Here is a 58,048-nt window from a genome sequence, read left to right as displayed (position 1 = left end):
TGACTATAGACTATTCTATAGTCTTGACTATAGACTAGTCTTGACTATAGACTAGTCTTCACTATAGACTATTCAATAGTCTTGACTATAGACTATTCTATAGTCTTGACTATAGACTATTCTATAGTCTTGACTATAAACTATTCTATAGTCTTGACTATAAACTATTCTATAGTCTTAACTATAGACTATTCTATAGTCATGTCAATAGACTATTCTATAGTCTTGTCTATAGAATAGTCTACTCTCTAGTCTTGACTATAGACTATTCTATAGTCTTGACTATAGACTATTCTATAGTCTTGACTATAGACTATTCTATAGTCTTGTCTATAGACTTTTCTATAGTCTTGTCTATAGATTATTCTATAGTCTTGTCTATAGATTATTCTATAGTCTTGACAATAGAGTATTCTATAGTGTTGACTATAGACAATTCTATAGTCTTGACTATAGACTATTCAATAGTCTTAACTATAGACTATTGTATAGTCTTGACTATAGACTATTCTATAGTCTTGACTATAGACTATTCTATAGACTTAACTATAGACTATTCTATTGTCTTAACTATATTATAGACTATTCTATAGTCTTGACTATAGACTATTCTATAGTCTTAACTATAGACTATTCTATAGTCTTAACTATATTATAGACTATTCTATAGTCTTGTCTATAGACTATTCCATAGTCTTGAATAGAGACTATTCTATAGTCTTGACTATAGACTATTCCATAGTCTTGAATATAGACTATTCTATAGTCTTGACTATAGACTTTTCTATTGTCTTGACTATAGACTATTCTAAAGTCTTGACTATAGACTATTCTATAGTATTGACTAAAGACAATATAACCTTGATTATAGACTAATGTTGCCTGAATAAGAAGTGCTTTTTGTCCTTCAATCAGACAAATTCTCTTTCGTCCTTTAAAATGTCCTTATGATTTACCTGATAATACAGAAACGTAAGAGATTTTAAGGTGACATAAAGGTACGTTATTCTTAAAGTACTTTTAAACTTTTGTAGTGAATTTTTTTAAATTTAATACTGAAACTCTCCGATTATGCTATTATTTAATAAACTCCTTTATAACTCTGTAATAAACCACAGGCAATGGAAAATTTGAGAAACAGTAGGCGTGTGGGTAGGATTTGAATTAAAACAAATGTTACACAAGGACATTTATACGATTGTTATTATTATCCTAAGAAAAGTAGGCGGTCTACCATAAATAACTTTTATATTAAATAAATACAATTACATATTTTTTTCGTGATGCAAACAACTTAAAAATTTAAATATATTTATATATATATTTTTGTACTTATTTCCAGAGGTTACAACAAATATGCCGAAGATACAACATCACGTGATAGTGATTCTTTAATACAAGAATATGGTAATATATCAACAGATGAAGTGAGCACATATTGTTGGCGACATCCCAAAGTACGAGAAAATTGGCGTACTGTCTTAGCAGCCGTTACATTGTTAATCGTTGGCACCGGTCTATTTGTTATGGGTACATTTGCGGTAGCCGATCCAGCGAACACCTCACAGGGTGTAGTATTTTTTGTAGCCGGTCTTATATGTTTTATACCAGGCGCCTATCATGTTGTCTATATATGGCTGGCTGCCAAAGGCTATCGAGGGTTTGATTTCTATCATTTGCCACTGTTTACATAAAAAATCCTTTTTTTGATTTAAATAATTTTATGGTTTAATTCAAGTATAAAAGGAACAAAAACTACAACAAGATAATCTCGTAGAATTTTTATTTTAAATATTAATACAGAAAAATACACACACAAACACGATTTAAAACGAATTTTATGGTGGTATTAATTTTTACAAAACAACTTACAATTTAAAAAGTAGAAAAAAGAAATAAAATCGTTATGAAATTAATTTTTAAATTTATTATTTTTTTAATTTAATTTAAAAATTTAATGCTCTACACCCCCACCTTTTTTTAAGAAAAAAAAAAAAACAATTATTAAAATTTTTTTAAAATAAATTACACCAGATAAGAACAAAAAAAAAATTAAATTTATTAATTAAATGTACTATAAATATTAATTTAATTTGTAAAGTGTTTAATTAAAGAACAAACATAATAATTAAATAAATATACTAATTTTTATTTTTGTAATTGATACGAAAGACTATATATAAATAATTTCTTTTCTTTGTAATATAAGGCATAGTTTTTTATAAATATATATTAAACAAATTAATAATAAAAAAATATAAAAATACTTATTTAAATATAGTTTACTAAAATATAAAAACAAACAAAAATTAAATTTTGATTTTTTTTAAACACTGTTTCTCTGTTTGAATATAATTTTCCTTAAAAATTTAGATTTTATATTTATTTATAATGTAAATATTGTAATTTTGATTCGGCCGGGCCGAATATTTTATAACCTCCTCTTTTCATAATAAAATTTTACACATACATATTTGTCCAATTCCCAATCGATGTCGTATCGTTGTAGCGTTGTATGTCATAAAAATTTTTCAAATAAAATTTTTGAAACAGAAACAAATTAATTATAAAAAACGACATACTACCATACAACCGTACAACACCGATTGTGAATTGTACAAATGAATTGATTTAAATGGAATATTAGATCTCATAACAGAATTTTCAAAACTTTTTTATAAAAGTAGTATTTGTAAAAGTTATAAATCTCATTCCATCAGGGCATCTGATTCAAGGCGAAAGTACCAAAAAAGTTTCATCTTATTATTCAGTAAGCACACTGTACTACTTATTACTAAATGCTGTGATACACGGTTGTCAGATCTTACAATGTTCAGAAATTGTAAACATACAATTTTTGCTTTGAAACGTCAGAAAAAGCTTGTCTGACAATGTTGCAAAACGTTGTGAACTTACAATTTCCGTTTTAAAATTCTATTTCTGCCTATGTTGAAAGTGAACAAATTGTAAGTTGACACTGTTGTTAGACATTTTCTGACAATTTTGTAAAATCTTACAACCTTACACACTATAATACAGTTAATTCAAAAAGTACTATTTCTAATACAAAAAGCTTCAACTTATGCTATGTATACACGGTTGTTTGATCTTACAACGTTAGCAGTAAAATGTCTAATAACACTGTCAACTTACAAATTTTGTTTAGCAATATTGTTATTAATGTTTTTTTTTTGACAATGTTACAAAAGAAAAATTGTAAGTTCAGACGATTAAAAGATATTTTCTGAACATCTTACTGACAACGTTGTAAGATCGAACAACCTTATATCTACGTCTAATTTTGTAAACTAATTAAAAAGTACATTTGAAGAAAGAAAATGTACTAAAAGAGATTCTTATTCTTTGTAATATTTGATTTCTAGATTAAATATAATAGAAAATTTATTTGAAATACAAAACTAACAAACAGTTCCGTCATAGAGATCCTCATTCAAGAAGTACCATTTAATAAATGAAAAAAGTTCTAAAAAGTTTCCTTTTATAGATTCTATTTCAATCTAGATGACTCATGTTTCCAAATTGAATGTTTTGAACGTTTAAAAGGAAAAGTGAAATAAATTCTTTTGTGAAAAGTAAAAAGTACCATTTTCCTATTTGCGGACAAAAAACACTAATAAATTTGTAATTTATGGACAAACCAAGATATCGACTCACTATCTTACACATCAATTACTGTAAACAATAATATAAATAGTTTTAACTGAACCTTAATTTCAATGACAATAATGCAAAACTTTCTTGGCAAATATCTGTTCTGTCAGAAGCTTTAACTGTCACTTTTCAATGACAATATCGGACCAAGTTTAAGCAAAACTTTCTTGGCAAATATATGTTCTGTCAAAAATCCATAAGTAAAGATCTTATGTTAAATTTCAAGTTCAAAATTTTGTAAAAATATGGGTTCATTTCTGACCCGATAAAAGTTTCTTCAAATCCAAAAGAACAAAAAAATGTGTTTATCTAGTACAAATATAACAGAAATATAACAGAAATTAACTAAATTTTCGTTTAGTATTAAATAAGGGAAATATATAACTCACACGACTTCCTCAACATATGCAACCCTATCGCCAATAGAAGTGAACATTTTCTCTTCAAATTTTCATTTCCCTTGAAAGCAAAATTGTTATCGTGAACTTGTTGCAAACAATTCATTCACAATAGTTGATTTTGTATAAAACAGCTGTTCATTGTTTACAAAATTCCATCAACAAATTTCACAACAGGGGAATTTGTATTGTGACATAAAACTGTCCATATTTGAACTTAAATATCAAAATCCCACAAGTGAAAGCTGTGAAGTGTTGAATTTAAAGTTCCAAGTATTCTAAAAAGAAGGATGAATTTCTGACCCAAAAAAGAACAATAAAGTGTATTTTTCTAATATGAATATTATAGAGATTAAACTAAAAGCTAGATTTTAACTCAACTTTCACTCGATCGATTAGTATTGTAAGTAGGTATATACATATGGCATCACGATTTCGTCTATAACATATGATCCCTTTTAATGTGTAAAGTAATGAAATCAAACATAAACTGGATTTAGACGAAGCAAAACTTTCTATCAACTTCCATAAGAATCGGTTTATATCTGAATCTATTTCAGAACTTCAGTTTATTACTTATTAAAAAAGGACTTGAAAACTATTTTTTTTTTTTTGTTTAAAGACCTCGTATTCTAAAATCATTCATGAATATCGTTAAAACATTCTTACACCAGACACGATTAGTCAAAACCACGGTTTAAGTAACCTTACAAAAATGATTAAAATTTTTAAACTGGAACTAAAACTTTTAAATATAATTTAATTGAAAATATTGGAGGTTATAAAAAATACATTATTTACTAAGTTATGAATAAAAAAATAAGTTCTTTATTTATTTTTGAATACTCTAACAGACTGTAACAAGAGGTCGAAAACGAAAGGAGAAACATGAAAACTTTATATTCCAAATACTTTTCGACTTTCAGAAAAAACAGGCAATAAGTTAAGTTAAAGAAAATTAAGTTTTAATTTAAAAACTTGGAAAAAAATTAATATAAAAAACATGGTTGTAAAAATAAATTTAATATTATTTTATACAAATTATAAAATAATAATTTAAAAAATTTGCCGTTAGAATTTGTAATAAAGTTTTATAATAATAAGTTATTACAAAAAAAAACTGGTCAGATTTTAAACATCAAAGTAGTCAATATGAGCAAAACAAAAACAAGTACAAAAACGGTTTCCTGATAAATACGATTAAACTTTGCAAATCTGACTCGACTTATAGTTATTTCTAAGTTTTTGATGTTTTATAAGATTGATTTAAAATACCATTACAAATTCTTACTGCAAATTGTCATTTCAAATTATTTTCTATTTTTTTTTTTTTAATACATTTATAAGTGTTCATTATAAGTTTTTAATATTTTAAATATTATTTAAAATAAAACAAAAATACTTCATACACCCACACACTTTCATTCATTCTTAGTTGTATATTCTTAAGTTTAAATTAAAATATAAAGCTTAAAAATTAATTAAAAACAATATAAAAGAATTACATAATGTTTATATGAAATCGCTAATAAATTCCCTGACATATTTACATAACGAATCAAAAATAATAACACCAATTTAGAAACCAAAAAAACAAAAAAAAAGAAATAATAATTTTTGTTTTAAAATTTTATAGATTTTTTGTTTTATTTTTTCATTTTGAATTTAAACATTCATTCATGAATGATTAGTGAGTATTACTTTTTATTTAATTTATATTTTATAATCCAGGAAAAATTTAAGAACTAGTTCAAAAATGATTTGAACTTCTAAAACCTTTTCTAAGAAGGAACTTATAAAATATCTTTTTTGGAACTTATAAAGTTTTTCCTGGATGCGTATTTTTAAAACATACATTTGTCAAGTTGAAACATTTACTATCACAAATAAAATTTCTTAACATTCGTGAGCGAGTGAAATTCATATTGGAGATCATAGTCCACATTATCAAATAACAAATTTATAAAATTTTTTTCTGATTTCGCTGTCCAAATATAGTAAACCGATTCCCGTCATTGTTAAAATATTTTCAGCTAAAAATATTAAAAAACATAACTTGAAATATTGCTCTATAATAGCGATCAAATAAAGGCATTCGATATCATTCTATTGAGATTTCGATCGCTACCTAATGGTCTCAAATTCATAACTCGAACTTTACAAGCTTTGACAAATGTTTTTAATTTTCTTTTTAATTAAACGATTATTTTTATTTGAGTTTCTTGAAAACTTTTATTAGTTGATATCAAAAAACCGTCCCTAAGATTAAAAATCCTCTTTTTCGAAAATTTTATAAATTAAATTTGCTTAAAATTAGCTATATTTTGCAAAAAAAGAAAATTAAAAAGAAGTAATAAATAAATACAACTAAATTATATTTTTATTAAAACGCTACAAACAAAAATTAGGGGGGTATTCACGTTTTAAAGCAATTTTTAAATAGAACGGTTCTAGTTTGATTCTAGTTCAGTTTTAGTTAAATTTTAATTCAGTTCAAGTTCAGTTTTACTTCAGTTCCATTTTAGTTCTTTTTCAGTTCGAATTAAATTCTAGATCAGTTCTACTTTAGTTCTAGTTCAATTCTAGTTTAGTTCTAGTTTAGTTCTAGTTCGGGTCTAGTTCAGTTCTAGTTTCGTTCACTTCTAGTTCAATTCTAGTTCAGTTCTAGTTCAGTTCTAGTTCAGTTCTAGTTCAGTTCTAGTTCAGTTCTAGTTCAGTTCTAGTTCAGTTCTAGTTCCGTTCTAGTTCAGTTCTAGTTCAGTTCTAGTTCAGTTCTAGTTCAGTTCTAGTTCAGATCTAGTTCAGTTCTAGTTTAGTTCTAGTTCAGTTCTAGTTCAGTTCTAGTACAGTTCTAGTTCAGTTCTAGTTCAGTTCTAGTTCAGTTCTAGTTCAGTTCTAGCTCAGTTCTAGCTCAGTTCTAGTTCAGTTCTAGTTCAGTTCTAGCTCAGTTCAGTTCTAGTTCAGTTTTTAAGTCAGTTCTAGTTCAGTTTCAGTTCATTCTAATTCACTTCTAGTTGAGTTCCAGTTCAGTTCTAGTTCAATTCCAGTTCAGTTCCACCTCATTTCTAGTTGAGTTCTAGTTCAGTTCTAGTTCAGTTTTAGTTCAATTCTAGTTCAGTTCTAGTTCAGTTCTAGTTGAGTTCTAGTTCAGTTCTAGTTCAGTTCTAGTTCAGTTCTAGTTCTAGTTCTAGTTCAGTTCTAGTTCTAGTTCAGTTCTAGTTCAGTTCTAGTTCAGTTCTAGTTCAGTTCTAGTTCAGTTCTAGTTCAGTTCTAGTTCAGTTCTAGTTCAGTTCTAGTTCAGTTCTAGTTCAGTTCTAGTTCAGTTCTAGTTCAGTTCTAGTTCAGTTCTAGTTCAGTTCTAGTTCAGTTTTAGTTCAGTTCTAGTTCAAATCAAGTTTTCATTTTACTCTAATTAGAAATTGCAGTTAAAGGTAAATACCCCCAATAATTGCATATTAACCTTAAACTTTAAAGAATTTCGTATACATTACTCAGAAATCTAAAAACAAAAGATGTAAAAAGGCTATGCACAATGCTTAAAAGCTAAATGTTAATTGAATTTTAATGTACAAATTAAAAAAATATAAATTAATATTTGCTGACACAATAAAGGGCACACTAGATACTCTACATAAAATATTATGACCACAAAATTAACAGATTTAATATTAATGAATATAAAACTGCCTTTCCCAAACGATATTCTCCAAAGACAGCTTAGTCTTAATAGGAATTCCATAATTCGGTATTTGACGTGGTAGATACATAAATATTTTCATTAAAATCGGTGATGTACTTAATAAAACAAAACACTCTTACATTTAGCATAGAGAAACGCTTTAAAAAGCTCATTGCATATGTGCCAAAGAAACTTTAAAGCACTAGGCTCACAAATTACACAAACAAAATTAATTAATCGAGCATTAAAACTAATTTCAAAACCAGAGAAAAATACGTTAAACTAAAAAACCAAAATTACACAAAAATATCATTATATACATGTATTATTAATCATTTGATTTAAACAATACTTAAGAGCTTTTGAACGATAAAGTAAAACACAAGATATTAATTTTAAGATACGTAAGTTTAAAACTGTGTAATAAGTATGAGTAAAGAATAGTTTTAAAACATGAATCTAAAGAGCTAATAAAGAAATATGGAAAATAAAAAAATATACATAATTATCAATAGTTTTAATTGATTGAGGGAGAGACAACTGATAGGAAAACTCGAAAATGGGGTTAAACTGTCTTTCAATGAACACAATTTGAACAAATACGATGACGTAATTATATCACAAATTATGTATGATGTACTTTTACCTCCACCTTCCATCATCTACGAAATGCAGAACCATAACACTGAACTATATACCAGACTACAGACTAGATTATATAATAGCCTATAATGTAGAATAAACAATATTATAGACTAAACTATGGTCTAGACTATAGACTAGACTATAGACTTAACTGTAGACTAGACTATAGACTAAACTATAGACAAGACTATAGACTAGACTATAGACTAGACTATAGACTAGACTATAGACTAGACTATAGACTAGACTATAGACTAGACTATAGACTAGACTATAGACTAGACTATAGACTAGGCTATAGACTAGACTATAGACAAGACTTTAGACTAGAATTTAGATTAGACTATAGACTAGAGTATATACTAGACTACAGACTACACTATAGACTAGACTATAGGTTACACTATAGACTAGGCTATAGGTCACACTATAGACTAGGCTATAGGCTAGACTATCATGATCTTGTTGAAAGAAAGTTACATCGCTACTAGGGTTATACAATCGACTTTTTGTCGAAAAAAGTCGACTGTTTTGTTCCAAAAAAGTCGATAACTCGACTATCGTCTGTGAGAACAGTCGAAAAGTCGACTTTGTAAATAAAAGTCGGAAAGTCAAAAAGTTGAAAAAAGTCGAAAAATTGGAAAAGTTGAAAAAGTCAAAAAAAGTCGAATAGTCGAAAAAAAAAACTCGAAAATAGTAGAAAAAAGTCAAAAATAGTCGAAAATTTAAAAAAAGTTTAAAAAAATCAAAAACTCTTAAATAGTCGGAAAAACTCGAAAAAATAAAAAATAGTCGAAAAGTCGACTGTTTATAAAATACGAAAAATCGACTTTTAACTAAATGCAAAAAGTCGAAAAGTCGGCTTTTCGTTTCAACTATAGAACCCTAATCGATACTACTTGAGTGCAACATTAAGTATATTGAGTTGTATTTATATCTTTATTTAAATAGACTTTGATTAAACTCGAGTCTGAGCTGGATCTAATTATTTCCTACAAACGTCACATATGAAGTTTAAGTGCATTTTTAGCCCAAAACTGTAATTCTTCGATGATAGACAAACATCTAAATTAGAATGACCTTAATATATTCTAGGTTTCTTAAAATAATAACATTTTGTCATACACTTAGTAACTAATTCCTAAAATATAAAAGTCACTCCATAAAATACCTAAAAAAACTAAACTTAAAATCCAAATCGCTCATTTCCCATCAAACAGTCATAACTCAAAATCCATGTTTCAAAATCTTAATTTATTACCACAAAGTGTTAAAATTTAATTTGTAATATCTCCAATTTTTTAAATCTCAAGTTCTTTCCGTAAGATTGCTAAAATAAAATTTCTGAAAATCCTAGATATTTTTGGGGGTTAATATACATATTTCTAAAAAAAGAAAAATAAGACTTATGACGCTTTAGTTACAAATCAGCGATATTATTAGATATTAACATGTGTAAATAATTTGTTTACATGAATAAATATTTAAGGTCATAAAATCATTCACAACTCATGGATATTTTCCATAAAACATCGATCAAACATAAAAATCCTTTTTATTGCCTGGTTACCAAATTCTATTTGATGAAATGCAACAAAATTCACTAAAACTCTTTATGCATCTAAACATGGAAAATTACAAAAACTTAAACACGTACATAGTAGTGAAATTCAAACTAATACAGAACGTCGGAAACGGAAAGTATTTAACTAAAGTTAAAGATTACATATATTACATATATCTACAAATACTTTTACTTAACATGAAATATTTAATTTTTAATAGAAGAATATCATAAATAAATATTGATTGATTTGTTTGTCTTTTTAAATGCAAAATTTTATTGGCAATAAAAAATAGAACGCGACAAAAAGGATTAGTCCTTATTTAAACATCACATAACAAAATCGTAAATATATTTCTAAAACAAATAAAAAGGAAAAATCAAACTCTTAACATACAAACAGGTAGTAAAACTATTGGAATTATTTAAAATAGTACAAATATTTAATGACAATAACAATGCTATTGGTGAATGTTACCAAAATCTTGAAAAAGTTAATAAGTGGAAATTTTATTACAATTCGACCGACAGGCGACAAGCGGCAATAATGTAAACAAATCATTAAGCTATGTTCGAGTGTTAAATGAAATATAGCCTTTGTAACACATTCAGTTTAGTTGTATATGGGTTTATTATTTTTTTAATTAGACCTAATCGCTCCCGATAAAACTGTGTATATTGACGATCTCCTTAAAGCATTTTATAAGGAGCTACTTATAAATGTTTTCAAGCGTGTATTACCGGAGGTCCATAACTTCTTCGCACTCTATGCATCAAGTTACATACAACGCTTCCTCAGCGAAATTTTTTTTGGGAATCTAAAAATTTAAATGGAGCCGCATGAAGCAAGCATAGTTGCCAAGACAGGCCTTGTCCAAAAAATACCGAAACGACCTATACCTTTGTATAGGAAGCCAGATCGCTTAGACTTAGCTAATGAATTTTAAGGTCTCCACCAAAATCCAATGAGTTTTTTATGGTTCTCCACCATGTATCAAAATAAAAGTTAGGTTAAATCCGAATGTATATGGTTAATATGTAGAACTTGAAAAACAGTAACGCAGTAACACTATCCGACTCTACAGAGCAAACCAATGCGGTAGTGATACGTAAAACTCTCGAAGGCAGAGCAAATAGGAAGGCCAGATTACCCTTAAGAGCTAATGGCAATGACGCACGACGATCTTCCTTCACCAATTGTCAAAATCAGCTGACATTTCGAGCGCCGCCTATGCTGCTCACAAAAGTAGACCAGTTGTATTCAGGTCTGAGTTGGGGAACAACTCTCGTGTCATTATTTCTTAAAGAGGGTCAGGCTTTTGCTTCTTGCCAAGCTTTTGACAGAGTTACTTCTTACCCCCGCAGTAATTTGCATTACTTCGTATAACTGTAACGTTATGCGTTGTGCTTCCGTTTTATCTCAGATTGAGGTTATGTTTTTAACTGATGGATACCATAAAATACTCACGATATAAACTGGTGTAGACCATGTAAACTCAAATATATACTGGTAAAGTCCATTAAAACTCTAAAACTCATTTGGGGTTTATCCGGACACAACTAAGAGAAAGCCTGGCAATATGATAATAATACAACGTCATCCTAATTAAAACCCAAATAAAGTAGAGCTATTTGATATTAAGACATCCTACTCTACAACCGCGTAGAAAGCGAAGAAGTGTAGCGCGCTTGGTGTGGATTTCGAACTTATAGTCATAGTTAAAATTTCAATCATGTAGATGAGTTAAAACATTTATTGAATCCGTTGAATCATCTAATAAGTGCTTAAAGTTTAAAATTTTAATGTCCCACTATGGGACGTATTCTGCGAACTCCTAGAGAAGTTGTCTCCTTGATCTGGGTGAATATTTACCAAGTCACTTAAAAGAAAATAATAATATACCAATTATAAACAAACAAGTGCCTAGTCTCTATCTTCTGGCGTAATGAAGTAGGAGTAACGATTGGTTTGCTCGTCGATCTTCGAACTTCGAATTTCCATTTATTGCCCCCGTTAGCGTAAAGTAGAATATTTTTTTTTTAATTTTAGTTATTGGCAAATTTATTTCAATGTAGAAAATATAAACTAAATCTTCTCGCCGGAACGATCTTCTGTCATAACCTAACTTGATGTTCATTTGATTCGAATTCGCTTGTAGTCTGTCGCTCTCATTGCAATTTACATTAATTTTGCAAATTTTATGTCTGTTACAAAGTATCAACACGCAGTTACAATTTCAATACAGTTTAAAAAATTCTAGACATGGAAAATGTTCAACACGAAATAGAACAAGAATCAGATGAAGATTGTGAAGTGTATTGTAAGTATGATAAATAAATACTCTTAAGATCCATAAATCCTTTTCGAATATTGATATTTTATTTTCAAAATATTTAGTTTTAAAACCCGTTAATGAATACAATATAGTGGATAAAATTAAAGAAGCTAATAAGGAATTATTCGGCAATGAACTTGCCGATGACAATGAACTAATGGCTGAAGCACAACAAAATCGTAAAGTTAGTTTTGCAGCCAATTTAGAAGAATATGAACCACAAAATGGTATAAATCTAAGAGAGCTGGAAGACAAATTAGGCAAAGAACCGGAGGAAAATAAGCAAGAAATTGAAATAGAACAGAAATTAGATGTTATAACTGAAGAGGAGGTAGTCAATGATGATGAGGTTAATGATGATGATATAAATGATTGCAAAGCTAATGAAAATTGCGATACTAACACCCAACAAGACAGGGAAGAAGAAAAAGAAGAACCTGCATCTACAGACATGAATGATAATGAATCTAATGAGAATTTAAATGAAGCTCAAGAGCGGCCAGAATCTTCAGCAATTTGTGAAAGTGTGGATGAAAATGTTATACTAGAAGAGATTTGTGAAGAAATACTTGTAATGGATATGGAAAATTATGAAAAGATCGAAGAAGAAAAAGAAGAAGTTACAACAAAATTTGATAGTCCTAGTGCCATGCAACGCAAAATGTTAAAACAAATAACATTCGATTATACCGAGGAAGATGATGAACCGGACAACAAAAGTCTAACTAATCTTTTAATATCCGACAATGAAAATGATCCGAATGAAGACGAAGCTGCTAATGAGGATTACAATTGTAATGAATCTATAAATGAAGACACAGACAACGATGAAACAATTCCCCTAACCCATAACGAATACTATGAAGACGATGAGGAAGATGATAAATTGTCCATAATAGTAGCCTCTTACTTACCCGATGATATGGCCTGTGATAAAACCTCCTTAAACGCATCATCTCGCAAATGCTCACCACATTCTAATAAATCTCGTAAATTACCTTTCAATAAACGTTTTTCATTTCGACGTAAAGCAAGATCCTCAAATGCCATTGGCTCCTGTTCAAATCATCATTCCTCAAACAATCGCCGCTTTATGCCGCCACCCGAAGTAACGGATTTAAAGCTGCATTACAAAACCTGTTGCGAATTTAAAAATGCTCAACAAAAATTACCCAATTATACGGGTTACCTATCAGAATATGGTCTCTCGAAAGAGCAGTTAATTGAAAGAGATCGTAAATTACAGCAAAAACAACAAGGCAAAGAGGTGAATTCATTAAGGTCGACGGAAGCAGATATGCGTAAAATGCATGATAATGAGAGAGCTTTCACAACATGGCTTAAGAACAAAATGCGCTTTCCTATAAATAAAACACGAAATATGTTCGATGTTAAGAGACCATTTGGTCTTAGGAAATCTACAAGTGTGGGTGGTAATACTTTAAATGAGGACACTAAACAGATTTTAAATACTACAAAATATCGTAGTATTAGTGCTAAACTTAAAAGATCATAAATCGATAATATAATATATTTTAATTTACTTACATTTTTACGAGCTTATGTAATCCGCTAATAAAGAAAGTTTGACTTTTCAAAATTTGTTTAATTTTAAAATGAGTTGCGATCGATGTATTGCTTTAATTATATAAAGAATGGGTCAATGTTATGAATACGATGTAATTTTCATTTTTGTAGAGCGGTACAGACAATATGATTGCGAATTTTCTTGAAAGTATTGATACTTCCATAGTTAAAGATCTGACTATGGAAGTACCACTCTCCAGCTGCAAAACGTCCAATACAATATAAAACTCCATGAGCATGCGCAGTTTAGGTAATCAATCAACTTATACGATACTTTTTAATTCTTCCAGGAGCTCAGCTGACTTTAGCAGAGATTGCTTGGTTTTGGGTCTTGAGGGCGGAATCTAAAAATAAATTGATAAATTGATTCTGATGTTTTTGAGTACAAACTGAGTACATGATTTAACTTCACAGTGTTGCCATACAAAACAACAGAGAACGTTACTGTTTGTTATCAAAACATGTTTTATAATAAAGAAGTTGACAATTGTAAATATATTATGAAAATTAATGAAAACTTAAATTTAAAACAAAAAAATATATTGTGAAGTTTTTATAATTTATACTAATCGATAAATCAATAGTTTTTAGTAAAAAATTGTATTAATTTTTTGCATCAGCTGTTTAAACTTTTGCATTTCTTGCTCAAGTTTAAACCACCTCTATTGGACGCTTAAACTAGCAAACAATCCTTAGGGTGAGTTTTTCAGTATGAAGTATTCAAAAACAACTTGCGAAGATTAATTTTAATTTAATCCCAAATCTTTTAGCTAAAGATTGGCCCTGAGTATTCAAAAATAACTTTTAAAGATTAATTTTAATTTAATCCCTAATCCTTCACCTAAAGATTGGCCCTAAGTAATTAACTCTTATGACCTAATGGTTAAGGTATGATCCAGAGCAATTAGGTCGATGTGTATTAATATACTGATCCTTTCTTTTCTCACTATTTGATTAATATGACTAGACCATAAGTTCTGACTCAATCATATTGTCTTGTAGAAACGTGATATCGGTGCCTCTCGATACTCTTATGAGGAAGACTTTCTTGCACTATTGATAGATCTTTAGGGCGGAAATTTACGATCCAAGTTAGAGACATCGTTTGATCTCTATTAGGCCTGAAGTAATATGAGCGCTATCGATGGAGAGTGGGTCTGTCTAGAGGGCCCTGTGGCCAAAACTTTATATGGGTGCTATCAAAATACTTATAGTACTGGATATAGGCAGTGTTAGACTTCTGATAGGGATTCTAACTGGACACTGCTCAGTTAGAACCTTTGTCAGTAAGTGGGACAGTAGTATACCGGACTAATACAGGTTATGCGAGGATGAGAAAGAATTACAGACAATCGAGCATATTATTTGCCAATATCCTAGGATACAGAACTGAAATGGCTAGGGAATAGGTTCAATGAAGAACTGGGGAATATTGCGGGACTTAACCCTCGCAGTCTACTAGATTTTGTCAAAGGTTTTAGTCACTTCTTTGTATGGGCTTTCTCTATTATGTATAATTATTTATCTATATTCTCTATACCTATTTTCTTTCTTTCTTGTGTTGTTGTGGCGTTTTGGCTTCTTGAAGGGAATCACAAAGGTTCCGAGTGGATATACACGGTTTTTGCGAGGTATAACCCCAAACCTAACCTATCGAAAAATGTAACGGTGTCGACAGAGTTTATGATTAGACTTATCGATAACTTAGGTATTTTATGTAGGGATTGCCAAGATCTTCAGTGGAGTTGAACTGTAGAGTTGTTGTTGTAACAGTTCGACTGTGGCCAATAGTGCTTTCCTGTAGAAAAACTTTCGGTTGAACCAGCAGTTGACAATCTTTGGCCGAGTATGACTCGGGTCATTCCGGAGCGAAGATCCAATTGTCGTGGGAACGCAACCGTAGAGTAATTGGCAATGATGGAAGTTTCGATAAATTTTGATATATAAAACATTTGTCTCCAAACTATTGGGCTTCTTTGATGTGATCTTCTAGAATTCTTACCTTTTTCCGTATATTCTAAATAAAAATTTTCTATAAAAATAAAAAATATCTGTAAAAATTATCAGTAAAAAAGAGAAATTTTATGATTGTTGGTTAAAAATAATGGATTATAAAAATTAAACTATTTATAATGTATTTTTTAAATAATTATTCTCTTTTTTATTGTATGATTTTTGTTCTTTTGTAATCAATAAAATTTTCTTAGAAAAAAATGAAGAGTTAATCTTAAGGATGACAGCAGATGAAAGAGAGGATATTAATAGAAAAAAATATAATCAATTAACAAAGAATTAAAAATGCCTTATTTATTACTTTGCTTAACAAGAAACAAAATTTTTTTTTTTAGAAAATAAATCATGTATTCAAAGAAAAAACTTAAAGAACATAAATATATTGTTGTATATTTAAACAAAATTATAATGAAAAATTAAATCGTATAGAAAATTTACACACAAACTTAAAAAGTTTATATTTTAATTCTTTTAAAACAGACAGAATTATAGATATTTTTAAAGGTAAACACTGATATTGGGGAAGGAGAAAGGAGAGTGAATATTAAAAAAAACGTACAATAGAAATGAGGGAAAATTAATTAATGACGGGATTTTTTCGATTTATGATGACCACCATCTCGACTATCATCCCTTGAACGTTTGTGACTACTGCTACTGTGGCTGCTGCTATGATGATGACGGCTCTTATCACGATCCTTATCCTTGTGCGAAGAGGAATGATGTTTATCACGACTACGATCGTGATGTTTGTCCTTGTGAGAAGATTTTGCAGGGCTGTTGTGGGTTAAAAAAGAAATTCAATCATAAGAATGGTTTAAATTTTTTAAAAAATTTAAGAAAGTTCAAATTTAAATATGTACATAATAATATAATTAGTGTTCAAAAATTTGGATCTTTTTTTGTGTTTTGGCCAATAGTATAAGTGTGTTTGTTTGAGGAGATTAGGATTTAGTGATAATTCTTTAGATTTTCATTTAAAACATCAAAAATTACACAAACCTATTTGTTGAGGCGGAAGTTGAATTAGTATTTTTTGAAGTTTTCTTTAGGGTTGCATGTGCCGAAGACGACGAGTGTGTTGAGGATTTATGTTTCTTATGATTTTGTTCTTGCATCGCTCGATCTCTGCGACTTTGTTTTTTTTTTTTTTTAAGACAAATACAACAAGTTACAATGTTTATAATTAGCACAATTATATTAATAATAGTGAAAAGATTTTGAAAATTGAAAAATTTAAAGAATCAAAATGAAAGAAAAAATTGTCCAATTTTAAATTAATAAATTGTACTTGTAAAGACTCAAGAAGTAGATTTCATCATTTTTAAAAAAAAAAAATTAAATGAATAAATTATTATTTGTTAAACAAATAATATTAGATTTAAACGAAAACAAAAACCAAATGCAACACAATAATATAAAATTAAAATAAATTGAAATAAAAATTAAACATTTACCTGTGTTTCGAACTTTTAGAATGTTTAGAATGATGTTTGCCATTTGATTTAGGATCAGAGCCACTGTATTCATGATTACGATCTTCTTCGGCCGCTTCACGTTCCAAATCGGACCAATCTTTGCCAGATTCTTCATCAGAACCTAGTTCTGCAAAAATAAACACAAAAAAAAAACAATTAAAAAACCAAACAAAGTCATTTAAAATCTTAAACTTACCATCACTATCATCACCACTCTCATCTTCTGAGGCTTCTGAATATTCGGAATCTTCATCGGATTCAAAATCAGACTCCAAATCAGTGGGTTCATAAACTTCATCTTCTTCGGATTCGGCTTCTTCAGCTTCACCCTCACTGCCAGATTCAGGATCCAAGAAAGACCAACCGCCCTGCTCGAAAAAGCCCTCCGGATCATCGACAATGGTTTTCATAATCTTGGCCCAATTCAGGGACTGTATACCCTCAGTATAACGTATATCGCAAGAGCTTTAATTAAATAAATTATTTAGTTTAAAATTTGTCCAAATTTTTTTTGTTATTTAAATAAAAATAAACTTACTTTAACCATTCCTTAACATGATCCAACAAATTCATTGGTATAGCATTAACCATGGCCACTTTACGATTATAATCTTTGAAAACAAAAATCATATCAAAATTTCTCAAATGGAATTGTACACGTTCAAAATGCACCAATTCCACATCATCCAAAGTGATAACAAATGGTGGCCATTCAGTGAGATTAACCAAACTGCCAGAGGTGGGCTGTAGAGTAACCGTACTGCGGAAGGGAGCACCTGGGAAACCCAATTCACGGAATGGTGTATCGAATTCAACCTGCTGTTTGGTCATCGATTCAACTTTTTCGCAAAAACTCTTAAATGCTGTCTTCAATTTGTGCCTCAACTCACGTTCGGCCTGTTCAGCGGCCAAATCATCACGATCATGCATATGTTGATGTTTACCCAAATCGGTGGTTATTTCACCCACTTCTGTATAAAACTGTACATCGACATGTTTCTTCTTGCCAAACATAATGGCATGTTTTAAATGAAAATGTAATAGAATAATCATTTCGTTGTCACACGGTTGAAAGAAGGCGCTTTTGATGTTGTTGTATAGAATATCAACCTTATCACCACGCACCGATATGTAACGGAAACCATTGGTATGGGCTTCCAAACTGCCGGTCATACGTTTAGTGACGATATTTGGACGTATATACAAATCCTTGAGTTTAGGATTACCTTTGTTTTGCGATAGTATCAAAGTGTCCTGTTTGACAAGATCCTCTTTTTCACGTTCTTCAGCTTCACGAGTTTTGAAACGTTTCTGTACATCTTTGATGAGACGGAAAGCGTTGTTAAGATTTGATGAAGGAGCCACTGCCTCGCCATGATCTTTAACATTAGAACTGCGATAAGTGCTGTAAATTAAAATGAAGTAAAATAATATTTAGTTTTTATAGATTTATACAAAAAAAATATATCTTAGAACTTACACTTCCTTAACAAAAGTAGCTTCTGGATTAGGATAAATTCCACCCTCATTACGACCCATGGTGGCTCCTGGGTGAAAGAAATTAATACGTAGATATGTGTATTCTCCCTCCACTGATTGTGAAATATTTTTAATGGTGGAGATGTGAAAGGGTACGGGTATACCAAAGATGGGCATAATAACAGTCTCGTATTTTTTATCTACATATAATTTCAAATCCTTAACCTCGGGTTCACGCGGCATTTGACTCATTGACTTATAGGAGGCAGTATTTTTGCGTACCTTTTCCACTTCTTTCGAATCACCCTGTTTGGATAAACGTTCCTTGGCCTTTTCATTGAGCAGTTGAGCCAATTCTTTTTGATGTTGTTTGCGTTTTTCCTCTGTATTCGTTTCGGTTCGCAATTTATTTTCCAAAACAGCATTACGTTTGCTTCTACCCAAAATTTCGGTACCTTTATCCTCCTTAACTTCCTCCTTTTCATCGCCATCCTCTTCTTCGCTGTCATCTTTGATGAAAATACCAATATTTTTGATTTTCTTCTTAGAAGGCGTCATAATACTGGCTGGTGCTTGATCACCCACCAACACGGTATCACCTATGAATAATGCATAGGTTTTTGCCTCTTTTTCGCTGGCTTCTGTATTAGTAAGATTGGATATACCAATGTTAACATTGAAAACCATATTCTTTTTAACTTCGGCCTGACATTTGGGACCTATAATAATGGAATTCTCGCGGAATTCTATACCCATAGCAAAACCAAAATTTTTCGTAACACTATCCAATAGTTTGGGTTTTTCTTTCTTAACATAATCTGCCGCATGCTGATAGATCTCACTTAGCTTTGCTCCTGGCTTAAGCATTTTCAATATCTCCTCTTGTACATTAACTAAGAAATTATAATTTTCCTGCATTTCTTCGGTGGGATTAACCAAAAATGTACGTGAAATATTTGAACAATACGATTTGTAACGGGCACCCAACGAACAAACGATAGCGCCAAAATGTAAATGATTTTTATCACTTAAGGCGGAAAATTTTAAGCTATAAGCTCCTCCAGACTGTATAATAGGGGGATAACACATTTCCAATAAAGACGAGTCCACGCCAGTTACATATTTTTTGTCTGTTAAGGCTGATTCTACACCTTCTGAAAGCTTGGCATGTTTAACTTTCTAAAAGAGAGAAAAAAGTAAAAGTATTAAATAGAAATTGAATTTTATAACAAGATAATTTCTAACAAACCTTGTCTGAATCTATAATATCCATAATTTGATCCTTTAAATACTTGTTAAAAAGATCCACAGATACCAAAGAGGCCTTGCGTATATTATTTATTTCTGGCTCATCTTTAGGACACATTATGTATGCTATGGCTCCACTTATATCAATATTTTCAAATGATTCCGATTTCAATGAAGATTTCCAAGATTCACAAAACTCTCCCGGAAAACCATCTTTACTAAAAACACCCAATTTCTTACCGCCCTTGGATGATTTGATAATTTCCTTGAGTTTAACAAAATTAGCTTTATCCTTATCATTCTGTTGAAAAAGAGTTTTATTAGAAGAAGTTTTCCTCGTATGTTTTCTTTAATAGATAACTTACTCTGTCTCGCGTTAAAAGTTTAATCTCTGGAACACCCTCTATTTTACAATTTTCAATTTGTTTAAGAAATTCTATTTTCTTTTTACCGGTTAGAAAATATATACCATCAGCTGCGAATAGTGATATAGTATCGGTAAGTTCATAGCCTAAAAGCCAAGTTTGTAATGCTGTGGATTTTGAATATACAATGTCTTCATCCACACCCACAACCGACATAATACAATCCACGTTTTTGAGAGCATCATCGTGGCTTATGGTAGGTGTCTGTTAAAAATAAAATTAAAAAAAATATATTTTTAATGACAAATTTAAGATGCAATCCATGGAAAATTTCTGAAGCGAATTGATCTGGAAATTAAAAAAATCTCTTCTCCCTAAATTATAAAGTAATTTCGAAAATTCCATTTTTATATTTGAAAATTTTGAAAAAAAAAATAGAAAATATTTCAAAATTTTTAAAAAAAAATTACATTTTTTGCAAAATTCTGTTAATTTTGGAAAAAAATTTCAAATTTTTTTAATAAAAAAACACTACTTTTTTAAAAAAGTTTTTGCTTAATATTTAAAATTCTACGGAAATTGTTTAAAAATACGCATTTAATTAAAAGTCACTAGTAGAGCAGGAACTTATATTTTAGTTAAAATTATAAAAATTTTAAAAAAGTTTAAAATTTTATAAAACAATAGTTAAATAACTTTTGAGTTTATAATTCTCTGTGCTAAATAATTTAGCGACAAAATTGTTCAGCATCATTTGATTTTACACAAATTGTATGAAAACTCACACATACACCAACACACAAACATTCCACTGCCGTCCCTCAATGGGATGTAAAAAAGTGGGTCTATCATTTTTCTTTACCAATTTCACAATTATTTTCATTAGTTTATGAAAAATTGTTTAATAAATTTATAGATAATATGGAAAACTTACATTCCATTCGTCATAAAGACGCTTTATTCGTCGCAAAAATGTCTCTTTATCCAGCACAATGTTAGACATGTTGTTGCTTGTTGTTCAGCTTCTTTTTTTATTTCCTTCTTTTATGAAATTCACAATTATCACTGCAGTTTTTGCAAATCTCAATTTTATAGCAAAAGTAAGAAAATTCCAGATTTTCTTATGAGTTTTGCCGGAAAAAAGGCTTAAAGCCGATATTCAAATCAAAATTATTATCCACTAAAAAGTTCTTTTGTAGACAATTATTTTCACAAACTTTTTTTTGTACGCTGCCTGATGCACAACGACACAAAGAGAAAAACACGCAGAATATACGAATGACAGCAATAGCGTGTTCAAAACGATGAAATGGCAAAGTTGTATAAAAAGGGTAGAAAATTATTAAATTGACAATTTTTGTGGTTTTGTAAGAAATTTTAATAGAATAATTATTTTATATTATAGAGTTTTTGGTTTTTCATTATTTTCCAAGTTAACCGGCGTTTATTTTTTTATGTTTTTATTATTATAACTAAATTAAGACTGCCTAGTGTGTGTACTTAGGTAACACTTTTTAGATTTAAAACAAATATGGCGCACATGCCGCATATTTTTGCACAAGAAATCCCGCCAAAACAAAAACAGAGAAATATTAAAACAAAAGATAAATCAAAAAATAACAACAACACAATATAATGTCATGTCAAAACTAACAGGGTGTTTAAGAATTTCATTTTATTTTGAAATATTGAGTGTTGCGGAAAAAGTAAATGGCCCAGTTGGGATTTTATGTGAGAATTTTAAACGTTTTGGATAAATAATTATAAAGTTAAAAAAATTTTCTTTATATTTTTTAAAATATTTGAAAATCTTGTATTTTAAATTTTTAGAAATATATCAAAAAATTTAGATTTTTAGAACATTTTGTAAGGTTTTTTAAACAATTTCAAAAACCTTTGTTATTATTAAAATTCTCTCTCGAAATTTTGCTTATATAAAAATATTTTCAAATAATTTTTATTTTAAAAAAAATATTTAAAAATTAAATTTTCATTTACATCAAAAATATATAATTATTTTTAATGTCGTATAAAAATGTTTACGTATTACCCTGTTGTTATAGGTTTCATTTACTACCCTAAAAATACATCTCTGCCAAAGAGTCGGCCAAAATATTTTTATTTTTTCTCGCTCTCCACATATTCGCCCCATAATTTTTTTGTATTATTTTCTTGGACCACGAAGTCTCTGATAGATTTTGAGGAATTTATGCAAAAAATCAAAATAAACATTTTCCCTCATAATTTATAGACAAAAAAGCAACAACAGCAACAAAAATATTGATTTATTGTAGCAATTAAATTGCAACAAATTGTATTCGTCAGCTAAAATAGCAGAGAAAGATATCTGATTAAAATGTCCTCAAGAGTTCTTAAGAAATTGCAAGGTGGTGATTTGGAATTGCAAGATAATGAGGAAGATGATGAGCAGCCAAGTGAGGACGAGGAAGTGGAAACTCAACGGGCCAAGAAAAATAACTTTTTTGATTTGGTAAGTTTCCATTACACATGAATACTAAATAAAATTATATTGATGGTTTAAACGTGTGGGTGGTTGATTGGTAGTTCGTATGGTTAGTTGTTAAAAGATTCAGTTAGTAATGCTGATTAGTTTTTTCTTGTTTGTTTTTATATTATAGAGAAAAACTTTGTTATTAAACTAGGTTAGTCAAACATCCAGCCATATGTCTGTTTCTATTATATTGTTAAATTTTGTAATTTTCTTTTCTGTACCTTTTACAGCTGAATCAACAGAGTCTATCCGAAAGTGAAGTTAAAGAAGATGATAATGAAACTGAACATGCATCAGCGGCCAATAATTTGCCTGCTGGTCCCTCGGCATCCAAGAAGAAAAAGAAGAAGCGCAAGAAGAAGTCCAAGCATACGGGAAATCATATAAGTAGTGAAGATAATGAAGTAAGTTTGAGAATTTTCTTTGTGGTTGCTTGTATTGTATATTAAAAAATCTAAAAATAAGACAAATATAATTTGGATTTATATCAATATGTATGTAGGACCAAATTTTTAATTTCGGAATTATTTAAATTATTTTTTTTAGCTCACTGATAAATACATCAGTGATATTGATCCTCTACTAAACAAGGTGTGTGATGCAGCCGCACAAGATCCCAAACTGGCTATACCACGTATAGAAATCGATAAATCATTGTTTGCCGTAGAGCTAAAAAATCTAAATCCACAAAATGAAATGCGTCGTACATTCGGCAAAAGAGTGGTAAAAATCGAGTAAGTTTTAGAAATTTGAATTAATTACAAATTTGTATTCAACTATATATTAAACTATAGAAATAAACGTGGACGACAAAAGTTGACTTTAAAATCAACATATATGGTAACGGCTAAGGAATCATGGCCACCAGTAACCAAAAATATCATAACAATGAGACCAATGCCAACACCAGATAATGCGGGCACAAGTCAATCTTCCACTATCGGTGGCATTGATAAAATACATTGGTTTGCTTTCGAACACAGTCAATACTATCAAAGTGTACAAAATCTATTTTTGTCGGCTTTAGAAAGAACCGATTCAGATTTTTTGATAAATCTTATAAGAAGATGTCCGTATCATGTGGATTCTCTTATACAATTAAGTGAATTATGTAAGTTTTGAAATGAATATAAAGAGATAGTGTAATTAATAATATTATAATTGAATTTTGTTTAGGTAAAATGACCGAAGATTTCTCTTTGGCCAGTGAACTCATAGAACGAGCGGTTTTGGTCTTAGAATCATCACTACATCCTAGTTTTAGCTTAACTAATGGCAATTGTCGTTTGGACTACAAACGTCAGGAGAATCGTTCTATGTTTGTGGTGTTATTTAAACATGCTCAATATTTAGAGGCTCGTGCCTGTTGTCGTACAGCATTTGAGATTTCTAAATTGATATTAAGTCTTAATCCCGACGTTGATCCATTAGCCATGGTATTGATAGTCGATTATTATGCTTTGCGTAGTAAACAGTATAATTGGCTGGTGAAATTCTATGAGGAATATGATGTCATACGTAATTTATCACAGCTTCCCAATATGGCCTATTCATATGCTTTGGCTTTGTATTGTTTGCAAGGAGGTGAGTGAGATTTTAAATAAATGTTTAATAGTTTAATTTTATGTACATACATATGTTCCTTTGAATAGAATGTGAGAAGGCCGATAATGCTTTACAATATGCTTTGCTCATGTTTCCGGGAGTTTTGAAACCTTTGTTAGATGAACTGTCTGTGCAAACCGATAAACGTGTCTTGGGCTGTTCTTATTTCAATTCAGAAGTTTCGGGAAGGTAAGATTAAATTATTATCTAATCATTTAATAGTCAATAAGACTAGCCCCTTAAACTAATTAATTAACTAGTAAATGGACTTATAAAATGCAATTGCATTAATCAATTAATTTCAAACTTTCATTTGTGCAGTCAATCTCCAGCTCTTCATCAATTGGTATGTCTTTACATCTGCCGAGCCAAGGTGGTATGGCGTCAAAACAACCTGTTACCTTGGTTGGAGCGCAATGTTAATACTGCCTTAGATCGCATTGATAACAAAGACGAAGTTATACAAGAGTATAGTCAAAAAAGAGCAGCCCGTTATGTGCAACCACCAAGACCCATATTAAGACATGTTATACTTTCCGATTACAAAGAGAAAGTACCACTGGCACCATTTATAGCCAAAGAAAAAGAAGCCATTATGATGTATGATCCCTTACCTCCAGTCGACTCAGTAAATTGTTATGAAAGGTAAACATAAAACTTATATTTTAAACAATACTTATATCAGTATATTTATAATGGTTTTACAAATATTTTAGGAAATCCTCCTCTTCAAGTAGTCCTACTACCGCCAACAATCCTGTTTCAATGTTTTTACGTTCTCTTTTGCCCTCATTTAATCTTAATAATCCAGGAGGCGCTAATCCAGCCAATGCAGAGCAACAACAGCAGCAACAAGAAAACGTGGTAGCTAATGTTGAACAGGCTGCCGCACGTGTTGCTCAGGCCGGTGGAGGCAATAGAGTAAACGATGAAGTGGCCGAAGTCGATCGTCATTTGCAAGCTCTTAATATGAATTTGGAAAATGCGGCAGTAGAAGGTAAGTCTTATAAAACATTTATATTTTTATACCCTTCACCATCTTGAAAAGTTTGTTATTCCGTTTGTATATAAAAGTATAAAGTATATATATTCTGGATCCTTATAAATAGCGAAGTCGATTAAGCCATGTCCGTCTTTCTGTATGTTTGTTGAAATAAGTTTTAAGAGGACCCCAGATATTGGTGAGATCCGAATCTTCAATAATTTTGTTAGACATATTTTCGGGAAGATCGCTATTTAAAATCAGCAAAATCAGTCCATAAATAACGGAGATATGAGCAAAAATCCGAGACAACCTCTGAAAATTTCATCAAAAATTGAGATTTTTATTCAAGCTCAGACAGAAATTGCAAAACACAAAAACAAAATACATAATCATACGGTAAATTTTGTTATTGTACTCTTGTTTATAAAAACAAGGCAGAGCGAGAGCAGCCAGGCAGCAGAGCGAGAGCAGCCAGGCAGCAGAGCGAGAGCAACACTAGTGTGTTGTTATTGGCTAGAAATATGAAATTAACTATATGGAGCCTGGCTTTACTTAGATGCCATAAAAGGGAACTTTTTGGTACTTTTTTGTTTTTCAAAGTGTACTTTTTGAATTTTCCATAATATTGAACCTAGAAATCTTAAATTAAGTATGTAAAGTCTGTATTAGGTGAGAACCCATAAAAGGGAACTTTTTGAATATTCTATAATATTGAACCTAAGAACATGAAATTAAGTATGTAGATTCGGAATTAGATGATAAGCCATTAAAGGGAATTTTTTGGTACTTTTTCGTTTTTCAAAACGTACTTTTTGAGTTTTCTATAATAATGAACTAAGAAACATGAAATTAAGTATGTAGAGCCCGGATTAGTGGATATTTTGGTACTTTTTCATTTTACAAAAGGTACTTTTTGAATTTTCTATAATATTGAACCTAGAAACATGAAATTAAGTATCTAGAGTCGAAATTAGATGAGAACCGGAAAAATTTAACTTTTTGGTACTTTTGTTTTTTCTATAATATTGAATCTAGAAACATGAAATTAAGTATGAAGAGTCTGAATTAGTTGAGAACCCACCCATAAAAAGGAACTTTTGAGTATATTTTCGTTTTTCAAAAAAAGTACTTTTTTGAATTTACTTTAATATTTAGTCTAAAAATATGAAATTAAACATGTTGAGCCCGAAGTAAGTGATGTAAAAGAGGAGTTTTAGATACAGACTTTTTTAACACAGTATGGTGAAGGGTATATATGATACGGCACAGCCGAATATAGAACTCTTACTTGTTTTTTATAAATTAAGGAAAATACTAAGAAAATAAAGTTTAAAATATAATTATAAATTTCAGGTGCTGCTGAGGGCACAGAGGCTGGTGCTTCATATCGTGAGTTGACTCAGTCTCTTACCAATATTGTCGATGCTATGCGTGATTTTTTGCAAGATTTCCGCTTGGCTTCTCAAACTCCACTACCACCAGAAAATGAAGAATTCGATACTACCGATGAAGATACAAGTGACTACTTTGGTTAAAAAACAGAAATACATAGTTTCAGAATATTTTTCGCCCTCAACACAAATTTTTACAATATAACTAAAGGCTTTATATAATTATATACATATGTGTATCTTTAAAATACTTAAAATAAAATCTTTAAAAAAGATTACAACAAAAAACGTGTTAACCTTAGCCCGTATGCCCAAAATTTTTATAAGAACAAATAACATCCAACTTTTGCAATTGATGAACACTTAATATTTGGAACAAATTAAAAACAACATCCGCAACAAATCTAAAACAAAATTCCCACTACAAATTTGTTATCGATTTTTTAAGAAAAAAAAAACTTAAAATATAAAATAAAAATTTTCACTGAAAATCAAAATATTTATAACAAAAGTTTAAACTATTTTCCACTTAAAAATTGTTAATTAATGAAATGTTAATCAATATACAATATTTTTCTTCTAAATGTAAAACATTATTTTATATAATTATTGAATGAAAAAGTCATATTTTTTATTTTTAAAAAATTCATTATAGGTACCTATATGAAAAAAAAACATTCACGTATAAGTACATATATTTATTTGGTGTGGTTATTTAAAAGAAAACTAATAAATACATACGTACATATTTATTACGCTTAAAAATAAACTATTTTTCATTTTAAAGGTTTTATATTCGTATGTGCCGAAATACAACTTTATAATACTATTGAGTAGAGTTCTATAAATCGACTTTCGAACAATCGACTTTTTGTCGAAAAACGTCAAAGTCGACTATTTTGTTTCAAAAAGTCGATAACTCGACTATCGTCTATGAAAAAAGTCAAAAAGTGACTTTGTAAATAAAAGTCGAAAAAAAACCTAAAAAAAGCGAAAATCGAAAGGTCAAAAACTCGAATAGAGTAGAAAAAAGTCAATAATATTCATAAACTTTAAAAAAGTAGAAAAAAGTCAAAAACTAACATATTCGGAAAAACTCGAAAAAGTAAAAAATAGTCGAAAACTCGAAAATAGGAAAAAATCAAAAATAGTCTAAAATTTAAAAAAAAAATGGAAAAAAGTCAAAAACTCTAAAACACTAAACAACTCTTTAAAAATATTCGGAAAAAAAACTCGAAAAAAGTAAAAAATACTCGAAAATAGTCAAAAAGTCAGAAAAAGTCGACTATTTATAAAATACTTTTAACTAAATGAAAAAAGTCCAAATTCAACTTTTAACTAAATCCAAAAATCGAAAAGTCGACTTTTCGTTTCAACTATAGAACACTACTATTGAGAAATATACAGAAAGTACTAATTGAAATACGATAAAGTGCCATAAAGTTTATTCTTATAAATCCCCCTATTATATAAGTCGTTGTCGACACCAAGTCGACGTCGACAACTTGAAATCTTTTTTAGTAGTTAAAATCAAGATTGGGTCTACACAACTCATTTTCTGTCGACAGCAAATTTTACGACGACTAAAAATTGGTTTCGACGTCGACTTAATGTCGACAACCGACAAAACAGTCGGTACCAAAAAGTCCTCTTTTACTCACACTTTGAGTTCAACATGCTTAACATGTTTTTGATTCAATATTATAGAAAATTCAAAAAAGTACCTTTTTGAAAAACGAAAAAGTACCCAAAAGCTTTCATTTTATGAGTTCTCAACTGAATCAGACTCTACATACTTAATTTCTAGATTCAATATTATAGGAAATTCAAAATATACCTTTTAAAAAACAAAAAAGTAACAAAAATTCACTTTTCCCGGTTTTCATCTAATTCCGCCTCTACATACATTAATTTTGTGTTTCTAGGTTTAATATTATATAAGATTCAAAAAAGAACCATTTGCAGAACGAAAAAGTACCAAAAAATCTCCATTGATGTGTTCTCGTCTAATCCGGGCTATGCATACTTAAATTCATGTTCCTATGTTCAATATTATAGAATATTGAAAAAGTTCCATTTGAAAAACGAAAAAGTACTGAAATGTTTCCTTTTATGTGTTCTCACCTAATTTCGAATCTACATAATTAATTTCATGTTCCTATGTTCAATATTATAGAATATTCAAAAAGTACCTTTTGAAAAACGAAAAAATCCCCTTTGTAAAACAAAAAAGTACCAAAAATTTTACTTTTTTGAGTTCTCACCTAAATACGACTTTACACGCTTAACTTCATGTTTCCAGGTTCAATATTGTAGAAAGTTCAAAAAGTATCTTTTCAAAAACGAAAAAGTACCAAAAAGTTCCCTATTATGGCTTCTAATTTAAGCCAGGCTTCACATAATTAATTTCCTGTTTCTAGCCAATAAAAACACACTAGTGCTGCTCTCGCTCCGCTACTCTTGCTTTGCTGCTCTCGCTCTGCCTTGTTTTATAAACAAGAGTACAAAACAAAATTTACCGTATGATTATGTATTTTGTTTTCTTGAGTTTCTGTCTGAGCATGAATAAAAACTCTGAGGAAATTTGTAGAGGTTGTCTGGGAATTTTGCTCATATCTCCGTTTTTTATATACCAATTTCGCTGATTTTAAAAAGCGATCTTCCCGAAAGCACGTTTAACAGAATTATTGGAGATTCGGATCTCGCTGATATTTGGGGTCCTCTAAAATCTGATTTCAACAAACATACAGGCAGACGGACATGGCTTAATTGACTACGCTATCTATAAGGATCCAGAATATATATACTTTATTGGGGTCACCTTCGTGAAAAGGGTATAAAAATATATTGCGAAGTCCTTATTGTGTATACTTATCGTTAAATCAAACATTTTAATGTTTATTTTAATAAAAATTGTATTAATTTTTGCATCAGCTGTATACACTTTTGTATTTCTTGTTAAAATTTAAACCACCTCCATTGGGCGCTTAAACTAGCAAACAAAATTAGCTGATTGAGTATTCAAAAACAACATTTGAAGATTAACTTTAACTTAATCCTTCACCTAAAGATTGACGCTTAATGGTGTTAAAAATGTAACACAGCATGCTAATGGAAGTTAAATTTCAAAATAAAATGCTGATTAAATTGGTAAGTCTTGGTGAACTGTTATTAAACATTGCAATTAAAAAACAACACATCTTTTTAATAATGATTTCCAATAATTTCTCCAACAGATTAAATCTGTCGATATTTTTATTTTTCTTTTTAATATATTTTTAAACATGAATTTTTTGTTTTGCTTAGGATTTAAAAAACGTTTTTATTATTGAAATTATATACTGGAGAAATACTTTCTTTTGTTTTTATAAAATTGTATTTTTTTTCTTTTGGCCGAATTAAATGTTTCATTAGAGAAAAACTTTGTGTATACAATAAAAATTAAGAAAAACAAAAATACTTATAAACAGGCTGAGGAAAATGCATTTATATAAATGATGAAAATTGTCTAGACAAAAGACACAACTGCTTAGTTAAGAATATTTAAAAAAAATATTGGTTTATAAAAGAAGTTAACTTAGAAATACAAAAGAATTAAAAGTAAATAATTTTTGATAACGAAATAATAATAATAAAAAAGAAAACAATCTTGTTGTGTTAAAATACCAAATATGTTATAATAAACTGTTTTAAAAAGCAGGAAAATCTGTTATTAATGTTATAAAAACCAATTCACAGTAAAATAAATAATATTAGATGTGTGTGTAAAATGTGATTATGTCATAGTACCAAAGACAGGATTGTGACGACAAATACCAGGTCCATATTCTTCGTAAGCAGCTTTTGTATGACAAACCTGATAGAATTCAGGCTAAAAAAAACAAGAGAAATTTAAAAATATTTAATAAAATACTTTTGGTGTGGCAGAATTAAAAATACTAACCGTTGAAGCTAACATACTGCCACCAAACCAAACAGCATAACGTTGCATATGATGTGTAATAACTTGTACATCAATGGGTTTTGGCTGCAAGAAAAGTTTATAGTTTAGAAAGAGTGTCCATTTTTGGGTTAGTTAATTAATTACCTTAATTCTACCCTCCGATAGATTTTCACTAATACGCAAACGTGTATCGACCGAACGTTTGATATCACGCTGCAAACGACGTCCAAAATCTTTAAACATTGTAGAGCCACCACTTAAAACAATATTATTGTACAATGGTCGTCTCACATCAATGGGACAATTTTGTATGACATTATCAACAATCTCCGATAAGGGTATAGTAAAATCAGGATTCGAAAATTCCGGATGGAAGAATATTTCTGGACCCAAGAAACGTTCGTAGCCAACATCAACAGTGAATGGTGATTTTGTGACCGAATTGATGCCCGTATAGTTACGTATCCATTTGCCCGGCTCCGTATCATATTTAGCAAATTCTTTGGCAATGTCGGGGCAAATGTAACAGTGTTTCTCTTTAATAGCTTTGGCAGTTTCTAAACTTTGTTCGGGTGGTATACCAACTTCACGTTCGCGCAATAAACTCTGTATGAAGGAGGTTATATTGCGACCAGCAATTGGTATATGTTTAATGCATGAACCGATAACATAGCCTTCAGCCTGAAATTGAAAATTGCAATTTTTTATAAAATTTTAGGTTTAGATTATGGAACAATTGAAGCTAGTAAGCCACAGCCATATTGAGCGAACAATGTTGGCATACGGACGGAAGTGTAACATGATTTACATATGTAGTTTACATATTCATCACAAAAAACAACTTACCACTGGAATGACATGAGTAACACCATCACCACTATCAACAACGATGCCAGTGAGTGTACGTTCCTCGACTGGTCTGGAAGCCCAACTCGCAGCCAAAGCTAAAACAGCCTAAAAATGAATTATAAATAACTTTTCCTTTCTTCCAAAATCTATGTATTTAAAACATATACCTGCACAGCAATATAAAGACCAGGAACATTAAAAGTCTCAAACATAATTTCAGCAGTATACTCGCGATTTTCGGGAGTATTTAATGGAGGTTCAGTAAGTAAAAAATGATGATCTTCAGGTTCGGCTCTTAAGTATTTAAAAATGCATTGTTCCAAAAAACGTTCCATCAAATCCCAATCTTCCACCAAACCATGACGGACTGGGTACTATTTTATTTAAAAATAGAGAATAAAACAAAAGAAAATATAACGATAAAAATGTGTAAAAATAAATAAAGCGATTACACACAAACTATAAAAGAATAACAGTTTAAAGATAACAATTGATTAGTCATAATCAATATCAAAAAACAGTCATTCATGGAAACGAACAAAAACATTAGAATTTTAAGCATTCATTAAGTACCTTGACTGAATAGCCAGTGGCATCGAAAGCCTCATCGCCTATATAGAAATCCAAATCCTCAATACCTTTTGTTATGCGTCTGGTATTGGTGTCACCCACACGAGCTGACTCTTTGATGGCAATAGCCGAGGGAATTATAAATTGTGGTTCTTTGTTGCCAGCAAATCCCAATTTTGTATAGCTGCAAATCATATAAACGAAGAAAAAAAATCAATTACATTTCAAGTTTCTTTTGCTTTGTCCCAGTTTTTCCATAAAACAAATGAAAATGTTTTTCTTGTACCCCCCATAATTTTTCGCAAGTTTTATGGGAAGAAAAAAAAACATACACACACTTACCCGGTGCCTACATCAATCACACAAGCCGGTAAACGGTTAGCCATTATGTTTTTTATAATATTAACTTAATACTTTAGTTAGAATTTATCAACTTATTAAATAAATTTTGCTTTTTATTTAATATTAATGAGGAATTTAATAAATTTTTACAACCACACCTCGACCGAATATTAGATGTGTCACGAAAAAAACGAATTTCTACTGCTCCAACTTCGCTGCAGTCAATTTTTTTCTTGCTTAAAGATAAAATGCCAAACAAAAGAGAATTGAGAAAAATATAAAAGCGAATTGAAATGTCATACAAATAATATGTAGAGTTGTATTTGGTAAATATAGTTCAAAAATCAAAATATCTAATTAGAAAAATGTTTAAATAAAAAGTAACAGAAAGAAAAGTAATACGTTAATAAAGAAATATACAAGTTTTATTAAATGTTAAATGATAAGCATTAAATATGTAAATTAAAGTAGGTTTGATTGAATGTTTTTGTCAGGGTTTAACAACATATGATTTAATAACACAAATTAATTTTATTTCTAACACCCTGTTATCTCACTTCTAATTTGACATTCTCTTTGTAGTATAAATAAACGAATAGCAGTGTAAAATAGAAATGCAAATAAAAGAAAAAAAAAATAAAAGCGTAATTAAACAAATATTTTTTGTACAAGAAAAATTTGCTATAATTAATAATTAAATGTGTTTGTAAAGAAAAAACACTAAAAACAAGTAGGCTAATTAAAATGTTCGAAACATACCTACACGCAACAAATAACAAAACACTACAAGTAAAATAAAATTGCAATATATTAAATTTGTGCATAACAATTTTACGAATAAGAAATACAAAAAAAAAAACTACGTCACTTTTAGAAAACGGACTAGAAGAAAGAAAAGTAAAGCTCGTACACAAAAAAGGGTCGCAGTGAAAATATTGTATATTTCGCAAGAAACCACATATTGTTATACTTAAAAAATTAGTTAAATAAAGAAATAAATGGTTTAATAACATTTTATAAAGACAAGAAATGAAAAATTAACAAAGTGCTTTAGGCCAAAATTCTTAAAAAAACAAATTGTACATAGTCAGCGAGAAAAAAAACTACATTAACTTTTTACAAGGTCTTGCTTGTGTCAGTGTTTTAAGTTATTTCCTTTTATGGTTCATGAGCCGCCCTCTAATATATTAAAGAAAAACTAACAACAAAATTAGATTAATATATATCCGCTGTTGAAATAAATTCTATCAAACTGAGCACTTACGAAAGCATGGATTTACAACATTTGGAAAATGGCATAGGAGGTGGTGGGGGAGGTGTCACTGGCGGTGGCGGCGTTGGTGTAAATGGAAATGCCAACACACAAGCCTTGAGTGAAATTGATTTTCAAAGATTAGCCCAAACTATAGCCACTAGTATACAAAAAATTATACAAAATGGTAAGTGAATGTTAAAATGATTATGCATTTTTTATGATTTTATTAAAAAATTCTTGTTTTCTAAAGTTTCCACTATGCAACGTATGGTTAATCAGTGCAATACGCCTCAGGACTCACCCGATTTGAAAAAACAACTGTTAGTACTTATTTTTATATAAAAATAAATCTTTGGATAAGTTTATAGCCTACACCAGTGTAATTATAATTTACAAGATTTTTGGTTCCCACTTAACGATATCCTTAAACGTAACTCCCATACATGTGTTAAAAACATTACATTGGTGTAGTCTATCTTACGGAGGACTTTCAATGATTTTCCTTTTCATCCTTTTTTAGCCATCAAATTATGACCTATACCCATCAGTTAGTTTCCGATACCAATAATCAATTGAAAGAAGTAGATAAATGTAAAGAACGTCATTTGAAAATACAAAGAGATCGTTTGGTTGATGAATTTACTGCTGCTTTAACATCATTTCAGGTGAGTTCTTTATCATTTGTTTCTTATTAGTAAAAGTTCCATTTAAAATTTCTTACTGTAATATTATTATTAGTCATCGCAAAGAAAACAAAACAAGTTTGTTTTTTTTTTTTTTAAATGAATGTGTATTTTTATATTAATGAGATATTGTTTTGTTAATTCTTCTTTTTGTCCATTTATCATGATAAACATTTTGTTGTACTTTGTTTGGTATTTAAATGATAACAATTTTATAGAAAAGTTTTTTTGTAGTCAATCTTAATGTAATGTACACTTTTGTTTAAAATAATAGCATTTATTTTATTTTTTCAGTTTTTTTTTTCAAAATTTCTAAATTATTATTTTATCATAAGAATGCTCATATTATTTTTTTACAAAAATTTCTTTTCCTTTAGGCCGTTCAACGTAAAACTGTCGATATTGAAAAAACACAAGTACGGCAAGCCCGGGCAAATCATTACAATATTGCCAAGCCGCCAGGTAATTCCACAAATTCTTCAAATGGCAGCAACAATTCCTTTTTCGAAGACAATCTTTTTGGACGCAAATCACAGCAACAACAGCAGCAAATACAAATGCAAGATGATATTGATTTACAAGCTTTAGAGGAACAAGAAAGAGCCATACGTGAATTGGAGGTAAATAGAGAAAAACTTTTAAATAAATCTAAATACAAATATTGAAAATTTGAAAAACAGGAAAATATTGTGGGTGTTAATGAGATCTATAAAAAACTGGGAGCCATGGTTTATGAGCAGGGATTAACCGTTGATTCCATCGAATCATCTGTGGAACAAACTAGTGTTTATGTATCTCAGGGCACAGAAAATCTACGCTTAGCTGGTTCTTATAAGGTAGTTATTTCATTTGAAATTTTTAATTTATTTATAATGTTTTATTGTGTTATTTTTTTATTGCAGAATAAATTACGCAAAAAGAAATTAATATTATTTGGTATTTTGGCCGTCGTTTTAGCAGTTATTATCTTAATAATTGTCTTGCAATTTAAACATTAAAACTGGTTGGTGTTAGTTATTTACAAACAAACATATTTTTTCTATTTTTCCTTATGATTTGTTAGAAGAGCATAATGAAATTTAAACAATTTGGGCCTTTTTTTAATGGAAATTTTTAGTTAAAACTAAAAATTTATTTGTATTTACTAAATGTTAAAAAATTGAATGAAAGGTATTAAACTGCAACACATAATTAACGTTAAAAGGAAACAAATACAATATATAAAACATATAACAAACGTCCTTAAAAGTTAAACAACATAAGAAAAAGAACAAATTCTTTATAAATATATATATTTCTTTACGTATTAATTTACTTATCCCTTTGTAGGTATTTTTGTTAAATATTTCTTTCTTTAAGAATTTAAACTATACAATTTAAATTCTAATTCCAAAAAATTTATTCCAATTTGCAAAATTTTGTTTTGTTTAAATATAAATGTTTTGTAAATTTCTTTTTAGAATCTTATATTGGCTTAAAATTTCTTTAGTATATTTTGTTTTATTTATATTATAATATAGTGCCGAGTGTATGTATTTATCCTTATAAATATATTTAAGTTTAAACTTAATCTTCTTATAATAAATTGTATAAAGCAAAAACTTTAAATTATTCGAAAAATGTATGCTTAAATCCAAAAGAAGATGATCAGACAAAAGAAAAAATAAAAAAAAAACTAATAAACAATGTGAATTGTAGCAATGTATGATAGAATCATAAACATTTTGTTTTATCATCACAAAAATTTTATTAAATAAAAAACAAAAACAATAATACATATTTGAAATTAATTGTAATAAAACGACAGCTGTTTTATGGGTGAAAGGGGGGGCCGAACTAGGGTTCTACAGTTGAAACGACAAGTCGACTTTTCGACTTTTTTCATTTAGTTAAAAGTCGACTTTTTGCATTTTATGAAAAGTCGATTTTTCAACTTTCCTACTTTTTTCATTTAAATAAAAGTCGACTTTTAAACTTTTCGACTATAAGTATTTTATAAATACATAGTCGACTTTTTTCCGACTTTTTTCGACTATTCGATTTTTTCGACTTCTTTCTACCTTTTTCCGACTATTTTTTGACTTTTTCAAGTTTTTCCGACTATTTTAGAGTTTTTGACTTTTTCCACTTTTTTTTTTTAATTTTTGACTTGTTTCTACAATTTTCGATTTTTCGACTTTTTCCGACTTTTCGACTTTTTCCGACTTTTCGACTTTCTTCGACTTTTTTTTGACTTTTTTCGACTTATCTCTTTTTTTCGACTTATCGACTTTTCGGCTTTTTTCGACTTTTATTCACAAAGTCGACTTTTCGACTTTTTTCACAGACGATAGTCGAGTTATCGACTTTTTTGGAACAAAATAGTCGACTTCGACTTTTTTTCGACAAAAAATTCGAAAGTCGAAACATGAAAATGAAAACTGAAAAAAATATTCTTAAATGTTTACAAAAGGTCGACTAGTGAATACACCTTAAAGGTGTACTTCAAACACTTTGTGTTTGTAGCAAACATGAGATACGAAAAATACATTGCTGTTTGACAAACCAGAGTTTCCTAGGTCGTCAAACAAATGTATTTTAAATGGGACATCAAACAAAATCTGTTTGAAGGAAAAATTCTTTGCTTTGTCTTGAAAAACAAACTTGGTATTACTTTTCTAAAGAGACACCCTGTTGTCTCTCTTACATTAACAGCTGTTTCCAAAATGACATGTAATTCTTTGTTTATCGCAAAAAAAAAAATCAATAAACAAAAACCTTAGAAAAAATACGCAAAATATATACAAAAAATTGAGAAAAATATGTCTCGACGTACACAAGACATACCTATAAGACCACGTTATGGCCTTACCGACGAGGAACTGGAGGAAGAACGTGTCAATCGTGAGGCAGTCGCCGCTAATACAAGATCTCGTAAAACCTCAACAAATTCAAACTCAGATGTAGCTTCATCCTATAAAGAAATACCATTTTTGGCTCAATATGCTGGAGCTGTACCAGATAGTGTATTAAATGATTTGACACCGACAGCCAGTAGGCCAGTGCCAGGTAGGGATGAAAGTCTGGACGATGAGGAAGATGAGGATAATTCGAAAAGTAGTTCGTGCGATAATAGTAATAAGACACCAAAACGACCACAAAGTTTACTAAGTGATGCTATACCATACGAATTGGAGGGCGCAGATGATGCTGATGGTCAAATGAGACATTTTGTGGCTGAGAATTTAGAAGAAAAATTACGTTTAACTAGTCCACCGGGTAGAGAAGGTAAATTTTTAATAACTTAAATAATTATTTTATTAATAAAAAATAACTATACAACAGACCCTTATGACTATACCAAAGCACCTTCACATCACAGTACACCCTCCACATCCACGGGTGGCGGCATGACACGACAGTTTTTACTTATGCCTCAGTTACCACAAATTGATGCTAATGTTTTGAATGACATAGAAATTGAAGCTCAATATTTAGCCACCTCGGTTGATAATTTAACAGAGAATCTTTGTAATCTTTTACATTCCATTTCTTCCATTACGGCTGATAATGTAGAGGTGCATAAAAATGCAGTTAATAAGTTAACCGATAGCATGGATGCCAATATTAAGTGCATGTATACCATAATGGCTAAAACTGAGGAAATAACAAAATCCATGCAACCTACCGAACAAGTGGGATTACGAATGTAAGTTTTATATAAGATTACAAAACAATCTATTTATCATAATGCCTTTTTAGACGAGAAATTAAACGTTTAGTTGATATGTTGGACAGCACCGTATAGTTGCAGTTGGATGACGATGAACCCACAGATCTGATAAATACCAAACCTTTATGCCCTTTAATTTAAGTTTAACATCTTCATTTATTTAAAATATTTACTTATAATAAAATAGAACTATTCCAAAGACACTATAATTTATCTACTTTAGCTTTTAAAATACGCACACTATCGACGGGACGATCATTTTTATCAGTTTCCGCCAAACCTATACGTTTAACCACTTGCATACCGGCGTATACTCTACCAAAAATGGCATGTTTACCATCCAACCATTGTGTGGGTGCCAAAGTAATGAAAAATTGTGATCCATTTGTATTGGGACCCGAATTGGCCATTGATAGTATACCGGCCCCGGTATGCTTTAAATCGGGGTGAATTTCATCGGCAAACTCACCGCCATAAATAGAACTGCCACCACGTCCCGTGCCCGTGGGATCACCACCCTGTATCATAAAATCTCTAATGATACGATGAAATACTACATTATTGTAATAACCACGTCTAGCTAGTTCAGCAAAATTGCGACAAGTATTGGGAGCATGTTTCCAATATAATTCTACGGTGATTTCTCCCATGCTGTAGAAAAACCAAACACATTTTTAAAGTTGTTTGTTTGAAGGGTTTTCTTTGACTTACGTGGTCTCCAGTGTGACAAAATTCGGCTGCCATGATTTATCTGGTATGCCAGCAGTAGCTGCTAAAATATTTCCTGTTGTAGCCAGCATATTTTATTAAAATTTTTTATTAAAATATTAAAAACGTCTAGAGTAGTGCAAAATTCTAAAATGTAAACAAATTTTGTGTTTGCTTACCAGCATGGTTGTTATTTAAGTTACTACAAGTTTGATCAACTGTGTAGTGGATTGTATTTATTACAGTGTTGTATAAGATTTTGCTACCGTTAGATTTTTTACAGAAATATTTTAAGTAGAAAATGAAATATTTTTTTCGATTTTAAATAAATAAATTAAAGCAACAAAATATAAATATTAAAATCGATCTATCAAAAACAGATACATGTGTACGGGTATTACTTTTTTTAGAAAATTATTTTGTGTTTGAGGTTTTTGGTTTCAAACTAGAAAAACTGTTTTCGTAAATGACGTAACATCAGTAATCGTGTAATGATAAGGTCAAAATTAGTTTATACCATTATTGTACATATAAGTATATATACATATATATGTACATACTTATAGTATATACCTATGTATATAAAAATTAAGTTGCGTTTATTTGTGTGTGAATGTGTATGAAGTTTTAAGACGGCTGGACTGATTTTATTGAAATTTTCCCAGTGTATAAAGCCACGTTCTACTTATATTTTTTTTAGTAGGCGAGATGAAAAGCCCACGTACAAAATAAATATTGTATCTGAGAAAAAGTCGTAATGGGCGGCCACATAGGTTTTGGCATCTCCATATACGTAACTATTTAAGTATCAATAATCTGAATCTGAAGTAAATACAAAGAATTAGGGTTCTTTGTCGAAGTCGACTATTTTGTTCCAAAAAAGTTGATAACTCGACTGTCGTTTATGAAAAAAGTCGACTTTGTAAATAAAAGTAGAATAAAGTCGAAAAGTCGTAAAAAGTCGAAAATAGTAGAAAATTGTCATAAAATGCAAAAAGTCGAAAAGTCGACTTTTAACTAAATGCAAAAATTTGAAAGTCGACTTTTCATTTCAACTATAGAACCCTACAAAGAATTAGGGTTCTATAAATCGACTTTTGATTAATGGAACAATTGACTTTTTGTCGAAAAAAGTCGATAACTCGACTATCGTCTGTGAAAAAAGTTGAAAAGTCGAAAAAAGTCTAAAAATCGGAAAAAGTCGAAAAAGCTCAAAAATAGTCGAAAAGTCGGAAAAAGTCCAAAACATTCAAAAATAGTTGAAAAGTCGAAAAAAGTTAAAAATAGTCAAAAAGTCGAAAAAAGTCGTAAAAGTCAAAAATATTCAAACAGTCGAAAATTAAAAAAAATTCGGAAAAAGTCGAAAATCGTCGACATGTCTTAAATGGTCGAAAAGTCGAAAATAGTCAAAAAGTCTGTTATAGTCGAAAAGTCGAAAATAATCGAAAAAAGTCGGAAAAAGTCAAAAAAAGTCGAAAAAAGACGGAAAGTCGGAAAGTCAAAAAAAAGTGGAAAGTCGAAAAGTCGACTATTTACAAAATACTAAAAGTCTAAAAGTTGACTTTTAACTAACTGAAAAAAGTCGAAAATCGATTTTGCATAAAAAGCAAAAAGTCGACTTTTAACTAAAAGCAAAAAGTCGAAAAGTCGACTTTTCTTTTCAACTATAGAATCTTACAAAGAATCGTATATCTGAGAAAAATTCTCAAAATTTTTTTATTTATATTGTTTTTAAAGTAGCAAAGCATCTCTAGTAACATACAGTGAAAAACAAAATGTTTGGTTATAAGTACATATACATATGAAATCAATCATGTGAATATATGTACAAAAGAGTGTCCCGAGGAACAGTCTTTTTAAGAATACTCAGCCTTTGCTGATTACGGCAGAAAATTTTGAAGGATATTTTTGGTTCACAATACGAATTTTAGTGGGTTGGAGAGCAATATTATTTTTGCTTTTTTTTTATCGAAATGGTTGTCAAAATTATCGTAATTTTTAGCACATACAGAAAAATATTTAAAAAATAGTTTGGTATTTGGTTTAGTTAATTTCAGAATGTTTTAGAATTTTTTGAAATTTATGTCCACTAACAAAAATTTTAATTATTTTTCCCACGATAAGCTCAAAATAACCGGATTTTTGACATTCAAAATGTTTTTCAACATATTATACAAAAATCAAAATTTTTAATCCCTGGCAGGGAACTGAGGATCTTTGAAAAAAAATGTTTCTTAACGCATCGTTTTAGTAGTATTCATCCTCAAAAGTGGTCCACGGGATACTCTAATGTACAAGTACATTGAAATTTATTTGGTCTCTTGCATAGTAAAACTAGTATTTGATTGAATTTTACTTTTAAGGGTGCAATCGAGTGAATGAAAAGATATGGAGAATATAAGCTTATTTGAATAGAAAAAAAGCTTAAAATATTTTACTTTTTCACAATCTATTCCCACATAATAATATATTTTTACATAGTCTATATGTCCCGAAGTAATGTTGGAATATATAGCAACGGATTATAAAGAATACACACTTCTGTGTATTCTCTAAGAAAACATGTGACTTGTTAGAAATTGTATCGATTTTTAAATCGACTCAAAATTGAAAATGATGTATTTATACTGTTTTCAGTTTCTAAAATATTTATATGGCCAACTGAGCAGAATTTTTGATTTATCCCACCAAAATTATAGATTTTTATATGAAACACTAAAAACCGGCTTTAGTTCCCTATAGAAGTTGTCATTTGTGCTATAGTTTTGAGTACAATTTAAGGTTTTTTGTTAAACGGTTTTACAGATGTTTACTCTTTTGTGTGGCACATTTCTTTATACGTGGGCTACTATTTAATTTGTTAACCCTAAATCGATTTTTGTCGGGCTGTTCAGTTAAATTTGCATCATGTTGTACAACATGTTTTACGATGGTCTTCCTAAATTTTTTTAAGAGAGACATTCTAAAAAACCTTCAATTTATAAGCTTGTAATACATAGAGTTATCCTCGTATATGTTTATACTTACATACATACAGTTGTGTTCAAAATAATAGGAGTGAAAATTTTAAAAATTTTGAAAATAAATTTTTTAGTGAAAGATTTACATTTTTAATTAAATATTTTTATAATTTATTTATTTAACTAGTTCTCTAATTTTTATAACCGTTATTTTGAATGTTGAAGAAATTTATATAAAAAAATATATATTTTTCTAAATTTATATACAAAATCTATTGTTCAAAATAATAGGAGTATTCGATTTAAGTTCAACTATTTTTAAAATAAAAAAAAAGAAAGCACTTTCATTTAAAATATTATTGATTAATGTGTGGCAGTACAACATCAGTCATTTTTGTAAAGATTTAATTTAGAATTTGGGTTTATGAACCTCTGGAACTTGATGTCCTTCCGACAACGGTTTTGAGGGGCTTGATGACACATTTCGTGCCCGATTATCAACAAATATACATGAATTTATTCAGAAAGCTTTAAAAGATGTTATACATGAGGTCTTTTAACGTTTTGCTTTAGAATCAGTAAGTCGACAACCATGTAAAGGCCTACTTCCTATGGAACGAGCTTCCTCCAATTTAGAATCAAAAATATTTTTATACGACAACACCCCCATTTTATCAAATTTGTTTATTGGGAATATGAGAGCATATCTTGGACTAATACAACATTTGGGGTACGATACCATTTTACAATTTATTAGACCATACCCTTTTTGTCAAGACCCATCATAAATCATTCCTAGTATACAACTTTCTTGAAAGTTGGTTAGAGCTTAATATTTTTCGTTTAATGGGTTTCCAATGTATTTTCTGAATTCATTTAGATTTATAAATATATTTTTTTGTCGTATTCATGCATTGAAAATTCATCCATTTATGAAACCACCTCTAAATGTTACTTGGCAAACTTAATGGGTTTCACTATATGCTTTATGGTCTGAAATCAATTTTTTTTAAAGATTTGTTTATAAATTAATCTGAACGAACTGAATATTGATCACGATTTTTAATACCTACGATTTGGCTTAGTTTCACTAGTTTGGGGCGCCCTTATTGAATTAATTTAAAAAAAATGATAAGCGCTTATGGGAAGCTGTTATAAATTTTCAATGAAATGTTTATTTTTTATGAGAAATTTTTAAATATCTGACTTCCTAAAGTATTCAAAAAGTCTTTTAATGAGATTACCATGAGAATTTTCATGTTTTGTTCGCGATATTTTTATAATTTTCAAGATATTTGAACAGATTTCATTTTCGTCAATTCTGACATTTTCTTTCAGAATTTTAAAGGAAATAATTGTGAATTGACCTCAAAATCATCTAAATATAACAGTTTTATATCATATTTTAAATATTTACTACGAATAAAAAAAATTTATCTAACTTAGCTAAGATAATATACGGTACTCCTATTTTTTTGAACAGTCGTAATCGGATATGGATTTCGAAAAAAGTGAATATTTTTCTGTCTCACTCCTATTTTTTTTGAACACAGCTGTATGTAGACTATACGACCCTAAAACCATATACGGATAATCTTATGCAGTAGGGTATTTCATTTTAACAAATACATTTTTTATTAAAATCATACATCATTAAGGTTCGATTTATAAGGATTGATCGGTTTAGCGATATTTAAGGAAGAACATTTGATTTAAAGTTACTTATATGAATTTAAATTTAAACTTTTTCATGAGTGATCAGATATTTGCGATATTTTAGTTAATTTAGTTTGAGTTTAGTTAATCCGATTTATACTACCAACTGCCCTAATATTTTTCTATAAATAATGATAAATTCAATTTAGTAACAATTTACTAAAGAAGGGATTTTTAAACGTAAGTAAAGTCGAACACATACATATATTCATACATACATACACATGTATAACTGTAGTAAAAGTAAGAAAACAAATCATGTTAAATTTAGTATTAAATAAAATTTAAATTATATTGCTTCAAAAGCAATAAATATCATAAATAGTATTTATCCTTTAGAACAATATTGTCTTAAAAAGTAAGTGAGAAAATTGGAAGTACAGTATATGTAATGTTATCACTTTTATGGAAAATGTGTGTTGGTCCTTAAACTTTTCTCTTAAGATAGGGGTGGAAAGTTCAGAAAGTAAAGAAGTTATTATTATTACATATATACATATGTATAAGAAAATAAATTGTTTGTAATAACAATTTTAAGCAAAATAATCAAGTATGTCAACAGATTCGTTTAATCGTCCGAAGGCCAATCTTTAGGTGAATCTTTGAAAATTGTTTTTGAATACTCAATCAGGTAATTTTGTTTGCTAGTTTAAGCGCCCAATGCAGGTGGTTTAAACTTGACTTGAAACCTATTACATTTACAATTGTCTTCTTCTTTTTTATAAAACATGTATTATTTTGATAACAAACAGTGACGTTTTCTGTTGTTTTGTATGACAATACTGCGACGTTTAATCTTGTACTCAACACTAGGGTTCTATAGTTGAAACGAAATGACTTTTCGACTTTTTGTATTTTATGAAAAGTTGTTTTTTTCGACTTTTTGTATTTTATGAAAAGTCGTTTTTTCGACTTTAGAGTTTTGGACTTTTTTAAAATTTTCTAATATTATTGACAATTTTTTCTACTATTTTCTAATTTTTGACTTTTTTCGACCTTTTTCGACTTTTTTTGACTTATCGACTTTTTTCGAAATGTTCTATTATTATTGACATTTTTCTACCATTTTCTAGTTTTTGACTTTTTCCGACCTTTTTTTGGAAACTTTTGATTTTTGTGTGTGAGAGAAACAGAAAGAAATATCAACCATCTCTTTCTCTCACACATAAAATCAAAAGTTTCTAAACAAAAGTTTCTCAATGTGAAATCAAAAGTTCCTCAACAAAAGTTTCCCAGTGTGAACCAGCTCTAACAAAACAAGTTTCCGAGTACGAGAAACTCCGTACCGCGAAAGAGATAAATTATATTCTTTCTCTCTCACGGAAAATCAAATGTTTCCCTAATGAAGTTTCCTAGTGTGGACCGGCACAAAGGCGAATTAAATTTTAAATTAATTAATCTGATTATTGATTGGCATTTAATTGTCCATTCAAAAACCCGAGTTAGTTTTATACATAGAACATACTCAGTTTGTACAACAAGTTTTATCAATGTTAAAGAAATTATTCATTCTTCACCAATCCAAAATATGTAGTACAATCCACTATATAAATTTGTTAAATCCTTAAACCACAAAAGTGTAACTACAACAACAATACCTCCTGCGTATGTGTCTGTCTGTGTGTCTATTGTAAATTTTTGAAAATTGTATTAAATTATCATCAGTTGACAAATTGATACCACTTTAGTTTTCATTAAATAGAGACCAACACCGAAAACCATCATCACCACCGCCAACACAGCTACCATCACCAATTAAACCATAATGGAGTATAACACTAATGGTCAATTGAATATATTTACACGATTGACGCAGTGCAGTTCGAATTGGTCGAAGTACTTGGATTCCAGAGACAAGTACATATTACTAAATCGAATAATCTCTACTACTATGAGCTGTAGAGAGTAATGTGCTGCTGCTGATGTACATATGTATGTATGTGTTTTGTCGTAGTTAAAATGCAACAATAAATAGTAGAACAATGTACGAAATGTTAAACGTGTTGAAGTCAACAAACTCAATAGAGCAACAATGATGATGATCAGGTACATGAGACAGACAAGGACATGTGGTTCTATAGTTCTACTTAATAATGTGTTTATTTGATGTATACATGTACATGTATAGATGAGTATATAGATAACTCTATTAAATGATTATACTATAAATAGTTTTGTCTATATAACCAGGTAGTTGTTTAGGTGGTAAAGTATCTATTTTTTTGATTTATGACAAACTCACTACTAACAACGAAAGTTTAGTGAGGGTCTAACTTGATTAAAGACTGAACTATAGTAGTGTTTAAATTTCTGAATCGATTTATAGTTGTCCGTCGATGAAATATTAAACTTTAATCCCAAGTAAAGAAAAAATTCAACTTTCGACTTTATGCTAAACTGAAGTTTGGAATGTAGTCTTAATTTATAGTTTTAAAGAATAACCTATTCCTTCGACTGTAGATTTGACAACATAGGCCTATAGGTTAGACAAGGTTGATAGGAGAAAGCATGTACATAACATCGTCTTTATACCACGTTCATATGATACAATTATTCGTCATTCACGCTCTCATTCGTCATTCAATTGGCCACACAAAATGGGTTAATTGGTAAATGTAATTAAAAAACCGAATTAAGTTTCAATTCAATTGTCCGTGTGAACTTGGTATTAGACTTGACAATAGTATTACCTATATGTTAGATTGATAGGACACCATTCCATTGAAAATTTTTGTTGGTGACATCAAAAACCTTATATAGTATTCATTGATTGTAATAACGCCTACCTATTAGACTACATTCTAGCCTCAGCTTGTTTGGTTCATAAACTTTAGCCCCGATTATAGACTAAACTATTGGCTCTATTTAATACTAAATTGTTGTTTCCAGATAACGTGTGAGTAGTTTGAGTTTGAGTAAAATTTGTGCTCAAACTACTCGCTCGTAGTTTGAGTTTGAGTAAAATTGTGTTCAAACTACTCGCTCGGTATGTAACTATATTTTGGACTATATTTTGTATAGTTTTGGACTATATTTTGTATTATAACGACAACAGACTAAACTATAGTAAATTAAATAAAAATTAGATAAAGTTAGCTTTAGATATCTAGAAGTATAATAATCAGTTGACATTTGACCCTTGACCACATATAAGTTCATTAAAATCAGTAGAGTTCGTTTCCAAAAAGAACTCTTTTTCGGTAATGTGGTAATTTTCAACCACAATTTGGTTGTTCAATTTTATGTTCGATTCATAAGCTAATTCGATCATGAATGCTATTCAGTTTTTGGTCATAGATATAGAACTGCAGGGTACAGAAATAAATTTATTGTGTGTATGAGATTGTTTGTATTATATAATATATATTATGAATGTGTTTATAGTGACAGTGTTTTATGTGACCCGACTATAAATCCATTTAAAATACACTGTGTTGGTTTAACTTTTATGGGTACAATTCAAAGCTGAAAAGTGGGAAATTAAGACAATTATTTTAAACAAACTAATCTCGTGACTTGTGACATTATATGGACTGAACTTTACTGAATTTTGTTAGAGTAAATTTTAACATAGAACTCTAAACACTTACCGCCGTTAGTATGCACATTTTCCATGCCAAATTCCTACAATAAACCATCAATAACTTTATTATGGGTTATTTAAGAATTTGCTTAGTTTTCTAAAATGAATAGTAAAAGTACAACTTAAAAGTACAAAATTTAAGTAAAAATTATAATTTAAAGTTTGTCATCTCTGATGTTAACCGTAGTGCTATAGTAAATGAACATGTTATTTGTAGCTATTAATCTACTTTTAATCTGCGATTGAATGTTATTTTTTTGTTATATTTTATTTTTTTCGGTTTTATGGTATCTTAACTTCCGCTTGTTTGTGTCAAACGCAAACATTTATTCAGGATGACAAACAAAAAAAGATATTCGTGTTTTTCTGCCAAATACACTGCATTTGATTAAAGTATTTTGTTAATTTTACCCTACACCACTATAGTGGGGAAGGTATTATACGTTTGTGCTGATGTTTGTAACAAACAAAAATATTGGTCCAATACTCACCTTTAAGTATACCGATCGATTCAGAATCATTTTGAGTCGATTAAGACATGTCCGTCCGTCCGTCCGTCTGTGCGGCTGGCTGGCTGTCCACGTAAACCCTGTGCGCAAGGTACAGGCCGCAATTTTCAAAATAATTTGATGAAATTTGGTTGGTTGGTTGGTTGGTTTACGTGGTAGTTCACTACACGCGAACTGTCAAGTAGAATCAAAGAGACCCCGTTTTGACCGGACCACTCCACTCGTCAGATGTTGAATTTGTAGTATTAGATCCAGCCCGTAGCTGTGAGAAATCTGAGGATATCATTAAGCCTAAAGACAGATATCTCGCCAAGGTTAGATATGAAGTAATTGCCAAGGAAGCGGTTTCTCTTTACGGCCAGAGCAGGGCATTCACAGAGGAGATGGAAGACCGTTTCTTCCTTTTCCCTGTCTTTGCAACTGCGACAGTGATCATTGAAAGGGAGCCCAAGCCGACTTGCGTGTCTGCCTATTACCCAGTGTCCTGTTATTACTGCTATCAGCCTCGATATGTCCCGCCTACTTCGATTTATAAGGTGTCTTGTGCGTTTCTCATTGAAGGAGGGCCACAATAACTTGGCCCCTTTACATGTGTCTAGGTTATTCCATCTATTTTCAGCTTTTTGAAGAAAGAATCTGAGGATATTGCTCTTGATATAACTTAACGGAGTTGCTACTGGAACGGCGTCGGAGATATCAAGAGCAGATCCCGTTCTTGCAAGCTCATCTGCCTGTTCATTACCGTAGTAGTCCCTATGCGCAGGGACCCAAACAAGGGTAATGTCAGACAGCCGACCCAGCATTGACAGATCCTTCTTGCATTGTCTGACTAATAAGGAAGTAGTAGTATAAGAGTTTAGTGAGAGAAGTGCCGCTTGACTATCGACAAAGATTCCTATGTTGCCGCGAATATTGAGGTCATGTAACACCCTACAGGCTGACATTATCGCAAAAATTTCAGCCTGAAAGACACTACAGTTGTTGGGAAGACGATGGGATATACTTACCCCAGCTTCTTCACAAAAGACACCAGAACCAACGCCGCAGTTCATTTTAGAACCATCTGTAAAGATTCTGGTGGTATATTCGCTCGGTAGATTACCTCTACACCACTCGCTCCTGGAAGGAACTCTGACTTTGAAGACTCTATCAAAGTCCGTGTGTGGGGTAATATAGTCGGATGGTTGGTTCAAGATTGGAGGTAGCAAGCTTAAAATCTTAGCGTGTCCATATGTTCTTGATATCCAACTTCCGGATGAGTTAAGTCTTACTGCGCTACAAGCAGATATGGTCATTATGTGCAGATCTATGGGTAGGATATGCAATATAGTGTTCAGAGCTTCTGAAGGACTAGTTCTTATGGCACCTGTTATCCCCATGCATGCTGATCTCTGAACTTTGTATAGTTGATCCACAACAAACTTCTTCTTAGTTGAAGTCCACCATACAAGAGATCCGTATGTAAGAATAGGACGTACTATGGCTGTGTACATCCATTTAACTATGTTGGGACTAAGTCCCCATTTCATTCCAAACATCTTACGACAGGTATAGTAGGCGACCGTTGCCTTCTTGACTCTGTGCTGGATGTTGAGTTTCCATGATAATTTTGAATTTATAATAGTTCCTAGATATTTGGCATTGTTTGATAAGGGGATTTCGCGGTTTTTTAACCGTGGCAGGTTGAAGCTTGGAATCTTGGTCTTTGTTGTGAATAGTACCAGTTCTGTCTTACTTGGATTTACTCCTAGACCACTGTCTGTGGCCCAATTACTGAGTAGTACCAGAGCACCAGACATAATATCGCTAATCACGTCTGGGAACATTCCTGATACCAGTATCACAACGTCGTCCGCATAGGCAACGACCTTTATCCCTCTGTTGTCCAGTTCCTTAAGAATCGTATTAACAACGATAAGCCAAAGTAGTGGAGAGATTACACCGCCCTGAGGTGTGCCTCGTTCAACTCGTTTGGACTTAACGCTGTTACCAAGACTTGCAGTAATTATTCTAGATTTCAATATAGTTACCAACCAGTTGCTGATATATTCTTCAACATCCAGATTAGCGAGAGCTTGTTGAATTGCAGAAGTATTTACGTTATTGAAGGCACCTTCTATGTCTAAGAAGGCTCCCATAGTGTATTGTTTGAATTCGAGGGATCTTTCTATAACTCTTACAACCTCATGTAGAGCTGTCTCAGTAGATCGTCCTTTAAGGTAGGCATGTTGACTGGTTGAAAGCCGTGATGAGCTCTCTAGCCGTTGCCTAATATGCGAGTCGATGAGTCTTTCCAGCGTTTTGAGTTGAAAAGATGAAAGACTAATTGGACGAAAGTCCTTCGCATTTTCATGACTCCTTTTGCCAGCTTTGGGAATAAAAACGACCTTAACCTTTCTCCAGTTTACCGGAACATGGTTGAGAGAGAGGCTGAGCGTGTATATTCTATGAAGCCAGGGGATGATATATTCTTTTGCACTTTGTAACATCTTTGGCAAAATGCCATCAGGCCCTGGTGATTTGAAAGGGGAAAAACTATCAATCGCCCATGAGATTCTATCATAAGAGATGATATTTTCATTGATTCCCGTTAGAGTCCTACTGTCAGTGAAGATTTCCTTGACAGCATCTTTGCAGCCAGGGAAGTGAGTATTCAGTAGGATGTCAAAGATTCTCGCCGAGGATTCTGACCAAGTGTCGTCCTTCCTCTTAATATAGGTTGGATTAGATTGGCCTTTAGCAAGAATTTTGCTAAGTCTAGCAGAATCCTTTGTGTTATCTATAGATTCGCAGAAACTTCTCCATGAGGTTCTTTTTGCGAGTGCTATAGCTTTCTTATAAACTTTTAGTTTGTCGCGGTATGGCTGCCACGATTTATTGTTGTAGCATGTGTTAAAGGCCCTACGTGTTTCCTTACGTAGCTTAGATAGTTCCGAATTCCACCATGGAGGGAAGCTTTTCTTTGCCTTTGTGATTGGACAGGAGACTTCGAAAGCCTTACCTAAGACTTTGCTAAAGTGTTCTTCTATCTTTTCAAGCCCAGTGATTGAATCATCAACCACTGGAGTTTTCTTGAGCTTATGTCTAAGGATCCCTTTATACTTGAACCAATCGGTTCTTCTTGGGTTCCTATTGACCATTTTTTCCGTCGAGTTTTGTAATATAATATCGAAGAGGATCCAATTGTGATCTGAAAAAGATTTTTCATTGGATACCCTCCACCTATCAACTGATATTTTAGATCTGTCGCTAATGAGTGTAATGTCCAGTACTTCCTCCCACCCATTATAATTGAAATTTGGACTAAGCATGTTTTTTGGCACAGGGACGAAACCTATTGAAAATGGTTGAAATCGGTCCATTATTTCACCTAGCCCCCATACAACCGTACCTCCTGATTTGAACTTTTTATGCCATAATTACTTCAAATATTCTACTATCTCTCTGAAAATTGGCACAAATAAGTTTTATATAAGTATAAATGACACTGCAGATTTTCTTCAGATCGGCCCTTATTTGACCCTAGCCCCCATACAAACCCCCTTTCAAAAAATGCCTTAAACGTCTAAAATTGACTTGTAACCATTTGTATCGTAATGAAATTCAACAAAACTAACTATTATTTAAAAATATATCCTTTTCCCAAATTTACCGAGGATCGGCCCATATTTGACCTATATAAAGCCTCATTTAGAAATTTTAGTTTTTTTTATCAATAAATTGTTTAAATATTTTGGAATTATGGTAATATTCAACATAAAAATTTCTTTATAAAAAAATAAAAATATTAAAAATATACTCATGGTATAGGGTATTATATGATCGGCCATGCCCGACCATACTTTCCTACTTCTTTTTATTATGTGAAAAAAACTAACAGTTTCAGAACTTTAAATTGAAAATGCATTTTATTAATTTGGGATTCATGTAGCTCTTATAATAGTTATTCTTTTCAAAACACGTAAAGTATTAAAAATGATTGAAAAAAATTTTTTTTATTATTTTTGTAACGAATAATCGATTAACTGATTATTCGGTATTTTAGTTGTTAATATAAGATATTTACAAATAATTGGAAAACTGGTTTTGTGTTCGTTAACATAATGGATAATAATAAAAATGCAGATTTTAACAAGTTTACTCAAACCGATTGATCGGTTAACCGAGTACTTGGTTTTTAAATATTAATTTATTGGATTACTGATTCACATTTAAAATATTTATGAATAACCACAAAATATGTTTTTATTCGTAAAATTATTTTTTTTATATCATAAATTTTTAATACAAAAATTGTCTATTTAAACGAATAACAATAATTTAAAGATTAAACATTTTTTTCTGTTTTTCTTAAAAACATTTATATTTAAATTCACTACAAATACCTAATTAAATAAAAAAATCTTAAATACTTTAAGTTTTTTTTCGCTTTTTATTGAATTATAGAGATCTATTAAAAATAAGATTATTTATACACATAAATGTAGCAACAACAATGCAATGGCCTTATAAACAAGTTGTTTTTAATTGAAAATAACAGTCAGTATTCAGAAATTAATTAAAATGAATAACTTTTTTATCTCTTTTCACAGCATTATACTTCTACTTGCCGTCACTATATAGATTTATATTTGCACGTTTACATTTGCCATATGAATACACCTGATGGTAAATAAAATAAGGAATAATGACTGCGTAAAAGTTTAAGCCGAATACAACAACACCTTATAGTTGAATAGTGAATTTGATGATTTGATATGATCTGATATGTTTAATATAAATTTAATTTAACACGAATTTTTGTTTAAATATGCAAATCACATTGATACTTGTTTAAAACTAGGATTTTTTCATCATTAGTCTAGTTATCACATTGGGTTATTAATATTTCTGCCAAGGAGTAAACGTTATTTTAAAAGAATTCACTATCTGCCAATATAGTTAAGTAAAAAGTAAAGGCGAAAAAAAATGTTGTATATGTGCATGTACCTGTAGTAGTGTAGTATTTATTTATCCGGAATGAAGTAATTTTTATTTAATTTTTCATTTTGTACAATTGAACGTGACATATCATTATTTCCGTAAATGCACTCGTGCCGTGCACTGTATACATTTAATTTAACCTCAAATTCGAAAATTTAAAACAAAAAACCTCCAACGCGTCACACAAACACAAAATTTTAAATACATAGAATGAATAAGTTTGTAAAGGTTGATGTGGGAAAGCAGGTGGAAGATATTCAACGAACATAAATTTAATTAGCAATGAGTTGTGTCTTAATAAATTGATTGTATTTATATACAATTTAAGTTGCATATTTATAGGAAATTGTAGTAATAATTGGTTGAAAGAAAATTTAATGAAGTCATATTAACAGTATAAAATACCACGTATGAGCAATGTATAACAAAGGATATGAATGAATTAATACTTATACGTCTGGTGCTTAAAAAGTTTTATAATGTTGGGCGTATGAGTGTTATGTTATACAAGCTATGAATTAAATAGTACTCATACGTCCAGGTAGTTAAGAGATATAGGCATATTTTGCCAACTAACTAACTAACTAACTAACTAACTAACTAACTAACTAACTAACTAACTAACTAACTAATTAACTAACTAACTGACTATCTAACTAACTAACTAATGAATAAATCTATCTATCTATCTATCTATCTATCTATCTATCTATCTATCTATCTATCTATCTATCTATCTATCTATCTATCTATCTATCTATCTATCTATCTATCTATCTAAAGATTCTCTATAGTCTGGACTATAGATTCTCTATAGTCTGAACTATAGATTCTCTATAGTCTGAACTATAGATTCTCTATTATCTGAACTATAGATTCTCTATAGTCTGGACTATAGACTCTCTATAGTCCGGACTATAGATTCTTTGTAGACTGAACTATTGATTCTCTGTAGATTCTCTGTAGTCTGGACTATAGATTCTCTATAGACTAGACTATAGACTAGACTATAGACTAGACTATAGACTAGACTATAGACTAGACTATAGACTAGACTATAGACTAGACTATAGACTAGACTTTAGACTAGTCTGTGGACTAGACTTTAGACTAGTCTGTGGACTAGACTTTAGACTAGTCTGTGGACTAGACTAGAGACTAGTCTATGTACTAGACTAGAGACTAGTCTATGTACTAGACTAGATTCTAGTCTATGTACTAGACTAGAGACTAGTCTATGTACTAGACTAGAGTCTAGTCTATGTACTAGACTAGAGACTAGTCTATGTACTAGACTAGAGACAAGTCTATGTACTAGACTAGAGACTAGTCTATGTACTAGACTAGAGACAAGTCTATGTACTAGACTAGAGACTAGTCTATGTACTAGACTAGAGACTAGTCTATGTACTAGACTAGAGACTAGTCTATGTACTAGACTAGAGACTAGTCTATGTACTTGACTAGAGACTAGTCTATGTACTAGACTAGAGACTAAACCATAGACTAAAATAAAATATAGTCAAAATTAAAGTTGATTGTATATTCTGGTTTAAACTTTAAAGTGAAGAATATAATCTGATCTATAGTCCAGGCTTAGTGTACTCTACTGAAGAAGCTGTAAGCTAGTCTGTAGTCAAGATTTTAGTCCATTCTATAGTCTATATTAGAGTCTATAGTTATTTTTTTTATAAAACTGTCGGAAGTATAGTGTGTGTTTACACTATAGACCATGGTTTTATCAAGACTCTAGTCGGTTTTTATGTTGTTTTAGTTCTCATAATCTTCATTAGAGACTAGTTTATAATATTATTGTTAGTCCGTTACTATAGTAGGTCTATATTCGAGAAATACCATCACATACAAATAGTACCTACTAAATATGTCTGTTTTAATATAGCTTTTGTATTAGTAACATTTTGTTTTCTCTTTCTTTATATTTAATGTAAGTGAGAGAAAAGTTCATTTAGTATGCACACTTGTACATACATACATTCATACACACAAGCACACAATTCAAGTCTCGTAAGTGTTGAAGAAAAACATGCAACATTGTTTTGCAAAATTATTACCATAAAATGGCAGTGATTTATTTGTGTTCAGTGAAAAGTTCCGTTTCCTTTTTTATCCACATCTTCTGTTGCTGTTGTTATTTTTGAAACGAAAGGATATTTCATTCATTCAACGAACTATTGCTGTGAATAGACATACAACACAATCTAACAACAAAACTAAATAGAATTGAACAGTACTAAAGGTTTCCCTATTTGCTCAGTGCACATAGAGCAACTTAAGATGGTTTTGTTTTTAGATTTTGTATTTTTTTATTATTTCCTCATTATTTCAGTTATTCTTTTTTTTGCATTTTTATTATTTTTTGCAAGTTTGCACGAATGATTTTGTATTGCTACTAAATAATGTTGGCTATGAAACAATTTTGTTGATTGTATTTCAGGAATATTTAAAACTTTTCCATACACAGCAACAACTGTTTAAGCTTAAACTAGTCTAAGAGGAAATCAAAAATTATATATTTTTTTAATATTGCTATTTAGCAAAAGCTATTATTTTACATAAAATTACTACAAAACGTAATGATTATTTTTGTAATATATTGTATATAGGCACTAATGTTGAAAAATAACTTACAAATTTAAACGTTATTTAGTCGTACCGGTTTATAGTCGCTATTACAGATCAATCTACAGTTGAGCCAAAAAGGTCTGGTCTATTGTCTAAACTGCATCCTAGTCTATAATAAAGGTTACAGTCTAGTTTATCAACGGGATTACAGTCAGCTAGAACAATAGTCTAGAATATAGTCTTTTTTCTATAATCTACTTATAGGCTGTTATAAAGTCGATTTAATTCTCTACATTTTTACTTATATACAATGCATCCATTAAATATTTTTTTATTTGTTTCCCAAAACACATGTACTTCAGTTTACTAAATCCATTTGTTGACATCAATTACTTACTTTATGGATAAAAAGTTTTACCACCAATAAAAAATTACTGCCTGCATTTTTGTGTTTTTTTTTTCTGGAAACACAGAATATGTTTTAGATAATAAATCATAACAATAGTTTTAATTTGCAGCACAATAAAATCAATGAAATAGTTTAAATCGGTATTTATAAAATAGTTTTATGTTTAACAGACAGATTTATTTGGACATTTTTCGAAGTTTAATTAATTTATGCCTTTTAGTTGAAAATGAGGTTAAAAATCATTAGTTCTCAAATAATAGAAAATTAATTTTAAATGTGGAATTTGTTTTAAAATTAAACATATTATTCACTACAGGGACCTTAGCATCCTCATATAGACGAGGCTATGCTGGCGAGACTATAGTCTAATTTATAGACAAGTCTGGTCTATAGAAGAGACTATTGTCTGGTCTATAGACGAGACTATTGTCTGGTCTATAGACGAGACTATTGTATGGTCTATAGACGAGACTATTGTCTGGTCTATAGACGAGACTATTGTCTGGTCTATAGACGAGACTATTGTCTGGTCTATAGACGAGACTATTGTCTGGTCTATAGACGAGACTATTGTCTGGTCTATAGACGAGACTATTGTCTGGTCTATAGACGAGACTATTATCTGGTCTATAGACGAGACTATTGTCTATAGACTATAGTCTGAGCTACTGATGAATCTGGACAATATTCTGATCTGTAGTTACCGAATCACTATTAACTGATTGAACATCTTATTGAGCACTTTCTTTTTCTTTAATTTTGCTCATCCAAATTGTTTTGTTTTTTTTTTTTTTTTGTTCAAAAAATTAACGGTTACACTGTATGCAAATAGTTTTGTTAAATGGTTTTTCGAAAAAAATAAAAACAAACACCAGCTTAAAAAGAATTTAAAATTTTAGCAACCTAAAACGTGTGTAACAAGTGGATTTAAATGTGAAGTATGTAAACAGTTGCAGACAAATAAATAGCAACGATGCAGTATTTTCTTTCAAGAATCAAGTATGTTATTACATAACAAATTTTTCTACTAAACAAGGACTATAGATCAGTTTCTGAAATTATCATTTAATAAATCAATTTATTCCTATTTCTAGAAATTATTTTTAGCAGATTAGTTTTTTACTGCATTTACATGTAATCGTAGCTGCTGTTAATAAATTATTTAACTGATGCCATTTGTATTTTTACAGTTTTTCGAGTATTTTCTAACTACTCTACAAAATGTTTAATTTCAATGCCTAAAATAACGAAATAACTTTGAATTTTATTCAAGTACATATTTTGTTTAGTTTTGAACAAATTTCTAAAACAAAAAGAATTTGCAATTAGCGGAAAAGGTAAATGTAATTGATTTTTATTTCACATAGATTAAAGAAATGTCTAAAACATTCTTTTTTCGAAATAAATTGATGAAATTAAGTACTATTGTGGCTTGTAAAGGGATTTCTAAATAAAATTGTTTTATTTTTTCTTGAAATTTTAGGTGCATGTGGAGGCAGCTTCAATTTGCTACTCTGATTATTTTCTTTTTTAAATTAACTTTTCATTACTATTAAATTATTATCATATATGTATGTATATATATGTATGTACATTTGTATTCTGTTGTCATTTTGCATTTATACCAATTATTAATTTCAACTTCTCATTATAGAAATAATACTTTTTATTTTGCAATTTTTAAGCAGTTGAAGTCATTAATTTTTATAATAAAAACATTAATTGAAACATAAATAAATACATTTTCAAAAAGATACACTCACACTTACATAGATACTTATCAGCATGCATAGCAATTAATTAATATAATGTGCAACACCTGTATTCTCTCTCATGCAACATTTCAATAGTTAACGGTCACAGTTGCATTTTAAAAGGATTAAATTGGAAAAAACATAGTAAATGTATGGCCTGAAGTCTAAAATTATTTATAACAAGGCTTACGAATACACAGGCATACACTCACGCACTTGTGAAATGGGATATAATTACACACACACAAACACACATGTTTAAACGCCTAAAAGTATACATGAATTAATTGAAATTTCATACGTGCATTGGGCATATAATTTAAGTAGATTGAAGTAAATAAATAAATGTATTTACTCTATTTTTGATTTTATTTAACTTTTAAATTAGAATTAAATTACTGAAATTCTCAAATGATGAAGAACTACTACTACTAGATAGATAGATAGATAGATAGATAGATAGATAGATAGATAGATAGATAGATAGATAGATAGATAGATAGATAGATAGATAGATAGATAGATAGATAGA

General features: G+C 30.1%; 8 protein-coding genes across 9 annotated transcripts in view; 5 read left to right on the top strand and 3 right to left on the bottom strand.

Moving 5' to 3' along the window:
* The window catches only part of LOC111689357 (transmembrane protein 134), a 37,339-nt gene extending 35,364 nt beyond the window's left edge, over positions 1–1,975 (top strand). The window contains exon 2 of the mRNA XM_046951914.1: positions 1,343–1,975. Coding sequence (XP_046807870.1) covers positions 1,343–1,694 — 352 coding nt within the window. The 3' untranslated portion in view covers positions 1,695–1,975. The remainder of the gene's footprint in view (positions 1–1,342) is intronic.
* A 10,116-nt stretch (positions 1,976–12,091) lies between these two features.
* Positions 12,092–13,869, top strand: LOC111681001 (protein ecdysoneless homolog). The gene is made up of 2 exons (XM_023442718.2): positions 12,092–12,279; positions 12,357–13,869. Exons 1-2 carry the CDS (start codon positions 12,222–12,224, stop codon positions 13,808–13,810), a joined length of 1,512 nt encoding a protein of 503 aa, XP_023298486.2. The 5' UTR covers positions 12,092–12,221; the 3' UTR covers positions 13,811–13,869.
* A 2,449-nt stretch (positions 13,870–16,318) lies between these two features.
* LOC111681004 (FACT complex subunit spt16) lies at positions 16,319–21,918 on the bottom strand. 2 transcript variants are annotated; one of them, XM_023442721.2, is made up of 9 exons: positions 21,399–21,918; positions 20,465–20,728; positions 20,101–20,400; positions 18,853–20,030; positions 17,911–18,777; positions 17,569–17,837; positions 17,352–17,499; positions 16,897–17,028; positions 16,319–16,671 (listed from the first exon to the last, which is right to left on the bottom strand). In XM_023442721.2, exons 1-9 carry the CDS (start codon positions 21,465–21,467, stop codon positions 16,476–16,478), a joined length of 3,423 nt encoding a protein of 1,140 aa, XP_023298489.1. In that variant the 5' UTR covers positions 21,468–21,918; the 3' UTR covers positions 16,319–16,475. The 2 variants fall into 2 exon arrangements, with proteins under 2 accessions (XP_023298489.1, XP_023298490.1); XM_023442722.2 differs by lacking the exon at positions 16,897–17,028.
* A 699-nt stretch (positions 21,919–22,617) lies between these two features.
* On the top strand, positions 22,618–27,519 carry LOC111680952 (transcription factor 25). The gene is made up of 9 exons (XM_023442665.2): positions 22,618–22,955; positions 23,207–23,380; positions 23,523–23,710; positions 23,771–24,087; positions 24,153–24,560; positions 24,629–24,770; positions 24,903–25,226; positions 25,298–25,578; positions 26,920–27,519. Exons 1-9 carry the CDS (start codon positions 22,821–22,823, stop codon positions 27,099–27,101), a joined length of 2,151 nt encoding a protein of 716 aa, XP_023298433.2. The 5' UTR covers positions 22,618–22,820; the 3' UTR covers positions 27,102–27,519.
* A 2,637-nt stretch (positions 27,520–30,156) lies between these two features.
* Positions 30,157–32,871, bottom strand: LOC111680991 (actin-related protein 3). The gene is made up of 7 exons (XM_023442709.2): positions 32,662–32,871; positions 32,323–32,503; positions 31,917–32,123; positions 31,747–31,854; positions 31,045–31,581; positions 30,901–30,984; positions 30,157–30,828 (listed from the first exon to the last, which is right to left on the bottom strand). The coding sequence occupies exons 1-7, from the start codon at positions 32,703–32,705 to the stop codon at positions 30,733–30,735; spliced, it is 1,257 nt and encodes a 418-aa protein (XP_023298477.1). The 5' UTR covers positions 32,706–32,871; the 3' UTR covers positions 30,157–30,732.
* A 406-nt stretch (positions 32,872–33,277) lies between these two features.
* On the top strand, positions 33,278–36,372 carry LOC111680992 (syntaxin-7). The gene is made up of 6 exons (XM_023442710.2): positions 33,278–34,100; positions 34,167–34,236; positions 34,437–34,581; positions 34,977–35,219; positions 35,280–35,435; positions 35,502–36,372. Exons 1-6 carry the CDS (start codon positions 33,932–33,934, stop codon positions 35,595–35,597), a joined length of 879 nt encoding a protein of 292 aa, XP_023298478.2. The 5' UTR covers positions 33,278–33,931; the 3' UTR covers positions 35,598–36,372.
* A 916-nt stretch (positions 36,373–37,288) lies between these two features.
* On the top strand, positions 37,289–38,520 carry LOC111680993 (BLOC-1-related complex subunit 6). Its single transcript, XM_023442711.2, has 3 exons — positions 37,289–37,866; positions 37,924–38,287; positions 38,341–38,520. Exons 1-3 carry the CDS (start codon positions 37,401–37,403, stop codon positions 38,384–38,386), a joined length of 876 nt encoding a protein of 291 aa, XP_023298479.2. The 5' UTR covers positions 37,289–37,400; the 3' UTR covers positions 38,387–38,520.
* LOC111680994 (peptidyl-prolyl cis-trans isomerase-like 1) lies at positions 38,448–39,192 on the bottom strand. Its single transcript, XM_023442712.2, has 2 exons — positions 39,023–39,192; positions 38,448–38,962 (listed from the first exon to the last, which is right to left on the bottom strand). The coding sequence occupies exons 1-2, from the start codon at positions 39,109–39,111 to the stop codon at positions 38,515–38,517; spliced, it is 537 nt and encodes a 178-aa protein (XP_023298480.1). The 5' UTR covers positions 39,112–39,192; the 3' UTR covers positions 38,448–38,514.
* Between the last annotated feature and the right edge of the window lie 18,856 nt (positions 39,193–58,048).

This window comes from Lucilia cuprina, chromosome 5 (assembly GCF_022045245.1).
Source record: "Lucilia cuprina isolate Lc7/37 chromosome 5, ASM2204524v1, whole genome shotgun sequence".
NCBI lineage: Eukaryota > Metazoa > Arthropoda > Insecta > Diptera > Calliphoridae > Lucilia > Lucilia cuprina.
Note: the sequence above shows the minus strand (reverse complement) of the source record. Positions and strands in the feature narration are given on the sequence as shown.

Excerpts from the sequence above, each read along its gene's own strand:
- LOC111681001 (XM_023442718.2), top strand. The coding sequence starts at position 12,222 with ATGGAAAATGTTCAACACGAAATAGAACAAGAATCAGATGAAGATTGT. Across the intron at positions 12,280-12,356 it reads TGAAGATTGTGAAGTGTATT|TTTTAAAACCCGTTAATGAA; the intron begins GTAAGTATGATA and ends CAAAATATTTAG.
- LOC111681004 (XM_023442721.2), bottom strand. The coding sequence starts at position 21,467 with ATGTCTAACATTGTGCTGGATAAAGAGACATTTTTGCGACGAATAAAG. Across the intron at positions 18,778-18,852 it reads GCTACTTTTGTTAAGGAAGT|CACTTATCGCAGTTCTAATG; the intron begins GTAAGTTCTAAG and ends TTTAATTTACAG. Across the intron at positions 16,672-16,896 it reads ACTTCCGCCTCAACAAATAG|CCCTGCAAAATCTTCTCACA; the intron begins GTTTGTGTAATT and ends AACCCACAACAG.
- LOC111680952 (XM_023442665.2), top strand. The coding sequence starts at position 22,821 with ATGTCCTCAAGAGTTCTTAAGAAATTGCAAGGTGGTGATTTGGAATTG. Across the intron at positions 24,088-24,152 it reads TATACAATTAAGTGAATTAT|GTAAAATGACCGAAGATTTC; the intron begins GTAAGTTTTGAA and ends AATTTTGTTTAG. Across the intron at positions 24,561-24,628 it reads TTTGTATTGTTTGCAAGGAG|AATGTGAGAAGGCCGATAAT; the intron begins GTGAGTGAGATT and ends TCCTTTGAATAG.
- LOC111680991 (XM_023442709.2), bottom strand. The coding sequence starts at position 32,705 with ATGGCTAACCGTTTACCGGCTTGTGTGATTGATGTAGGCACCGG. Across the intron at positions 32,124-32,322 it reads CCACTGGCTATTCAGTCAAG|TACCCAGTCCGTCATGGTTT; the intron begins GTACTTAATGAA and ends TAAATAAAATAG. Across the intron at positions 30,985-31,044 it reads TATCGGAGGGTAGAATTAAG|CCAAAACCCATTGATGTACA; the intron begins GTAATTAATTAA and ends CTTTTCTTGCAG.
- LOC111680992 (XM_023442710.2), top strand. The coding sequence starts at position 33,932 with ATGGATTTACAACATTTGGAAAATGGCATAGGAGGTGGTGGGGGAGGT. Across the intron at positions 34,237-34,436 it reads CCCGATTTGAAAAAACAACT|CCATCAAATTATGACCTATA; the intron begins GTTAGTACTTAT and ends ATCCTTTTTTAG. Across the intron at positions 34,582-34,976 it reads CTGCTTTAACATCATTTCAG|GCCGTTCAACGTAAAACTGT; the intron begins GTGAGTTCTTTA and ends CTTTTCCTTTAG.
- LOC111680993 (XM_023442711.2), top strand. The coding sequence starts at position 37,401 with ATGTCTCGACGTACACAAGACATACCTATAAGACCACGTTATGGCCTT. Across the intron at positions 37,867-37,923 it reads TAGTCCACCGGGTAGAGAAG|ACCCTTATGACTATACCAAA; the intron begins GTAAATTTTTAA and ends ACTATACAACAG. Across the intron at positions 38,288-38,340 it reads GAACAAGTGGGATTACGAAT|ACGAGAAATTAAACGTTTAG; the intron begins GTAAGTTTTATA and ends ATGCCTTTTTAG.
- LOC111680994 (XM_023442712.2), bottom strand. The coding sequence starts at position 39,111 with ATGCTGGCTACAACAGGAAATATTTTAGCAGCTACTGCTGGCATACCA. Across the intron at positions 38,963-39,022 it reads TTTGTCACACTGGAGACCAC|CATGGGAGAAATCACCGTAG; the intron begins GTAAGTCAAAGA and ends GTTTTTCTACAG.